The 60710-nt window shown below is 44.4% G+C and overlaps 2 protein-coding genes across 2 annotated transcripts; one reads left to right on the forward strand and one right to left on the reverse strand.

Moving 5' to 3' along the window:
- Positions 1-23333: 23333 nt before the first annotated feature.
- On the reverse strand, positions 23334-36506 carry LOC106562266 (fibulin-7). Its single transcript, XM_014127033.3, has 8 exons — positions 36202-36506; positions 32231-32390; positions 31132-31302; positions 30227-30352; positions 26959-27141; positions 26704-26841; positions 26182-26317; positions 23334-26075 (listed from the first exon to the last, which is right to left on the reverse strand). The coding sequence occupies exons 1-8, from the start codon at positions 36265-36267 to the stop codon at positions 25712-25714; spliced, it is 1344 nt and encodes a 447-aa protein (XP_013982508.1). The 5' UTR covers positions 36268-36506; the 3' UTR covers positions 23334-25711.
- Positions 36507-40276: 3770 nt separating this feature from the next.
- Positions 40277-58295, forward strand: LOC106562265 (C-type lectin domain family 18 member A). Its single transcript, XM_014127031.3, has 12 exons — positions 40277-40657; positions 41542-41633; positions 51818-52048; positions 52308-52405; positions 52570-52691; positions 53334-53441; positions 53613-53705; positions 54931-55037; positions 55245-55374; positions 55517-55613; positions 56169-56260; positions 57773-58295. The coding sequence occupies exons 1-12, from the start codon at positions 40531-40533 to the stop codon at positions 57808-57810; spliced, it is 1335 nt and encodes a 444-aa protein (XP_013982506.1). The 5' UTR covers positions 40277-40530; the 3' UTR covers positions 57811-58295.
- Positions 58296-60710: the final 2415 nt, after the last annotated feature.

Consider the following 60710-nt stretch of genomic DNA (forward strand, 5'->3'; position numbering starts at 1 on the left):
CTCAGGCTTCTGCTAAAAGCCTGAGCGAGCAAGACTAGTATAATTGCATTTCTAGAAATACACTAATAACGTCATGTACTCAGGAAAACGCTGGGCCAAATGTGTGTGTCCTCAGAACAACCCTGGACAGGCACAGATATAGCCATACCACGTACAGGATGTGAGTTTTACCCTGATGAAAAGATGAAGACCTTTTGTCCCCATAGCCCCTATTAGAGAGAATCCACGGTACATACTGCAATGTTCACTAAGAAACTCTAATGTTCTTTCCCTCATTTTTAAAGTCTGTTTTTAATGTTAGCCTGTACTATAACATGCTGCTAGCAAAGAAAATTATAAGTTGTAGAGTGGCCATGCGTGGAACAGGGATAATTGGTGTTAGACCCATTTTGCTGCACTCAAGGCCATGTGTGCAGTCCTTCCCGCTGCTTTAAGCCTTTTTCGCTCTTTTTTTTGTTTTTTTTATACACACATCCATCGATGGAACAGCGCACTGAATCACAGAGCAAGATCAAACAGGGGGCTGAGAAAAACGTTTCTTTTGTTTGTGTTTTCTTTTTCTTATAAAGAAAATCTAAAATCAATATGTTATTCCTTAAAAAATGTCATATTAAATATAATGGAATACAATACAATACAATAACAGAATGCTATATTGGATAATAAAAGAGTTTAAAATGCTATTCTTGTTCATATTTGACGAACAGACACATGTAAGGGTTGAAAGAACATGGTCTTATAATAGTTGGGTACGTCCAATGTAAAAAAGGAATGAATGAAAATTGTAGGACAAATCAATTGTATGAGAAAGCGGTAAAACTGCGTACTGTATAAAGGAGACTTTTCATTGTGGACTTTGCATTAAGGCCTTTCACAAGACGTCTTACCTTTCCATTGAAACCTATCCTGAAACAAATACCCAATGCTGTGACATACTGTATGTCCTTAGCACATTGCAAGGTTATTAAATGGAATGAAAAAGGCGTGGGCAGTATACCGTATATACCGAATACCGGGGTATTTTGAAATACCCATGGTATTCGGGGGTTGGACATCTTCATAGGTTTTGAAAACTATCAGAATTAAACAGGACAACGCAGAAGTGTCAATTAACATATCACTTAGCAACGACTATGGAGGAAAAAGTGGCACTATCGGAACGTTCAGACAGAAACTGCATTGGTCCAACTCTCTATACACACTCAGTTTACAAAACATTAGAAACGCCTTCCTAATATTGTGTTGCACCACTTTTGCCTTCAGAACAGCCTCAATTTGTCACGGCATGGACTCTACAAGGCTGCGAAAGCATTCCACAGGGATGCTGGCCCATGTTGACTCCAAAGCTTCCCACAGTTGTGTCAAGTTGGCTGGATGTCTTTTGGGTGGTGGACCATTTTTGATACACACAGGAAAATGTTGAACGTGAAAAACCCAGCAGTGTTGCAGTTCTTGACACACTCAAACCAGTGGGCCTGGCACCTACTACCATATCCTGTTCAAAGGTACTTAAATCTTTTGTCTTGCCCATTCACCCTCTGAATGACACATACACAATCCATGTCTCAAGGTTTAAATATCCTTCTTTAACCTGTCTCCTCGCCTTCGTCTACACTGATTTGACGTGGATTTAACAAGTGACATCAATAAGGGATCATAGCTTTCGCCTGGATTTACCTGGTCAGTCTATTTACATTTACATTACATTTACATTTAAGTCATTTAGCAGACACTCTTATCCAGAGCGACTTACAAAATGGTGCATTCACCTTATGATATCCAGTGGAACAACCACTTTACAATAGTGCATCTAAATATTTTAAGGGGGGGGTTAGAAGGATGACTTTATCCTATCCTAGGTATTCCTTAAAGAGGTGGGGTTTCAGGTGTCTCCGGAAGGTGGTGATTGACTCCGCTGTCCTGGCGTCGTGAGGGAGCTTGTTCCACCATTGGGGTGCCAGAGCAGCGAACAGTTTTGACTGGGCTGAGCGGGAACTGTGCTTCCTCAGAGGTAGGGGGGCCAGCAGGCCAGTGGTGGATGAACGCAGTGCCCTTGTTTGGGTGTAGGGCCTGATCAGAGCCTGAAGGTATGGAGGTGCCGTTCCCTTCACAGCTCCGTAGGCAATCACCATGGTCTTGTAGCGGATGCGAGCTTCAACTGGAAGCCAGTGGAGAGAGCGGAGGAGCGGGGTGACGTGAGAGAACTTGGGAAGGTTGAACACCAGTCGGGCTGCGGCGTTCTGGATGAGTTGTAGGGGTTTAATGGCACAGGCAGGGAGCCCAGCCAACAGCGAGTTGCAGTAATCCAGACGGGAGATGACAAGTGCCTGGATTAGGACCTGCGCCGCTTCCTGTGTGAGGCAGGGTCGTACTCTGCGAATGTTGTAGAGCATGAACCTACAGGATCGGGTCACCGCCTTGATGTTAGTGGAGAACGACAGGGTGTTGTCCAGGATCACGCCAAGGTTCTTAGCACTCTGGGAGGAGGACACAAGGGAGTTGTCAACCGTGATGGCGAGATCATGGAACGGGCAGTCCTTCCCCGGGAGGAAGAGCAGCTCCGTCTTGCCGAGGTTCAGCTTGAGCTGGTGATCCGTCATCCACACTGATATGTCTGCCAGACATGCAGAGATGCGATTCGCCGCCTGGTTATCAGAAGGGGGAAAGGAGAAGATTAATTGTGTGTCGTCTGCATAGCAATGATAGGAGAGACCATGTGAGGATATGACAGAGCCAAGTGACTTGGTGTATAGCGAGAATAGGAGAGGGCCTAGAACAGAGCCCTGGGGGACACCAGTGGTGAGAGCGCATGGTGCGGAGACAGATTCTCGCCACGCCACCTGGTAGGAGCGACCTGTCAGGTAGGACGCAATCCAAGCGTGGGCCGCGCCGGAGATGCCCAACTCGGAGAGGGTGGAGAGGAGGATCTGATGGTTCACAGTATCAAAGGCAGCAGATAGGTCTAGAAGTATGAGAGCAGAGGAGAGAGAGTTAGCTTTAGCAGTGCGGAGAGCCTCCGTGACACAGAGAAGAGCAGTCTCAGTTGAATGCCCAGTCTTGAAACCTGACTGATTAGGATCAAGAAGGTCATTCTGAGAGAGATAGCAGGAGAGCTGGCCAAGGACGGCACGTTCAAGAGTTTTGGAGAGAAAAGAAGGGATACTGGTCTGTAGTTGTTGACGTCGGAGGGATCGAGTGTAGGTTTTTTCAGAAGGGGTGCAACTCTCGCTCTCTTGAAGACGGAAGGGACTTAGCCAGCGGTCAAGGATGAGTTGATGAGCGAGGTGAGGAAGGGGAGAAGGTCTCCGGAAATGGTCTGGAGAAGAGAGGAGGGGATAGGGTCAAGTGGGCAGGTTGTTGGGCGGCCGGCCGTCACAAGACGCGAGATTTCATCTGGAGAGAGAGGGGAGAAAGAGGTCAAAGCACAGGGTAGGGCAGTGTGAGCAGGACCAGCGGTGTCGTTTGACTTAGCAAACGAGGATCGGATATCGTCAACCTTCTTTTCAAAATGGTTGACGAAGTCATCCGCAGAGAGGGAGGAGGGGGGGGGGGAGGGGGAGGAGGATTCAGGAGGGAGGAGAAGCTAGCAAAGAGCTTCCTAGGGTTAGAGGCAGATGCTTGGAATTTAGAGTGGTAGAAAGTGGCTTTAGCAGCAGAGACAGAAGAGGAGAATGTAGAGAGGAGTGAGTGAAAGGATGCCAGGTCCGCAGGGAGGCGAGTTTTCCTCCATTTCCGCTCGGCTGCCCGGAGCCCTGTTCTGTGAGCTCGTAGTGAGTCGTCGAGCCACGGAGCAGGAGGGGAGGACCGAGCCGGCCTGGAGGATAGGGGACAGAGAAAATCAAAGGATGCAGAAAGGGAGGAGAGGAGGGTTGAGGAGGCAGAATCAGGAGATAGGTTGGAGAAGGTTTGAGCAGAGGGAAGAGATGATAGGATGGAAGAGGAGAGAGTCGCGGGAGAGAGAGAGCGAAGGTTGGGACGGCGCAATACCATCCGAGTAGGGGCAGAGTGAGAAGTGTTAGATGAGAGCAAGAGGGAAAAGGATACAAGGTAGTGGTCGGAGATTTGGAGGGGAGTTGCAATGAGATTAGTGGAAGAACAGCATCTAGTAAAGATGAGGTCAATCGTATTGCCTGCCTTGTGAGTAGGGGGGGAAGGTGAGAGGGTGAGGTCAAAAGAGGAGAGGAGTGGAAAGAAGGAGGCAGAGAGGAATGAGTCAAAGGTAGACGTGGGGAGGTTAAAGTCACCCAGAACTGTGAGAGGTGAGCCATCCTCAGGAAAGGAACTTATCAAGGCGTCAAGCTCATTGATGAACTCTCCAAGGGAACCTGGAGGGCGTTAAATGATAAGGATGTTAAGCTTGAAAGGGCTGGTAACTGTGACAGCATGGAATTCAAATGAGGAGATAGACAGATGGGTCAAGGGAGAAAGAGAGAATGTCCACTTGGGAGAGATGAGGATTCCAGTGCCACCACCCCGCTGGCTCGATGCTCTAGGGGTATGCGAGAACACGTGGGCAGACGAAGAGAGAGCAGTAGGAGTAGCAGTGTTATCTGTGGTAATCCATGTTTCCGTCAGCGCCAGGAAGTCTAGGGACTGGAGGGTAGCATAGGCTGAGATGAACTCAGCCTTGTTGGCTGCAGACCGGCAGTTCCAGAGGCTGCCGGAGACCTGGAACTCCACGTGGGTCGTGCGCGCTGGGACCACCAGGTTGGAGTGGCAGCGGCCACGCGGTGTGAAGCGTTTGTATGGCCTGTGCAGAGAGGAGAGAACAGGGATAGACAGAGACATAGTTGACAAGCTACAGAAGTGTATGATGTCCTGCAAAGAGCAGGTGTTCCTAATGTTTTGTAAACTCAGTGTATATAACTACAAGTTAATTTATTTGGCAAATCTTAGATAGTTATCTCCAGCTCAGGGCTCCAGCTATGCATTTGGTTTGCTAACATGCTAACTAAGTGGCTAGCTTGCAAGATCAAGCTTCTTTGTTACAGCAGAGACAATCAATCCCCTCCACTTCTCCAAACCGACCCTGAAAAGACTGTGCCCCACGTGATGGGTATCCAGATATCATGTCATTCAATATGTACGCTTTCGCTATGCAGACATCAAGCAGGCGCTGAGCAAAGCGGCCAACTCCATGTCCACCCCAATTAGTTTTCTTCATGCACCAAACTGTGAGTAGCCTTTTAAGATACAGTAGTTGTATAATTTTATGAGCTGGGTTGTCTGCCCTTGCAATTAGTTTATGTTCGCTTGTTAGCATTGGTATTTTTTTACATTTGGAAAGAAATAGTGCCCGTTGTGTGCACTGCACGTAATACCGTTTACCTCGGTATGGTACAGGAACGGTATGAAGGTATGAACATCTGTATACTGCCCAACCCTAGTATGAGATATTGTCCTGTATTGACCTGAATCCTTCTCGATAGCCCTCCATGCAGAAGCATACAGTATGTTCTACAGTGAAGGATTATTCACAGGACTGTTGCTAACAGACACTAATCCTTCGGTAGGAAGGGGGGGAGGACATTGGGGAACTAAGATACACGTTTAGGAGGAAGGACTGTTAAACTATTCTTTTGGACAGGATGGCCATCTGGAAGAAAAAAACACAATTTAGAGCGAGTGGGCTCAAGAGATGCCAAGACAGTGTTAGTGGAGCTGGTGTGCCCTCATCTTAGGGTTGAATTTGTGTTCTATGAGCTGGTTGATAATTGATTGGAATATTCTGTGTTTGTGAATTTGCCTTGATCGTGTTATGTGTGTGAGGTGAACTGATAGTGTACAATTCTAATTATCTTTCTCTCTCTTTCTCTCACTTACCCTCTCTCTCTCTGAGAGGTGTGATTCTACAGCGGCTCCGTGTGTGTGTGTGTGTGTGTGTGTGTGTGTGTGTGTGGTGTGTGTGTGTGTGTGTGTCCGTCCGCATGTGGAATGCTTTCCATTTGATTTCACCTGAATGCCAGACCTGTAATATGAAATAGAAAACCCTACAGGAGTCCCTATTTCAGTCTAATCACTTCAGCCCTCTCTTTCATTTGGGAAAAGTTAGAATTGCAGGTACTTCATGCAAGAGCAAATTACATGAAAGTGGATTTTTAAAATTACGATCGCATAGTGACCTTATAAAAGTTTCTCCTCACGGTCGGGGGTATTTCCTAAGTCCATATGTAGTTTGAAGGTCCACAGTTTTTATTAAATTGCAAAATCTGGTTCCCGATGGCTCAGGTTGTTGAGGCATGGTGCTTGCATTCATGTCTATACAGTACATGGCTTAACTGTAAGCTGCTTTAAATAACATTTGTGCAATGAAACAGTAATCTCAAATGTTTTTAAAAAACTGAAACCTGTTGTCATTAATGTTCCACTACATTTACCATATGCATTTGGCACACTGAGGCCTTATGCATACAGGCTGTGTATTTTGTTCATGTTTGACCTTGTGATGTGAACAGCATGAACAGTAGACACTTCTTTATTATTATGGTTCTCTTGAGTAAATATAGTAGATTTGATCAACAGTGATGACCTCCCATATTACATTACACACACTAAGACATGTACCATCCCCATGAACGTTTCCGGTGAGCGGCCATCATATCATGCCACATAAACTAAAAGATCATTTAACATCATAACTGCCCACTCATATGCATTGGCTGTGAGACACACGTATTTTACCCTATTCTCACATCCACGCGGCACACCTCTTATATCTCACGCATTGAAAAGTACTGCTTTTATTTTTGTAATTAGTCCATTATATAGTCAGCGCGTTGACTTTTCAACTGATCTCCAAATCGTTTTGAAGTCGGAGCATCTGCGACTGCAATTTAACATCACGGGCGGAATCTCTATCATTGTTCTGTCTTACCACAGCATTGCGAACCGCGGCACATTGAAGCATATGATTGGTCTAGCTATGTAAGGGATCAAGGGGATTGGATGCAGTTTTTAAAGGAACGCCCCTCAAGATTAGAGTGACGCTGAATTGAGAGAAAGAACGTTCTCTGCTGAGTTTATAAAACTGTAAAAAGAGCAGTATGGTAGCGCTGTTTTATGTACAGTGTTGACAACAACATTTGGTTGCTGCTACTCCCGTCCCTGTTGCAGAATGCAGCCTTTTGACAGCATGTACTAAAGTCGATTTAATCCACACTTGCATTAGTCCCCTCGTTTGGTGATTGAAATTAAGGTTGTGACAACGAAAAGGCAGCAGAGAGCGACAGTATGTTTTAGCAGGGAGTTAGGTAGGTAGGGTGAACTGATTTGTATCCATGAATATCATTTTGTCAAACAGTTGTGATTCGATAAGTGTACGTTTGATTCTACAGGGGAAACAATGAATCGAAAAATGATTTGGTTAGGGTATAGGGGAAAATGTTTGTAATCTTGTCTTTAGGATATTTGATTATCTATTTACTTTATTTAGTCTGATCAGTAGAATAATTATTATTCTTAACAATGGGCTAAAATATAGAGTAATTACTGTGCTCGTGTTTTACAATTTTTCCAGTGTATTCACATATTTTAAATCTAATATTTCTACTTTTGTCATTGGAAATTATATGAGGCTATGCATTATTGCAGCCATGCATGGATCATTTTCAATAAGTCATACAAATAAGTATTGGATATGAAATGCTCCATGAATCAAATATAATTTTGTACATTTTAGTATTTTGTAGGCAGAAATGGTAGGGGTTCAAAGAAATATGGCATCAAATCTCTTCAGTAGCCAAGGGTGATATGACTACACAAAGGAATAAAATGAACTGATCCAATATTTAATGCAGCTGCTATTTCATGCACTATACGTTTTGCTTAGCTTAGATACTTGTATTTTCATAAATTGTATCCTTCCCCACAGAGAGAAGCCCATGTGCTTTGCTCCACACCATCATGGCTGCTTTTCACTTCAGACAGATGTGTGTGTGGCTGCCCTGACCTTGGTTGCCATGGTGACAAGGCACAGAGTTATTCACTGCCTGCCTGGAAACCGAGTTCCTGCTAATTGCTGTTGTCATGGCAATGAAGCAGCTGATGTAATAGTAGGAAAGGGCAAGAATCTTAACCCTTTTTAGATGCAGCCCTAAAATACCATGCACTTCTCCAAGAGTATTTGAATGTATATATATATATATATATGTATATATATAACAAAAATACATTTAGGCCTCCAATGAAATATGGCCCAAAGAAATGATGGATGACGAACAACAAATTTCTTATTGTGTTCTTCACACACAGTCTCAGTAATTACAAGTGGTCTTATTCTGGTTTTGTCTTAAAGATGGCAATTTGTTATGGCCTCGTGGTAAACTGCAGTGTGTTGATTTTTGCCAAGTCCATATGATTTAACCCTGCTGTGCCTCTACTTATGCAATCACTTGTTACCATAGAGGTTGCCTAACTGCAATGTCAATGGTTGATTTAACAATAGCAACAGGTCATGTCATCAACAACAAGAGCCTTCGACAACTGCATCACTAACCCAACATCAAAACCAACATTCTGTGATTCTAGGGCCAAATGCTGATTGTCAATCTTTTACATGAGCAACAAGTAGAATAATGTCATTGTTTCAATACTTCCCAGGTTTAATAGCAACGTTTCAACCACTTACTGTAGTTGCCTGACAAAAATAGCATGCAGGTATTCAACTATATACTTATATACTGCTCCTGTTGGTGTTGGATTTGTGTACACTACTCAATCTTGAACATGGACCACACATTATTCAGAATTTGTTCATGTTGTGTATGTAGTTTGTGAGATTTTACTTTCTTACTCCCTCCTCTTTGCTCCTTGTGGAGCATAAGGCTGCAACAAACCCACGCCATAAGGGTCCTTGACCTGCCCCGGGGTCGTCTCCTTTGTGGTGTCCAACAAAGGACTGTCTTGACTTTGACGTCTGATTACATCCTCAGTACATGACCTAGCCACCTGAGACTGGATTGGTTGACTTGGCATGACCCAAATCCTTGACAATACACATCTCTGACTGTAGCATGACCCTTGTCTTAAGATAACAACACTTCCAGACATAAGGGCAGTGTTTCTCTATGTGAACCACACTAATCAGAAATCCCTATCTCACCAGTCACTTCCAACAGGAAGAAAAGGTGGTTTAATGAGAGATGGCATTTTATTGAGTGTTTCTTACCAGAGGGCAGGGTCCCTTCTGTCCCGTAGAGAAGGAGGTATGTAATTTTCACTTCTCCTGGGTCCTACAGAGTGAGAGTGTGACGGGGGAGCACCCATTGAGAGGAATAAGGTTGTCGTTAATGACGAACACCTCCAGTCCTTCTACATTTAACCCTTGTATGTGACCAGCAACTCTTAACTTGTTATTTTCAATCTGTTACTAATTTGCAGGGCCTGGGATAACTACTTGGATCGGATACCTCCAAGAAAAATCAGGTTTTTAGTGATTGTGTTACGTACTTAGCTTCTGACTCTGTGTGGTCACTAAAGATCCTATGGCACTTGTCATTAGAGGGGCTATCGATCCGGTTTCCTAGCTTCCTAATCTGGCCCTTCATACAGTATTATCATACCAACCTAATCATCCCAGCTTCTAATTTGCCGATTCAGCCCCTTAACACTCATTTGCAAGTCTCCAGCTAGCTGTTGTTGGAAATGAGAAAGCATTCTCGTTCACGATCTACGTTGATAGATAAATGTATGATAAAAGAGAAATAAAAGATTGAATCACTTATTCTACCAACTGTGTATCAACTACATGGACCCCTGTAGTTATTGGTGTTTTTTTCTCTACAGCGTTATCATATTTAAATCTTCTATATTGACACACCATACTTCCGGTTTTGATTATGTTGTTCTCTCTTCACAGAGAAATCATTTGACATCAGCAGGGAGTGCATACAGTGCATTTATTTACAAACTAGGAGATAAGACCCTCCCTGTGCGCTCGGCTCTGACATATTCATCATCAATGATTCTATTCCCTTTCCTCTGATGTCGCTGTCACATAGACACTGATTTTTAAAATGTCATTTTAAAAAAGAAGCATGAAAAACATAGTTAGAGAAAGCAGAACATCGGGGGAAATAGCTAAATACTTAAAATATAAGGACTAATTGGTGGAGGGAAAATAAACAGCATTAGAACCGTCCCCTTGAACCCTCTCACACCCTGTTGTCAAGACTAGAACATGAAGGCTTAGGAGGAGTTTGCCCCCAACTATTGATCTCACCACATGTATTTCATTATTTCATAGCAGCTATATATCTCAGTACTGATGTTGTCTTTGAAAGCGTGATCGACACCTGAAGAGAGGCCTGTTACAACACGAAGACGCATGGACTGCTGACAGCTGATATTAAATTGAGTGCTGTCGCCTGTGATGCAGGCTGTGAATGTATTGGGTGAGGAGTGGAAGGCCTCCCACAGGTTCTGACAGCACCCCACACCGCTCCTCACAGTCCCCCCACAGCCCACCACACCGCTCCTCACAGTCCCCCCACAGCCCACCACACCGCTCCTCACAGTCCCCCCACAGCCCACCGCACCGCTCCTCACAGTCCCCCCACAGCCCACCGCACCGCTCCTCACAGTCCCCCCACAGCCCACCGCACCGCTCCTCACAGCCCCCCCACAGCCCACCACACCACTCCTCACAGTCCCCCCACAGCCCACCACACCGCTCCTCACAGTCCCCCCACAGCCCACCGCACCGCTCCTCACAGTCCCCCCACAGCCCACCGCACCGCTCCTCACAGTCCCCCCACAGCCCACCGCACCGCTCCTCACAGTCCCCCCACAGCCCACCGCACCGCTCCTCACAGTCCCCCCACAGCCCACCACACCGCTCCTCACAGTCCCCCCACAGCCCACCGCACCGCTCCTCACAGTCCCCCCACAGCCCACCGCACCGCTCCTCACAGTCCTCCCACAGCCCACCACACCACTCCTCACAGTCCCCCCACAGCCCACCACACCGCTCCTCACAGTCCCCCCACAGCCCACCACACCGCTCCTCACAGTCCCCCCACAGCCCACCACACCGCTCCTCACAGTCCCCCCACAGCCCACCACACCACTCCTCACAGTCCCCCACAGCCCCCTATAAAGCTCCTTTCAGCCCCCCATACTGCTCCAGTGCTCCTCTGAGCCCCCATACCTCTCCCCCTAGCACTCAGAGCTCCCGCCGCTCGCAGCCATTCACTGCCTCATCACATGCTCAGTGTGTCTTCATCTCTGCTCTGCTCCAGGGACACATTCCGACCAGACCACAGCAGAGCTGGCTGTTTGTGGATGGTGTGTGTGTCTATGTCTGTGTGTGTGCGTCCATCCGTGGGAGCATGCATGGTCCCGTGTGGCTCAGTTGGTAGAGCATGGTGTTTGCAATGCCAGGGTTGTGGGTTCGATTCCCACGGGGGACAAGTACGGGAAAAGAAAAAAGAAAAAAATTATGAAATGTAAGCATTCACTACTGTAAGTTGCTCTGGATAAGAGCGTCTGCTAAATGACTAAAATGCAAAAGTGATGCGTACGGGGGAGTTAGCCACTGAGGATGCAGAGTTTTAGTTCTTATCATTGACTGGATTATAAGTGTTCAAATTAACATTCACAGTCCAAACAACATATCAACAACAGTATCCTAATGGTCCAGTACAATGCAGACACACACACAACTCCAGTGTAGATTTGGCCTTGTGTTTAGGGATATTGTCCTGTTGAAAGCAGTGGGCTGGTAGGAAGCTATAGGAGGATGGGCTCATTGTAATGTCTGGAATGGAGTTAATGGAACAGTATCAAACACATCAAACATATGGATACCACGTTTGACTCCGTTCTATTATTCCGTTCCAGCCATTACAAATGAGCCTGTTCTCCTAAAGTTACTCCCACCAGTGTCCTCTGGTTGAAAGTTGAATTCATCTCCCAGTGTCTGGTGGAAAGCAGACTGAACCAGGTTTTCCTCTAGGATTGTGCCTGTGCTGTTCTTTTTTATCCTGAAACACTCCCCAGTCCTTAACGAGTACAAGCATACCCATAACATGATGCAGTTTTAAGTTCCTCGGCATACACATCACAGACAAACTGAAATGGTCAACCCATACAGAGTGTGGTGAAGAAGGTGCAACAGTGCCTCTTCAACCTCAGGAGGCTGAAGACATTTGGCTTGTCACCCAAAACCCTGACAAACTTTTACAGATACACAATCGAGAGCATCCTGTCGGACTGTATCACAGGCTGGTACGGCAACTGCACCACCATCAACCGCAAAGCTCTCCAGAGGGTGGTGCGGTCTGCACAACGCATCACCGGGGACAAACTACCTGCCCTCCATGACACCTACAGCACCCGATGTCACAGGAAGGCCAAAAAAATCACCAAGGACAACAACCACCCGAGCCACTGCCTGTTCACACCACTACCATCCAGAAGGCAAGGTCAGTACAGGTGCATCAAAGCTGGGACCGAGAGACTGAAAAACAGCTTCTATCTCAAGGCCATCAGACTGCTAAACAGCAATCACTAACTTGGAGAGGCTGCTGCCTACATTGAGACCCAATGACTCACCACTTTAATAAATGGATCACTAGTCACTTTAAACAATGCCACTTTAAATAATGCCACTTTAATAATGTTTACATATCTTACATTACTCATATCATATGTATATACTGTATTTTATACTATCTCTTGCACCTTGCCTATGCCGCTCAGCCATCGCTCATTCATATATTTATATGAACATATTATGTACATATTCTCAGTCACCCCTTTAGATTTTTATGTATTAGGTAGTTGTTGGGGAATTGTTAGATTACTTGTTAGATGTGTGTATTAGGTAGTTGTTGGGAAATTGTTAGATTACTTGTTAGATATTACTGCACTGTCGGAACTAGAAGCACAAGCATTTCGCTACACTCGCATTACCATCTGCTATCCATGTGTATGTGATCAATAGAATTTGATTTGATTTGAGCGAACACAATGATTGAAAATATGAAGAGTGGTACTCCGTAATGTGTTGTATTTGATTTACCCCACTCTGTATTCAGGACAAACAGTAAATTGCTTTGCCACATTTTTTGCAGTATTACTTTAGTGCCATGTTGCACACAGGATGCAGGTTTTGGAATATTTTTATTCTGTACAGGCTTCTTTTCACTCTCATTAAGGTTAGTATTGTGGAGTAACTAGAATGTTGTTGATCCATCCTCAGTTTTTTGTCTTACCACAGCCATTAAACTCTGTAACCGTTTTAAAGTCACCATTGGCCTCATGGTGAAATTCCTGAGTGATTTCCTTCCTGTCTGGCGACTGAATTAGGAAGGACGCCAGTATCTTTCTAGTGATTGGGTGTATTGATACACATTCCAAAATGTAATTTATAACCATGCTCAACGGGATATTCAATATCTTACATTTTTTTCCCATCTATCAATATGTGCCCTGTTTGTGAGGCATTGGAAAACCTGCTGAATAGTTACAAAGGTAAAGCTGCTTTATCAGAGTATTGGGACATAGCCACAGGTGTAAACCTGGTTCGTATGTAGATATAGTTTATATTAGTATTGGAACTAAGTCAAAGGTGTAGACCGGGTTTACAGTTTATGAGTATTCAGGCTTCGGCATATTTAGACCTGGCTTAGTTGACTAATTGGGTTCAAGCAAAGGTGCAGACTTTGTAGGTATGTAAAATTGGAGCTAAAGTACAGGTGTAGACCTGGTTTGTATGAGTATTGGGGCTGAAATGCAGAAGTACACTTATTATTATGACAATTGGGGATAACATGAAGCAGTAGACCTGTTTATTTATTTTTTAAATCAGTACTGGGTTAGACATGCAGGTGTACACCTGGTCTGCAAGAATATTGGGGCTGAAGTATGAGTGCAGACCAGGTTTATGTGAATGTTGGGGCTTGGTCCCTGGGGTAGACCTGTTTTATGTGAGTATGCCCATGGATTTACCTGGTTTATATGAGTATGCCCATGGATTTACCTGGTTTATATGAGTATGCCCATGGATTTGCCTGGTTTATATGAGTATGCCCATGGGTTGACCTGGTTTTTTTAAGTAATGGGGTGTAGGGATACACAAGGCTCATACAGGTAATGGGTCTGGATGGATGTCTATTGTCCATTCAACATGTTTGTGGTAGGAAAAATGTGAATTAGGCTGGGGCACATGTGTTATACCACTATAATATGAGTTTAGCTATGAAATGATTTGTGTATACAGGTCAGAGGTCACAGGACTAAGATATGCAAATAACAGGGTTGGGGTGTGCAGTGAATAAGTGGAAATACAGTAGGTTACTGTTGGAGACTTGGGTAATACAGGCCAAAGGAAAGTGGGTAACAGGGAGGATGTGTATTGGCAAAGGAACTGGGGTCTATGAGTAACAAATAGGGCATTTAGGGCTAGGAAATGGGTGTATCGGTACTTGATTGTATCACTATTAGGGTATTGGCATGTGGGTGTTAAGGTTAGGACATGGGCTGGGGTGTGTGGATAATTAGGTTTAGGTGTGTGGGTAAGTGGGCTGAGGAATATAGATGTTGGGGTTGAGGAATATGGGTAAATGTCTGTTAATCTTATTATAGGCAGAGCACTGTATGTTCCCATTGGTCAAGATTGTGATCGAGAATAAAACAAAAAAATTAAATATATATACACATACACTACCGTTCAAAAGTTTGGGGTCGCTTGTTTTTGAAAGAAAAGCACATGTTTTGTCCATTAAAATAACATAAAATTGATCAGAAATACAGTGTAGACATTGTTAATGTTGTAAATGACTATTGTAACTGGAAATGGCAGATTGTTTTATGGAATATCTACATAGGCGTACAGAGGCTCATTATTAGCAACCATCACTCCTGTGTTCCAATGGCACGTTGTGTTAGCTAATCCAAGTTTATCATTTTAAAAGGCTAATTGATCATTAGAAAACCATTTTGCAGTTATGTTAGCACAGCTGAAAACTGTTGTACTGATTAAAGAAGCAACAAAACTGGCTTTCTTTAGACTAGTTGAGTATCTGGAACATCAGCATTTGTGGGTTCGATTACAGGCTCAAAGTAGCCACAAACAAAGACCTTTCTACTGAAACTCGTCAGTCTATTCTTGTTCTGAGAAATGAAGGCTATTCCATGCGAGAAATTGCCAAGAAACTGAAGATCTCGTACAACGCTGTGTACTACTCCCTTCACAGAACAGCACAAACTGGCTCTAACCAGAATAGAAAGAGGAGTGGGAGGCCCCTGTGCACAACTGAGCAACAGGACAAGTACATTAGAGTGTCAAGTTTGAGAAACAGACACCTCACAAGTCCTAAACTGGCAGCTTCATTAAATAGTACCCGCAAAACACCAGTCTCAACGTCAACATTGAAGCTGGCCTTCTAGACAGAGTTGCAAAGAAAAAGCCATATCTCAGACTGGCCAATAAAAATAAAAGATTAAGATGGGCAAAAGAACACAGACACTTGACAGAGGAACTCCGCCTAGAAGGCCAGCATCCCGGAGTCACCTCTTCAATGTTGACGTTGAGACTGGTGTTTTTAATCAGCACAACAGTTTTCAGCTGTGCTAACATAATTGCAAAAGGGTTTTGTAATGATCAATTAGCCTTTTAAAATGATAAACTTGGATTAGCTAACACAACGTGCCATTGGAACACAGGACTGATGGTTGCTGATAATGGGCCTCTGTACGCCTATGTAGATATTCCATAAAAAATCTGCCGTTTCCAGCTACATTAGTCATTTACAACATTAACAATGTCTACACTGTATTTCTGATACATTTGATGTTATTTTTACGGATGAAAAATGTGCTTTTCTTTTAAAAACAAGGACATTTCTAAGTGACCCCAAACTTTTGAACGGTAGTGTATATACTTTTTAATATGTATAAAAAAGTCAATATGGCTTACATGTTTGTTGTACTAATTGCAAAATATTTGCATAGTGTCATGTCTGTGAAAAATGTGGGAACAAATGGGTTAAGGTATTTAAAGCCATCATACCTGCAGGTACAGTTACCCGAGCATGATGTTGAGGAAGAAACAGGTGGCCTAACTCTGGAGCTGTAATTGGGAAAGCTTGTGTTATTTCTGTCACTGAGCCACAGTAATCACACATACATGCTCTCTCCCACACAGTAAAAGTAGAAAGATATGAACGACCACCTGTTTGTGAGCTTGACTGTCTAATACGTGATGGAGGTAGTACGAGAGGAATGAGGAAGAATAACAAACTAGAAGAGGAAACATACTGCAAGCTCCATTTGCTGATGAACAACAGCTAATAGATGGAAAACAACCTGAGTCTCTCATGCTGCAGTCACAGGAAACAACATCACCCTCTCTGAAACCATTGATTAACCTGATATCAACATTTAGGATGAATAACAGGGGAGACTTTAGTGTTACGAGTACTTTATTGATTAATTTGATGAGATGATTGTGAGATGTGAGTCCTTTTAAAAGTGATATTGAATTCACAGCAAGGGAAACAGGAGCTGTGGAGCTGTGGAGAAGAGGTGGCAGCTCAGTTCACCTTTTACCATAATAGTGAATCAATGTTAGCTGGTGCTGCCACCTTGTGGTATAACACCATTATTGACCAATCTGACACACCCTGTAATTAATAATTTGACATCAATTAAACAAAGTGGGGGGAGGATCTATAGGGGAGGCATGTTTGGTGAGAGGTATCTTGCTGTACCATTAATATGATGCCTCCACATAAACCCATGCCTCCCCTCAGGCTGGTAAAGTGCCTTGTAATTGACACTAGGGAGCAGTGCAGCTCCATGTGACGGACTGGTAAACCGATCTTCAAATCAAATCAAATCAAATTGTATTTGTCACATGCACCGAATACAACCAGTGTAGACCTTACAGTGAAATGCTTACTTACAAGCCCTTAACCAACAATTACGTTTTAAGAAAATACTGAAAAACATAAGAAATAAAAGTAACACATAGTTAAAGAGCAGCAGTAAAATAACAATTGTGATGTAAATAGTCTGGGTAGCCATTTGATTAGATGTTCAGGAGTCTGATGGCTTGGTGGTAGAAGCTGTTAAGAAGCCTTTTGGACCTAGACTTGGGGCTCCGGTACCGCTTGCTGTGCGGTAACAGAGAGAACAGTCTATGACTAGGTTGGCTGGAGTCTTTGACAATTTGTAGGGGCTTCCTCTGACACTGCCTGATATAGAGGTCCTGGATGGCAGGAAGTTTGGCCCCAGTGATGTACTAGGCCGTACGCACTACCCTCTGCAGTTGTTGTTACACACAGCTGCAGTGTTCCCCAAATGCCCCATAATAACCACACACATACTTTGGAATCTATGCTACTAATCAGAGCGAGGAATGAATTTCCATCAAAGACTGAAGTGGGACTGTAGCCTGAAAGAGAGCAACTCTCCGTTTGGGCTGATCTGTAACCTGGTAGCACCTCCACTGCTGAATGAGGCAGCCTCAGAGTTACCCACAAGGGAACTTTAATGCCGTACACACATACAACAGACAGGGAATAGTTGTGGGAAGGATGTGGTTTTCTGCACTCCACTCAGACAAGTGAGGAGATAGTGGCCTGCACAGTCTGAAGTGCTGCCGGGTGTCCTGGCCCCTAACAACGTGCCCCTTAGCAACCATCAATCAGGGCCAGGTCACACAGTTCAGGGAGAGTTTGAGAGGACGGTCTAAGGTGCCCCTACACCCTCAGGCTCCGGTCGTGGGGGATTGGGAGTGGAGTGTGCAGCTTGGAAGGGCTGTGAGGGGCTGATAACAGTCACCAGCAGGGAATTCATATCACCTCGATAACACCTTCAATAGAGAACAGAGGAAGGGGGAGAGAGAGGGTGGGACAGGGAGGAATAGAGGAATAGAGAATGACACAGTATCAGAACAGAGTCCCGGGGAGAGGAGTAACGGACAGTTAGAGGTCAGATCAGAACAGTTCCTCCCCTTCCCCCACTCCACACCCACCTTCCTTACACCCCCACATTCTGTTTGCCATACCTGGCTGCATGTGTTACCTGCTCCTGGCTCTAGGACTGGGGGATTGACGTGGGCACAGTCAGGGCTTTGTTGGCCCTGGCCGTACTTCTCACAGACCTCCCATTGTAACAGCTGGGCACTGCTACCATGCATACCAACCCCCCTCACCTGGCCAGCGCGCCCACCCAGGTTGGGCCTGTGCCAGCCAAACTCTGGCTCTAGATCTAGGCCATGTCTCAGTTTGCCTGGGCCCAGTCAACAGACAAGGGTCTGGGCCCCAACACTCCTTCCTTCCCTTAAACCTACGACAGGGACGGAGTGTCCCCTTTCACATACAATCCTGATGTCTGACTGAGAGGGGCCTCAAAGAGGACTAGGTAAAGGCTTATAGGAGTATAAGCTCTTATTGTGTGGGGAGGCCAGACTGGAATGAGGATATTGATTTCAGAGAGTTGGCACCGCTGGCACTCAGAGGTTTATCTGCTCAGAGGGTGACTCATCCACCACATCAGACAGAGAGAGAGAGAGAGATAAAAATGGAAGATCTAGGGAAAGAGAGAGAGAGAGAGAGATAGGCAAAGAGAGATGGAAAGGAGAGAGAGAGAGAGAGATAAAAATGGAAGATGTAGGGAAAGAGAGAGGAGAGAGAGAGAGATAAAAATGGAAGATGTAGGGAAAGAGAGAGGAGAGAGAGAGAGATAAAAATGGAAGATGTAGGGAAAGAGAGAGGAGAGAGAGAGAGAGAGGCAAAGAGAGATGGAGGGAAGGAGAGACACTCTAGACCTGACACATGGGCACCCACAGACAGGCCGTGATAGATGAAATCATCAGAGCACCCTATTGGCTGTGTGTGTGTGTGTGTGTGTGTGTGTGTGTGTGTGTGTGTGTGTGTGTGTGTGTGTGTGTGTGTGTGTGTAGGGGGATACAGAGGAAGAGAGCTTGGATCTCTTTGATGTTGTTGGAATGGAATGGTGGTCTAAGGTTACTAATAGATAAAGAGTACTGGAACGCTCACTACTGTTTCCAACTCTGTTTTCAGCTCAGACCTGGGTGTGTTTGGGTGTGTGTGTGCATGCGCCTGGGTGCTCATGCATGTTTGTCCATGCTTGTGTTTTAAAGGCCCAGTGCAGCTGATGAAACTAACACTGTAAAAGTGTGAAAAAATGTATTGGGGCAGCAGGTAGCCTAGTAGTTAGAGCGTTGGGCCAGTAACCGAAAGGTTGCTGGATCGAATCCCTGAGCTGACAAAGTAAAAATCTGTTTTTCTGCCCCTGAACAAGGCAGTTAAAGAGTTATAGAGTTATACATTTCAAGAAAAAAAAATATAGCTGGGGGTGGGTAATTGACAGTGGGGACAATAGCCCAGTCTTAAACCAGTTAACCTAAACTGAAGGCTACTGTTCCCTGGTAGGCTGTCATTTGTTCTTAACTGACTTGCCTAGTTAAATTTAAAAAATGGTTGCTGGATTAAAATACAGTCTTCAACACAGGTTTGTATGGGCGGGAGTTTCGGCTTCCCATGGTGACATCACCATGCGGTAAATTGGTTAATAGACCAATTCAATTCTTGCTTGAGAAATAGTTTTGCTGGATCGAATCCCTGAGCTGACAAAGTAAAAATCTGTTTTTCTGCCCCTGAACAAGGCAGTTAAAGAGTTATAGAGTTATACATTTCAAGAAAAAAAAATATAGCTGGGGGTGGGTAATTGACAGTGGGGACAATAGCCCAGTCTTAAACCAGTTAACCTAAACTGAAGGCTACTGTTCCCTGGTAGGCTGTCATTTGTTCTTAACTGACTTGCCTAGTTAAATTTAAAAAATGGTTGCTGGATTAAAATACAGTCTTCAACACAGGTTTGTATGGGCGGGAGTTTCGGCTTCCCATGGTGACATCACCATGCGGTAAATTGGTTAATAGACCAATTCAATTCTTGCTTGAGAAATAGTTTAGAATTTCTGCCCATTTGAATGGAATTCTATTACAGTAAGGTATTTATGTGTTACCCAAAAATGACTTGATATTGATATAAAAAAAACCCAGCTGCAGTGGGCCTTTAATGTGTCTGTGTGGCATCTGAGACAGATTAAAAAGAGGAGAGGAGTGAGGTCCAGATGTAGGGTTCATATTCAGGACAGGGGGAGGGAGCGGGTGAGATACAGGTAGTCCTGGGTGGGCAGAGACAGGAGGGTTAGGAGAGGGTGAGGAGAGGAGAGATGTGGAGGGGGTCAGAGAGGATGTGGGGACTGACTCATCACCACATCAGCTTTCTTCCTCCCCCGGGGACAGACAACATTGGGACAGGCTGCCATTCAATTATACATCTCCTTTCTTCCTTTCTCTTTCTGTCCCTTCCTTTCATCAAGACAGAAAGGGAGAGAGATACAGACAGAGTGAAGAACAACGAGGGGTCTCTTTCAGAGCAGAAATAGAGACACTGGTCTCTTAATTCACAGTAGCCTTCAGCCGATGACTGACTAACTGCTGTCAATTGCTTGCTATTCAGACCACTCTATTCAGCCATCACTCTCTCCCTCTATCTCTCTTTATCATTTCCCCCCGTCCCTCAGTGTGCAATCTTATTTTGGGATCCTCACCCCCCCTGTGGTCCCCTAGTGGGTCTCAGCCAGGCCAGGTGAGCCCCCTCCTCGTCTCTCTCTCAGCCCAACAGGGTGACTCCGAGGTGGGGCTGGGTTCACCGTGTTAGTGCCTGTTTGTCTCCACTGATGCACACTGCCTGGCTCTGTGTAGCTGCACTGGGCTGGTTAACCCCTCACACTCTACACCTACATCAATGCCTATATATGCGACTGTGTGATCACGCTCTCCGTAGCTGACGTGAGTAAGACCTTTAAACAGGTCAACATACACAAGGCTGCTGGGCCAGACGAATTACCAGGACGTGTGCTCCGGGCATGTGCTGACCAACTGGCAGGTGTCTTCACTGACATTTTCAACATGTCTCTGATTAAGTCTGTAATACCAATACGTTTCAAGCAGACCACCATAGTCCCTGTGCCCAAGAACACAAAGGCAACCTGCCTAAATGACTACAGACCCGTAGCACTCACGTCTGTAACCATGAAGTGCTTTGAAAGGCTGGTCATGGCTCACATCAACACCATTATCCCAGAAACACTAGACCCACTCCAATTTGCATACCGCCCAAACAGATCCACAGATGATGCAATCTCTATTGCACTCCACATTGCCCTTTCCCACCTGGACAAAAGGAACACTTACGTGAGAATGCTATTCATTGACTACTGCTCAGCTTTCAAAACCATAGTACCCTCAAAGCTCATCACTAAGCTAAGGATCCTGGGACTAAACACCTCCCTCTGCAACTGGATCCTGGACTTCCTGACGGGCCGCCCCCAGGTGGTGAGGGTAGGTAGCAACACATCTGCCACGCTGATCCTCAACACTGGAGCTCCCCAGGGGTGCGTGCTCTGTCCCCTCCTGTACTCCCTGTTCACCCACGACTGCATGGCCAGGCACAACTCCAACACCATCATTAAGGTAGCAGACGACACAACAGTTGTAGGCCTGATCACCGACAACGACGAGACAGCCTATAGTGAGGAAGTCAGAGACCTGGCCGGGTGGTGCCAGAATAACAACCTATCCCTCAACGTAATCAAGACTAAGAAGATTATTGTGGACTACAGGAAAAGGAGGACCGAGCACGCCCCCATTCTCATTGACGGGGCTGTAGTGGAGCAGGTTGAGAGCTTCAAGTTCCTTGGTGTCCACATCAAAAACAAACTAGAATGGTCCAAACACACCAAGACAGTCGTGAAGAGGGCACAACAAAGCCTATTCCCCCTCAGGAAACTAAAAAGATTTGGCATGGGTCTTGAGATCCTCAAAAGGTTCTACAGCTGCAACATCGAGAGCATCCTGACTGGTTGCAACACTCTCTGGTACGGCAACTGCTCGGCCTCTGATTGCAAGGCACTACAGAGGGTAGTGCGTACGGGTAGTGCGTACATCACTGGGACTAAGCTGCCTGCCATCCAGGACCTCTACACCAGGCGGTGTCAGAGGAAGGCCCTACAAATTGTCAAAGACTCCAGCCACCCCAGTAATAGACTATTGTCTCTACTACCGCATGGCAAGCGGTACCGGAGTGCCAAGTCTAGGACAAAAAGGCTTCTCAACAGTTTTTACCCCCAAGCTATAAGACTCCTGAACAGGTGATCAAATGGCTACCCGGACTATTTGCATTGTGTGCCCCCCCCAGCCCCTCTTTTTACGTGCTGCTACTCTCTGTTTATCTTATATGCATAGTCACTTTAACTAGACATTCATGTACATACTACCTCAGTTGGGCCGACCAACCAGTGCTCCCGCACAGTGGCTAACCGGGCTATCTGCATTGTGTCCCACCCACCACCCACCAACCCCTCTTTTACGCTACTGCTACTCTCTGTTCATCATATATGCATAGTCACTTTAACCATATCTACATGTACATACTAACTCAATCAGCCTGACTAACCGGTGTCTGTATGTAGCCTCGCTACTTTTATAGCCTCGCTACTGTATATAGCCTGTCTTTTTACTGTTGTTTTATTTCTTTACCTACCTACTGTTCACTTAATACCTTTTTTGCACTATTGGTTAGAGCCTTTAAGTAAGCATTTCACTGTAAGGTCTACACCTGCTGTATTCAGCGCACGTGACAAATAAACTTTGATTTGATATAGAGTACACTCACTGTGCTGTGGTCGTTGCAGGGTGCTCCATGTTGAGGGAGCGTGGGATATCTTATACACTAATGGTCATTTATTGTGTAAGAGTTTGTGTGTATGCGTTCTCACACCACTGCTCACTTGGATCTTGTTCGTGTGTGTCTGGCATTGGCCGTGTGTGTGGCGTGGTGTTAACCAGGTGTTTCACGTCCGTCCAGATGATAGAGTGCAGCGAGTGGGGAAGGTTTGTGGGCAGCCTGACACAGGGGTGAAACATTTCATCTGCCTCCTCTACAACCCACGCCACAACAACACCAGCCGAATCTATAGTACATCTCGCAATCCCACACACACAAACACACAGGCATGTACTCCTAAGCCCCCAAACACCCAGTGCTAAAAAGGTGGAAAAGAGCATCTCAATTTGTCATATCTCATTAAGTAACAATAGACACTGTGTTTGCTGGTTTAGCTCATGTATATACTGTAAGGATCTAGTAGCTCTTTGAGTGGAGTGTCTTTGGCTGTCTGTCTGCTGGACAGTACTCTGTCTCTGTACTTCAAGGCAAGCCCCTTATTCAGTCCTGTGTAGAGACATACATATATAGGACAAGTAAATAATTAAACCCTAGAAATCAAACAGTAGTGTTTTGATTAAATGTTTAATAGTGCTTTCTCAGATAAATAAAAAGCAGATCACAAAGAGGGGTTAACAACACCTTCAAAATAAATACAGTTGAGTCGGGAGTTTACATACACCTTAGCCAAATACATTTAAACTCAGTTTTTCACAATTCCTGACATTTAATCCTAGTAAACATTCCCTGTCAGTTAGGATCACCACTTTATTTTAAGAATGTGAAATGTCAGAATAATAAGAGAGAATTATTTAGTTCAGCTTTTATTTCTTTCATCACATTCCCACTGGGTCAGAAGTTAACATACATTCAATTAGTATTTGGTAGCATTGCCTTTAAATTGTTTAACTTAGGTCAAACATTTCGGGTAGCCTTCCACAAGCTTCCCACAATAAGTTGGGTGAATTCTAGCCCATTCCTCCTGACAGAGCTGGTGTAACTGAGTCAGGTTTGTAGGCCTCCTTGCTCGCACACACTTTTTCAGTTCTGCCCACACATTTTCTATAGGATTGAGGTCAGGGCTTTGTGATGGCCACTCCAATACCTTGACTTTGTTGTCCTTAAGCCATTTTGCCACAACTTTGGAAGTATGCTTGGTGTCATTGTCCATTTGGAAGACCCATTTGCGACCAAGATTTAACTTCCTGACTGATGTCTTGAGATGTTGCTTCAATATATCCACATAATATTCCATCCCTCATGATGCCATCTATTTTGTGAAGTGCACCAGTCCCTCCTGCAGCAAAGTACCCCATAACATGATGCTGTCACCCCCGTCCTTCATGCTAGGGATGGTGTTCTTCGGATTGCAAGCCTCCCCCTTTTTCCTCCAAACATAAGGATGGTCATGATGGCCAAACAGTTCTATATTTGTTCCATCAGACCAGAGGATATTTCTCCAAAACGTACGATCTTTGTCTCCATGTGCAGTTGCAAACCGTAGCCTGGCTTTTTTTTATGGCGGTTTTAGAGCAGTGGCTTCTTCTTTGCTGAGCGGCTTTTCAGGTTATGTCGATACAGGACTCGTTTTACTGTGGATATAGATACTTTTGTACCTGTTTCCTCCAGCATCTTCACAAGGTCCTTTGCTGTTGTTCTGGGATTGATTTGCACTTTTCGCACCAAAGTACGTTCCTCTCTAGGAGACAGAACGCGTCTCCTTCCTTATTGGTATGACGGCTGCGTGGTCCCAGATGTTTATACTTGCGTACTATTGTTTGTACAGATGAACGTGGTACCTTCAGGCATTTGGAAATTGTTCCCAAGGATGAACCAGACTTGTGGAGGTCTTGGCTGATTTCTTTTGATTTTCCCACGATCCCAAGCAAAGAGGCACTGAGTTTGAAGGTAGGCCTTGAAATACATCCACAGGTACACCTCCAATTGACTCAAAGGATGTCAATTAGTCTATCAGAAGCTTCTAAAGCCATGACATCATTTTCTGGAATTTTCCAAGCTGTTTAAAGGCACAGTCAACTTAGTGTATGTAAACTTCTCACCCACTGGAATTGTGATACAGTGAATTATAAGTGAAATAATCTGTCTGTAAACAATTGTTGGAAATATTCCTTGTGTCATGCACAAAGTAGATGTCCTAACCGACTTGCCAAAACTATAGTTTGTTTACAAGAAATTTGTGGAGTGGTTGAAAAACGAGTTTTAATGACTCCACCCTAAGTGTATGTAAACTTCCGACTTCAACTGTATATCAAAATAAGTTTAACACAAGACAAGGAAATATAGGATTGTCACTGTGTAGCTTCATGCCTTCTCATCTTACAGATATTGATTGTCACTTTGTCATATGTTGGATGAAAAACAATAAAACCAGTTAAGGACTCCAGCTCGTATTTACAAGCCCAGCTCTCTCTCACTCTCTCTCCTACAGCGAGGAAACATTCAATCTCCACCACAAGTGTCCATTTTCTCATTTTCATGTCTTTGACCCCTTGTCCACATTCCTAATTTCTCACGCCCCTAAACCTTAACTGAACCCTTCCCTTTCTGTCATTAGAATTGATACAACTCCACCAAATGCATACGTTCCTGCCATACCTGTATGTCTCGACTCAACTTAGACTCCCTCTTCCCCTCCTTTTAGTCCCTCTTTGTTCCTTAGGACTTAGTGCCTCACCCCTCTCTACCCCCCTCCCAGCCACCTAGCCACTGCCCCACTCCAAAACTCTTACCACAGTACCCTTCCACGCACCCCTCTGCCAAAAGCCCTTTGTCCAAACTCTTATCTAAACTATTGTCTCTTTGAAATCCTCTCCATACCCACCCCCCCTTTCACCCTATCCACACTCTTCCCTCCATTCTCCATCCAACTCCAGCTGGCCTCCCTCTTCTTTCCTCCCTCTACATCCCTCCCTTTCTCTCTCCCTCTCTAGAACTCGTACTGGGAGATGAACATGGTGATCTTGGTGATGTACCGCCCCAGCTGGACCCCTTTCTCCAGCTCGGTCATCTCCACCTCTGCCTCCAGTGTAGCAGGGCCTTGCACCGGGCTCCCCAGAACCAGCTGGCCTGTCTGGCGGTCCGACCGCTGCACCGTGAAGTGGCGTCGGGCCTGCCCGCGGCCCAGCAGGGAGAAACGTAGCGTGTCGCCCATGAGGCGGAGGGCCGACACACGGAACATGGTGCGTGGTGCCGACAGGTTGGATACGACAGACAGGTAGTGGTGGGAGATGGAGTTAGGGGCCTGAGAGCACACCCTGTTGTCCTCAGAGCAGGGGTTACGCTCACATCGCCTGGGGAACAGGGAAGGATACAGGCATTAAGAGGGTATTATTGCAAGAGACTGATAAAAAGAGTTATCAAATCTTTTCTTGATTAACTATAAGAGGAGGTATTCACAGGGGTGAGGTTTTGCTGTAGGTGGCGTTTCGTATGCGGGGGCAGTCCACACGTACACACTGGAACCCTCCGTAGGTGTTTATACACATCTGGTCCCGGGTGCAGTTATTCTGTCTGGTGGCACACTCATCTATGTCTAAAAGTGAGGGAAGGAGAGATAAAGAGATGGAGAGAAAATAGAGAGAGCGAGACAGAGAAATAACTGATTTATTGTAATTGTCTACAAAAACAAACATTTATTCAGACCAGATGTATGGTTTGTTTAATTATTCAGCCAGTGGATAACAGAATTGCATGGAATTACAGATACAACGGATAGGAAATAATAGGAAACACTCATTATCCTTCAGCCAAATTATCTTCTTTCTCTTTGTGGTAGACTATTCAAATGTGTAGTATTTATCTGGCATAACTGGCATAACTGGCATGTTTTGAGCCAGAGGATTTGATGGTGTGTGTGAGTCCGTGTGTTCAGCGCTGCAGGAGCATTTGAGACTTTGGTACAGTGTGTGTGGTCTTCACCTTTGCAGTTGCGTCCGTCGCGGGTGACATTGTATCCAGCAGGACAGGTACAGCGGTAGCCTCCAGGGGTGTTAACACAGGCATGTAAACACAGCCGGCCAGCCTGACCCATGTGGAACAACTCACACTCATCAATGTCTGAAACACACACAGTTAAAATTGCCATTGATGTCAGTTACAGTATATAACATTATGCGGTCAGACTGTGTGTGTCTTTTGATGTTACCATAGCAATGGTAGCTGTTTGCAGTATACCTTTGCAAGTGGTGCTGTCACGCCCAGAGATGGTGTATCCGGGGTCACAGGTGCAGTGGGTGGTGCCCTGGACATGCGTACAGTGAGATGGACGGAAAAACGGACCAACAGTCACAGCCGGGGGAGAGATGGCAGCAGCCGCAGAGGAGGTGGCAGACGAGGTGTTCGTCATGGTGACAAAGACTGGAGAAAAAAGAAAGAGGAGAGAATGAGAGACGAATGAGGAGAAGCGTGAAACTAAGGATGATTCTCATTGATATGGAGGTTTCTGACTGCAGTCTGAGGGCATGGCCATCTAAACATCTCCATCTTCAAATTGGTACAATGCAGCTTATTTCTTTATAAAACACTATGGTTACCATGTGAACAAAGAGTTACAAATTAACTATTGGTTCACAGGGTAACCCGTGTTTGGACCAGTGTTGTGTTCGAGACCGCCTAAAGCGAGACCAATTCATGACCAAGATGTGATTCCAATTCAAGACCATGATTGTAATTTTGTCGATCGCCACCATAATAAGAGTTCAAAATGTCCAGTATTTCTGTGTTCATATTTCAGAACAACATATGGATTCTTTATACATTCAGAATGGTGAATAAATGCATGCTGAGGGAAAATAGAGCCACTCTACAAATTATTACTAACCCAAACACAGTGGGGAAGAATGGACCTTATACAGCTGCAGCGAAGGGCTAATGGATTTATAAAATAACTATTATAACAATAATAATTATAATTATATTATTATTTTCAATGGCGTTCTGATTTAAATCACTTCAGTTTTTGTTGCAAAGGAAAGGGTTAATACTGAAGAGGAAAAAAATATTTTTCTTTGTTGGTCTCTGGGGAGATAAATCTAGCTAGCTAAGTCAGCCATTGGCCATCAGAAGCTAGATAGGAAAACTACTATGTTGTATCTTTTGTTTTTATCTCGTTTTTAGCGGCTGCAGCAGGTGTTATAGAAGAGGATGTTGTTACTAATTTGTTAGCTTCTCCTTTTTTCAAGAATAACTTCTTGAATAAGTTTAAATTTATCCTCATCTATTGAGTGGAACTCTGTTTATTTTATTTCAGCTCGCTTGCCGTTGTTAGCCATCTCTTTGAAAATAACTTGAGTGTGAAACATTGTTGCATTTAAACTTTAGGTCACCGGTTGCTTTCTGTGCTAAACGTGAACTGTTTTTTGCAATGGAAAGTAATAGTTGAACATTTTGATTAAGAAATGCTTAGCCAAATGGTTGTGTTTTAGTATTCTTATGATTGGAACCCACTGGCTTACTATATCAGAGTGATTGGACTGCTTATTCTTTAACATCATGCTGTGTGTGACTGCTGTCTTTCCATCGGCCCTATGCAGTGGTGTAGTGGAGCCTGGAGAAGTGGGTATACTCACATTTGGTAAAAAAATCTCAAATGGCCTGCCCAGCAAAGGAAAATGCTTTGGGTGACGTTCTAAGTCCACAACAATGCTTAAACCACATCAGGAGACCCTTTTGGAGGTCTGACAACATAAATATATAAGAGTATTTTTGTAATAATAATAATGTATTCTTTTTCAGTTTTTGCTCAATCTGATTGGGTAGTTCTGGCCCCCCAGTGGGTAGGCCTGTGTCCACCCAGGCCGACCTATGCCTACGCCACTGATACAAACAGGGCATGATGACTGAATTGCTCATCACAAATTCCCTACTGACTTCAGACCAAACCTTTTCAATACCTTGTTTGCATACCCATTGTTGCCTTAGTTAGCATTTACTGGTAGATATTATACATTGAAAAGTATTTCCTACCTACCCTACAGGCTACCAATGTCATTTTTCTGTGAGCTGCTCTATGCCAAAAAAACTGTTGAGAGCTGTGCACTCTTGCTGCCTGCAGATGACATTCCGCTGAAACTAGGCTGTGTGTGCTGCGCACATGTGAATATACAGCTCTGGAAAAAATTATGAGACCACTGCAAAATGATCAGTTTCTCTGGTTTTACTATTTATAGGTAAGTGTTTGGGTAAAAGTAACATTTTTGTTTTATTCTATAAACTGACAACATTTTTCCCAAATTCCAAATAAAAATATTGTAATTTAGAGCATTTATTTGCAGAAAATGACAACTGGTCAAAATAACAAAAAAAAAGATGCAGTGTTGTCAGACCTCAAATAATGCAAAGAAAATAAGTTCATATTCATTTTTAAACACCAGAATACTAATGTTTTAACTTAGGAAGAGTTCAGAAATCAATATTTCATATATATATATATATATATTTGGAATAACTCTGATTATCAATCACAGTTTTCATGCTTCTTGGCATGCTCTCCACCAGTCTTTCACATTGATGTTGGGTGACTTTATGCCACTCCTGGCGCAAAAGAATTCAAGCCGCTCGGCTTTGTTTGATGGCTTGTGACCATCCATCTTCCTTTAGATCACATTCCAGAGGTTTTCTATGGGGTTCAGGTCTGGTGATTGGGCTGGACATGACAGGGTCTTGATCTGGTGGTCCTCCATCCACACCTTGATTGACCTGGCTGTGTGGCATGAAAGCTGTGAGGTGGGCGGACGGTCTCGAGCACTACAACACTGGTTTAGACTGACTTGCAACTTATGTTAGGTTGCATTAAACTTTTTAAAATTAATTAAATTAAACCTTCATGCAACACTGTAGTTTCCCAACATTTCCTGACCTCAGTGTTCACATCCATTGCACCATGCTGCACCCTGTCAGTGGGCTGTGTGTGAGTGGGATGATAGACTTATAGAAGGCTCCCACACAGTGCAAGCAGTGTTAGTCATGGTCAAAGTCCATCCAAATCCCCATTAGTCTGTGTGTGGCTCTCACCTACAGCAGTGTACTGTACACATGGAGGAGAAATGAAAACATACAGACAGAGAGAAACAAAACCAAACTGGGCCGTATTGAGTCGCTGGCTCTGCCTGGAGCCCTGAGTGTGTATGATAGCCCAGCCAGCCAGAACCAGCGAGAGGGAGTGGACCTGGGTCTCCCACGGTGTCTGGCCCTTGTGTGTTGTTGTTACTAGTTAGCCATAGCATAAAGATATATAGGACTGTAAGTCCTGGTTCCAGTTTATAATAGCAATAAAGCACCTCAAGGGTTTTGTTGTATATGTCCAATATACCACGGCTAAGGACTGAGTCCAGGCACTTCACTTTGCGTCGTGCATAAAGAACAGCCCTTAACCATGGTATACTGGCCAATATACCACACCCCTTTGGGCCTTATTGCTTCTTAATTAAGCATCTCTACCTACATGTTGGCACAGGGCTCTGGCAGGTGGCTCCGGCCCAGCCTTTGGTACACGTGCAGGAGAACTGGTTCACCTCGTCCACACATGTCCCCCCGTTCAGACAAGGAGACGAGGCACACTCATTTATGTCTGAGGAAAGACAGGAGGACTAAGAGATTAGTCAAGAGAGGAGAATGAAGTAATATTAGCCCTGATGTAAATGTTGTCTCGCTAACTCACTGACAATCACAGGTGGAACCTTATAGCTCTGATGCATGAACCAAAAGAGAAAAGCTCCTTCTCTCTCTATGTGTGTGTGAGTACGTGTGTGTGTGTGTGTGTGTGCGTGCACACACTTCCGTGCGTGAGCATGAATGTACGTGTGCATCCGTGTGTGTGAGTACTCGACCTAACCGGAGTGAAAGGGATGGCCTGACTTTTAGTCTCACAGAATGTCTTTGAAGTGTTATCTAAATGTTAGCAAGCTGTCAAGACAGAGGGCTGCTATCACTATGTGTCACAGTCACTGGATTCAATAACCCATTCTGGATGGCCATGAAAATACATTAAAAGGAAATTTGATAATGAAACGCATATGGATGCAAGCCATCTTATCTAGATAAATGTTAGTAATATGCATGAAGTTTAAAATGAGGGAAAGAGAGATAAAGAAAAGAGGGGGGCACAAAGGGGATGGTGACAAGGACATGAGAGAGATGGTAGAGCAGATAAAGAGATGAGTGACGGGACAGAGAAGAGGAAAGGAGAAGATAAAGGGAGGGGGGGGACACCTGACAGGAGCCAGAGAAAGAGAAGTAGATGGTAGTTGACAAAAGATAGTGATTTCACGTCAGATGTGTTAATCTCACTAATGGTTAACGTTTGGATTAGGGGTAGGGTAATCTGTAGCAGATGGTAGGGTCACTCACTGCGGCAGGTGGGCTGCTGGCCGCTCCAGGTGAGGCTCTCCTGACACGTCCTGCTCTCTGATCCCACCAACTCATAACCCACATCACACAGGAAGTGAACCTCGTGACCTGGGCTCTGCGCCTTTCCCAACTTCCTGCTGTTGGCAGGCGTGTCCAGCTTTAGACAGGTACCTGTAAAGCGGTGGAGGGTGGTTGGTAGGGGGACATAAGCCAAGACTTAACTCTCCAGCCATAGCGCCATAGGAGCTCAATTTAACATTTCTACCTACCGCTAACCACCAAATGTGAAATTACATACCAGTAGTAGCAAAGGAATAACAATCCACCAGAGTTAACATTTTTAGAACGCAGCGTGACGCTGCTAATAGCATTTTTACCGCAACTACTTGGTCCGGCTGTGCTGTGTGTATGCCTACACAACTTACTGAATCACGATTGGTTCTCGTTCATGAGTGTCACGTTCTGACCAGTGAAAAGGGTCATCTGCCATAGTAGAATGGTCAGGGCGTGGCAGGGGGGTTGTTTTGTGTGTTTTGGGGTTGGTTTGTTTCTAGGGGAATTTGTTCTAGTTTTCTATTTCTATGTTTGGTTTTCCATGTTTGGCCAAGTATGGTTTCCAATCAGAGGCAGGTGTCCTTCGTTGTCTCTGATTGGAAGCCATACTTGGCCAAACATGGAAAACCAAACATAGAAATGGGAGAGATGGTAGAGCCTGTTTTCAGCCTGTTTTCCTTTGGGTTTCGTGGGTGGTTATTTTCTGTTTAGTTTGTTAGTATACCTAACAGAACTGTTTGGCTGTCGTTTGTGAAGTGCTTTCATTAAAAGTAAAAGATGAGCACTCAACACGCTGCGCCTTGGTCTCTTCAATACGACGCCTGTGACAATGAGGTTGACAACAATAGCAAGAACATTAGTAATACAAACCTTCACATTCCTGCAACTGATGTTTTGGGGATTTTAAATAAAAAGCAGCAGGCCTACTAAAAGCCATTTCAGTGTACTTAAAAAGAACATGAAGAAATCTAATTTAAGCTTATGGCTAAAATGGTAGGCTGCATGTTGCTTCTTTGACCGATGTTCTGGCTGTGTGCAGACTTACCATTGTTTACTTTGCTAGTCTGTTTGGTGGCTGTGTTCTGTAGCAAGTTGAGTTTCTTCCTCAGGGTGCGGAGGCTCTGAAGATATGCAGCCTCGTGGGTCGACAATAGCTTCTGGACCTGCTTTAGGGAGCTCTGCATGTGCTGTCTGCTGGGACAGTCCTACAGGGACAGTGCATGGTAAGCAGGTGAACACTTTTTTGTCCAACAGAAACAGGGGAAGCCAGGGGCAGCGGAACAGTTAAAAGTGCTATACAGGGACAAGTTGACAAGAGAGTCATCCCCAAAAGGCAATTCATTTGCAGAATTACTGTATTTTAAAAATCTGTAATACAGGAAGATCTTAATTGCAATTTAGCAAAGGGGCAGGTTACAAACATGGGTTTGTAAGATACATTAAAACATGGAGGAGTATGCAAGCTTATTTTTCCTATACTGACATAGGCAATGAATGTGCTCTGTGTAGCCTAATGAAATGACTGCCTAATTTAAACTCAAGTCAGGGACCGTGAGACACAGGTGACTTGGTCAGAGGATGGAGGCAGAACTAACTCTTACATTAGCTTCCTAGAATTTGACATCACTCAGTTATACAGACCACATTCTGTAACATCTGCTTCCAACTCCCACTCTCAAACACGTAGAGCCCCTGAACAAAGCTCACACTCTCAAAGACATAGATCCCCTGAATGCAGCTCACGCTCCAGATGCCAATCACCTGAATTCTGATCACCTGTTCACACACCTGTATATCACTATCACACACTATTTAGTTCAGTTCTTTGTACCCCATCATTGTGAGGTATTGTTTGTTTTGTGACACATTTCTATTGGGAGCGCTGGTTTTCCCATATTGTAATCCTCCCGTGTATGATTGTTTTTGCCTGCCTCACTAATGACACCTTTTGCCTATTCCCTGCCTGTACCTTAGCCTATCGGATTTCCTGTTATCCACCTATTGCTTGTTCTCCCGGATGATGTTACTAGCCTTTTCCCTGCCTGTACTGTTGCTTTTTGGACCCCCTGTGTATGACCTTCTACCTGCCCCTGGACCCAGCTACCTGCCTCCTCCTGTGGTCCTTTACAAATAAACACCTGCTTCACCCTGCGCTTGAAACCAGCTCTGTCTTCCATCGTGTTCATTACACATTCACTGCAAACACTGCAAAGGCAAATGTCCTCGCAACTTAATCACTGGACAGAACAGAGAAATTACCTCACCAACAAGTTAATGTTGGAATAACAGGACGGAAGTACAGCAGCTACTGTACATTGGCTTGAGTTATGAATGATAACCTAACACCTGGTGAGCCACATGAAGGGATTTATTACTGCATTTAGAAAGTATTTGAGGGGTTTTCCTAAGATAGCACTGAAAGGTAAAGAATGTAGTGTACAGTACATAAACGTTTCTAAAAAGGCATATGGTCACTGGTCTGAGTTTATGGGGAGACCAGAGGAGAGACATCAGAGTAGACGTACCTGCTTCAACACTACATCAGCACTCAGAGGGTCATGTTTTTAATATCACTGTCCACAGTAGGCAGCCTAGTCAATGTGGTTAATGGTGAATGAATGAATTGAGCGGCGACATCATCCCCCTGGTTGTCTGCCCTACACGTGAACCAAGAGTTCTGAGCACGCATGGGCATCTCAACATTTACATTTACATTTAAGTCATTTATCAACAACCCCTACCACCAGCTGGGGAGCTTGAAGTCAGAGGTGGCTGTAGTGTTGGTAGGCTTTTGCCTTTGTGCAAAGTGAGTTGTTCTCTAGTGGTAGTAGTTTTATGTTTTGGAGGTTGTGTGCTTATGCCCCTGGTGGTGTTACTTGATGGTGCCAGAGAGAAGTCCTGTAGGCCTCCTGTACGGTCTAAGGGGGTTGCTGGGAAACACTAAAGACACACTCCATGAGAGAAAGAGTGGCTCCGATCCTATCTGGACTCATTCTCACAACAGATTCCCTCCCAGTCTGTCTTCTCTCATATCCCAGCCAGTCTCTGCTGTTCTGTCTATTCAGCCCAGAAGTGTGTGGAGGTTCTGACAGTCAGTGGAATGATCTCCTTGGAGGCAGAAAAAATTGTTGCTTGCTCATAGCGTTCATTGTTTGATGCAGGGGTGGGTGTATTGTAGGTTGGAGAGGCTGTTTGGGGTCAGATGGTGTGGTATAAACACCCAGAGGGTAAACATCACCTGTGTATGAGGCACAGCCTCTCCTCCCATTGGCTGAGAAAATCAGGGAGCGTTAGTAGTATGTTTTCCCTAAACTTCAACTCTCTCCCTCCTCCAATCTGTCTGCTCATGGATGTTTTCAGAAAGCCAATTAGTGTTTTCATCTGGCAGAGGTTATGTAAGAAAAGTAAATATTTGGTCATCCTATGAAAACACCTGGCTGATTGAAACTGGAGCAGGGAGCTGGGCTGCTGGAGCGACATCAGTCAGGACGGAAGGAGGGAGGGAGGGAAAGGCTGCTGTTTGTGTGCCCCAGCGATAATGTCCTTTTTCTGCCTCCGTTGCAAAACATTTCATGCGTTTGCATTTCATGTGTCTGTGACATTATCTTGGTGAGCCTAGGTAACATACCTATAGTCTCCTTCAGTAAGTTCTGAGCTGCTCTTTGAATCCAGAGGTGTGCAGTGCAATGATGAAGGCCAAAGTAGCATGGTGATCTAATCCAAGGATTTTAGATTGTTCTAAGTGAATTCTGTGATGCAGAAAGGTTTTGCATAAAAGGAAAAGTGTCCTGTAGCTAATAATACTCTGGCTGACCTTGTTCAACTATGTAATCACTGCATGGCTTCAGTTCTGCAGTGTGAGTTGTGCCATGACAAGAACAAGCCAAAGATCACTAATGAGACCTGAACAGACTCCTCATACACACAGCTCATTACCACACAGTACATCATGATCTTAACCAAACGTGGACAAAAACTAAATTGAGTCCCAATTTGACATTCCACAATGTCATTCCATTTCTAACTGAACAACAGAAAGAGTACAGCATAGCATACATACACACACACACACACACACACACACACACACACACACACACACACACACACACACACACACACACACACACACACACACACACACACACACACACACACACACACACACACACACACACACACACCCAGCCTGCCGTAATATAGACCCTTGCCCTTTGACAAGGTAGAGAGGTTTAGCACTTTTGTGCTGAAACACGTCAGAGGTGTTGGGTCTATTCATAGTGATGGGCCTCTCGGTGTCTGGACATGCATGCAAGGGGCCTTAGTAATTGTTTGTGCAGCTTGCCTGGGAATTGAGGTCGACCAAACACCAGTCCTATCAATGGGTGTCTGTCCATGTCATGATGCATGGATAATTACCTTATAGCTGGACTTGCAGGCTCTTGACTTTGACAAGAGATTGTCACTTCAACTTGATGCGTTTTGACCTTCAACAACACCCAGACATCAATGCTGCATCCCTCAGTGTTAGATGTTGAATTAAAGCCTATCCATGAAAAGGGCATTCAGACAACCTTTCTCTCAGGTCTATTTTCTCAGTTGTAAATCTTGTGTGATATTTACCCACTGTCTTTTCAGGTCATTACAGATAATGGCAAGAATTTTAACTATGTCCTGAGGCTACTGTATATGTGATAATTAATTGGTCTGGAAATGTTTTCTGAGTTTATTACGTTAATGGACTACCTAAACACGTCAGAAACCACAATAGCCTACATTAAATCGTAACACACTCATAGAGATTATAATGGTAACCCATGATCATATCAAATACAGTCATTTACTTAGATTTGACGATTTACTCTGTGATATGTAGTGTGATGCGTGCTTTTAAATCAGTTACATTTTTGTTTGGACCAAGCAGCTGTGCAAAATAAATCCAAGAAACATCATATGTTGTTTCTTAATAGTGGCCAAGGTGCCCTCATGACACTGACAAGCTCAGGAAACACTCACCTGCCCAAATGTAGTGTGGATTGGACAAAGACACAGGAACACAATGACAGCGTGCGTCCAAATCATTTTCAGTTAATCCTGTACTGCGTTTACACTCAGTCCCGAAGCGCGCTGGGTTGGGTATCTTCCGGGTACAGTGAATTTCCAGTGTGTAAAATGCGCTTATAAGCACCTCAGTGGTATTTGTGAGAAATGCTATTAATTCATTCACATGTCAGACAAGATGCCAAAGCGAAACTTTATGGAATGTAGGGTTTACTCTTCGAGAACCAATCAGGTTATGGGACTAGAAGACCTGTTGACCACATTTTACTAAAGAACCATTGCGTAGGCATGTGTATTTTCTTCAAACTCTTTTCCTTTTTTTGGAAGGCACATGGCAAATTTCCTCCCTCATGAAAGCCTCTCAGATGTGGAATTTGTAAACTGAAGAGAAAAACAAATTTAGCAGGAAGCTTGGATGGATTGAGGCAAGCTCCACTGGGCAGTGGGCACTGTGGGAAGGTGACAAGCAGGGTAATGTGAGACACAACTCATACAGGTTGCATCTTCTCATGATTTACGAGGAAATGTAGACCCATCTTTCATTAGGGAAATAACTATGTTACACAGGGATACATATAACCTACTTGAGCAGCACACACATTTAGTTGAATTAACTCAGCCTTGTGCTTATTACCAAGTAATTACAGTAGCCTAATGGACAATGAGTCTGTGTTCCAATGTGTTTTTCTGTTATCTTGAATGGCAGACATCCTGTGAGTAAAAGCGTACTGTTGAATGAGCATAGAAAGTGGGGAAGGTGTGCCCTCTGCAGGGAGTAAGTGTCCATCACCTTGCCATCATCTAATACAACGGTTCTGTTCTCATCTCCCCAGCAGAACACACCTAACACCACCACTACCATGGAAGTATAGCTGAGGTTAGTTGTTCTGTCGTACCCCCAGCCTGGTGAACGTTCTCATACCATAAAAACATCCTCATGCCATAATCAGCTCCAGATAGTAAATCACCAACTGCTGAAGCATCAGGAGTCCTGTTTCATTCCCCGCGCTCGGGCCATCTCAGACCTGTCAGTGAGTTAGATCTGATTCCACCTGTAGCTCTCCTCCCTCTCAACCACCCACCCACGTTGTATAGACCCACTGTGACTGCACTGAACTGTACTGCATTTACTGGCCTCTACTTTACTGCTCCTTGCTTGCCTGCTTGCTCAGCTATAGTTCTCTCCCACTGTCCATTATGATACACATTTATCCCTTCTACATTCCATTCTATTCCAGGGCTTGTGGTTCTGCATCACTCATCACAGGGACCTCTGCACCCGTCCTCTTAGGTAAAAGCTCTGTCTCTTTCACGACTCATTGACATGATGGTCTCAAATCCCGCAGGACAGCACTGAAGACAACAGTCACACAACAGTAACTTCCCCACTACCACCCACCCACCTACTCACCCATGTGCAGTACCCCATCCTAGTGAAAGCCCTTCACTAGGCCCAGGATGTGATATAAGCATCACTCCCATGTCTGAATCTCTGTCCTACTCACTGAGGTGACTCGGCACTACTACAGTACCTTCCCTAATCCTAGTAGGTGATGTCACTATGGGAGGATAATGGGAAGAGAGCCGCATGTAGAATCGATAGCCCATGACCAGTGAGTGGTTCGTGACTGATTGGCGCCTCACTGCATGGGGGTCTCTTTCCACAATGTCTGTTCTTTTATATCTTTGAGAATTGAATACAGAAACACGAGATGGCTCTCAATCCTGTGAGATCCTTCTGTAATGAGAAGCAGAACAGCACAGCTAGTTGAGGTTCTGTTGAAACTGGTTCCCCAATACACACCCCCTACCCCCTGTCCTTCAGTTTCTGTGGGGAACACACACATACAGTATGAACCCTGAAATTAAATCACAGAGTCTTGAGAATCCTCAAGTTTGGAGGGATTTATTGTGAAATGTCGTTTTTGATTACATTTGCGCATATTATTTGCTACTAATGGTCAAGACTCTTGATGTGTTTGTGTGTCGTGCGGCGGGGGTGTAGTTGGAAACGTTGGGGTTTCATGTGATGATGGAGAATGATTGGGTATCAGAACTCTTCTGTTCAGCAGACGTTTCATAGTTTCACTGTGGTGATTATATTGTCTTGCTGACTTTGTGGGGATCTACTGCTGTAGTAGACCACTACGTAACAAAGGATTCCTGTATAAAAAGATGGGTGCGATTTCTCGTCATGGTGTGTGAGCATCCCTGATTATTGAAACTTCTCTCGTTCTATAGTTGTACCACTATTGCATAAAGGCAGACTGAGCTATTTCTTTCAGCGCTACACCCTGCAATCACTGTAGTTAACTATCCTGAGGAAATAGGACAAGTGGTGCAGATTTCTCCAAATTAATGCCATAGTTAGGACTGTAATGCCAGTCATTGGTAGCCCAGTCTCATCAAATGCACACACACACACACACACCACACACACACACACACACACACACACACACACACACACACACACACACACACACACACACACACACACACACACACACACACACACACACACAAAATATATGTTATTTGGAAAACCTTAATTTAAAAAAAGCCACGTCAGATATTTGTTATGTCTGTGGCCTTCAGTGAAACATAAATATTTTCATTGTGAATCTGTAGAAGTTGGAAATGTTATTCTCATGGATCAGTGACACTGATGTCTGCTCGGTTTGGGCTCCTTGTCTATCTGTCAAGTACGGTATCTGTTGTTTATAAAGACTTTAGGCTACAGTAATTGACTTGTGCTAACACGGGATGGAGCCTACTGTTGTTTAAAGCTTGCCCTACACTACACCTGGGATCACTCAGATAAACCTGCTGACAGTCACCTTTGGCTTTTAATTTATGTTTTCTTGATTGTTTTACATAGGGTATACATTGGCCTTAGGGATGGTCCAGGCTAAAAAAAACGATTGGTCGATCAAAAGTTGTCTGCTCTTTCGACCAGTCGATCGGTGGACATTTTCTAAGGTGTATTTTTCCATATATAGACACACCCTATGTGTTTTATAGTGGCGACCTGTCATTCAGGGCAGATGGAGATCTGTTTAGCTAATATACACATATATATATATATATATATATATATATATATAGTACCGGTCAAATGTTTTAGAACACCTACTCATTCAAGGGGTTTTCTTTATTTTTACTATTTTCTACATTGTAGAATAATAGTAAAGACATCAAAACTATGCCAGTCATTGGTAGCCCAGTCTCATCAAATGTACATACACACACACACACACACACACACACACACACACACACACACACACACACACACACACACACACACACACACACACACACACACACACACACACACACACACACACACACACACACACACACACACACACACACAAACAAACAAACAAACAAACAAACAAACAAACAAACAAACAAACAAACAAACACACACACATAGCCATCCCATCTGGTTTGCGCTTAGTGGGACTATCATTTGTTTTTCAACAGGTCAATGACCCAACACACCTCCAGGCTGTGTTAGGGCTATTTGACCAAGAAGGAGAGTGATGGAGTGCTACATCAGATGACCTGGCCTCCACAATCACCTGACCTCAACCCAATTGAGATGTTTTGGGATGAGTTGGACCGCAGAGTGAAGGAAAAGCAGCCAACAAGTGCTCAGCATATGTGGGAACTCCTTCAAGACTGTTGGAAAGCATTCCAGGTGAAGCTGGTTGAGAGAATGTCAAGGTTGTGCAAAGCTGTCATCAAGGTAAAGGGTGGCTACTTTGAAGAATCTCAAATATAAATATATTTTGATTTGTTGAAAACTTTTTTTGCTTACTACATGATTCCAAATGTGTTATTTCATAGTTTTGATGTCTTCACTATTATTATACAATGTAGAAAATAGTCAAAATAAAGAAAAACCCTTGAATTAGTAGGTGTGTCCAAACTTTTGACTGGTACTGTATATATATTTTTTAGCTAAACAGCCCACCGGGTCACCACTGCATGATACTTAATATTGTGTGGTTGAAAGGTCAGTCAAGCTTTTATAAGTTTGGTTGTCCATGTGGGTTTATCGAAGATCGTGTATCATTCATTCAACTAAAGTTTGAGTAGCGGCCAACTTTGTGCGCGTGAGTGGATAAGAACAGTTGCAAAATGTTGACAACTCGTGGGAAGGGGAGAGAGAGTGAGTGGGAGTGAACGAGAGGGAGAGAAGAGCAGGGTAAAAGAGGGAGCCACTTGTCCACAAGGACTTTAGAATACTTGGCACTATTTACCTCAGTAGCCATGGGGTCTCTAACGGGACCCTCGTGTCTGCTTCTGTTTTTCATGGTGACCCTCCAGATCCCGTACCTCACCCACGCGAATAGGATAATCACGGAGAAACCGGGCCGCGCTGATTCATCTGAGAGCGGTAAGAGCGCGCGTCGACAGTTCTGTGTTCGGCTCAGCACCAGTCAGAGGAAAACAGCAGGGTGGCCGATGCACGCGAGACAGTATATGTGAAGAAAAGTGTGGTTGTTTTTATTAACTTCTCTTGCAAAGAACCCTCAAACTATTATAATTAATGCAGGATGTTATTTAATTTACATTGGATATAGGTTAGCATTTTAGCAGACGCTCTCATCCAGAGCGATTTATCGTAATGAGTGATTACATTTTCATACTGGGCCCCCGTGGGAATCGAACCCACAACCCATGCTCTATCAACTGAGCCATGCTGGACTAACCAACTAATTTGAAGCAGATACAACTTGTAAGATGTCATCTGTTTCCTACATTCCATCTTTAACTTTTGTAAATTGCTAAATGTGATTTGCATATAGGCTAAACATTGGACATTCATTAGTAAATTATGCTATGCTACGTTTAATCCCCCAGTCAAAATAACCTATGGGATTTTTCTTCTTTCCCAATAAAATAAAGAATGCTATAGGATTGTGAAAACTGTAAGATTTTTTTTATATTTCTGTCAGAATCCTATTTGGGGAAAATATCCTCAGTAAGGCTACAAGGCCTATATATTGAATAGAGATATTAGTTCTCCAATGATAGGCCAAACAAACTTTAGTTCTCCAATGACAGGCCATACACATTTTTGTTCTCCAAATGATAGGCCATACACATTTGTTTAGCCTATCACATGTACAGGCTGTGGATATACACTGTCCCAATGTTGTGGAGTGCTACTGTATCAACAGACCTTACAGCCAACCCCCTTTGCCCCCCTTACAGACATTTGCATTCCATTGCCATGGCGACCAGTCCTAAATAATTGTGTGCTTTTCTTTATTCCAGGGCTTGGGTTGAAGGAGCATTTTCTGATTGTTACACAGCACAATAGGCTGCGCAGCTGGGTCACCCCCATGGCCGCTAACATGCAAAAAATGGTTAGTTGCCTTGCCTGCCTTTCATTATATTTATTTTATGTGTGTGTGTCAGTTTGTCTGTCTGGTTGTCTGTCTGTCCGTCTGATTGGGGAGGATAGGCTGGTCCTAGCTCTATAAGGGCAACTTCTACCCGAAGCTGTAAGCAAATGTAACTCGGCCGACTGCCGTGCTGCCATACAGGCTGGCCCCTTTGAAACACATCACTGAGTTACATGGCTGCTGCTGCCTGCTGGACACCAAGGTCACCTGAAATAGAGCCCTGCCAGAAATCCTCCCCTGTGCTCTTTCCCATGCTCCCAATTACAGTTTGTCACAGAGTCTGTCTCTTGGTTAACCGAGCCCTCGGTAAAGGCCCTCCATTTGATCCATGATTTATAACACAGCTATATATTATATCCAAAGGTACTGTACAGATCAGTTGAAATCGTATCCTCATAAGTAGTCACAGTTCCTCTCTCTCTCTGAGGGTATCCCCATTTCCCCATCTCTAACAACCAAACAAAGGCAGCGACACCAGAGATTTCTCACAGGGTATCTTCTGTTGAAACATTGATATTCCCAACAGTGAGAGACAGTGAATATCAGTGTTTTAACGAAGACAGTGCATGTTCCAGTCACAGAGGCACTGACACCACAGCTGTTCTGTATGGTGCTGTCTCTGGCAGGGTGTTACTGCTGAAGGCCATAAACACCGTGTGGGGTGGATCTGGGATCTGTCCCTGGGGCTCTGAGATAGATATATCTGTTAGGGACCAGGAAGATTACATACTGTGTCTCTCTGTCTCTACTCAAACTAACAGTTTACATACACTAAGTTGACTGTGCCTTTAAACAGCTTGGAAAATTCCAGAAAATGATGTCATGGCTTTAGAAGCTTCTGATAGGCTAATTGACATCATGTGAGTCAATTGGAGGTGTACCTGTGAATGTATTTCAAGGCCTACCTTCAAACTCAGTGCCTCTTTGCTTGACATCATGGGAAAATCAAAAGAAATCAGCCAAGACCTCAGAAAAAGAATTGTAGACCTCCACAAGTCTGGTTGATCCTTGGGAGCAATTTCCAAACGCATGAAGGTACCACGTTCATCTGTACAAACAATAGTACGCAAGTATAAACACCATGGGACCACGCACCCGTCATACCGCTCAGGAAGGAGACGCGTTCTGTCTCCAAGAGATGAACGTACTTTGGTGCGAAAAGTGCAAATCAATCCCAGAACAACAGCAAAGGACCTTGTGAAGATGTTGGAGGAAACAGGTACAAAAGTATCTATATCCACAGTAAAACGAGTCCTATATTGACATAATCTGAAAGGCCGCTCAGCAAGGAAGAAGCCACTGCTCCAAAACCGCCATAAAAAAAGCCAGACTACGATTTGCAACTGCACATGGAGACAAAGATCGTACTTTTTGGAGAAATGTCCTCTGGTCTGATGAAACAAATATAGAACTGTTTGGCCATCATGGCCATCGTTATGTTTGGAGGGAAAAGGGGGACGCTTGCAAGCCGAAGAACACCATCCCATTGTGACACACGGGGGTGGCAGCATCATGTTGTGGGGGTGCTTTGCTGCAGGAGGGGCTGGTGCACCTCACAAAATAGATGGCATCATGGGGTAGGAAAATGATGTGTATATATTGAAGCAACATCTCAAGACATCAGTCAGGAAATTAAATCTTGGTCGCAAATGTGTCTTCCAAATGGACAATGACCTCAAACATACTTCCAAAGTTGTGGCAAAATGGCATTAGGAAAACAAAGTCAAGGTATTGGAGTGGTCATCACAAAGCCTTGACCTCAATCCTATAGAAAATTTGTGGGCAGAACTGAAAAAGTGTGTGCGAGCAAGGAGGCCTACAAACCTGACTCAGTTACACCAGCTCTGTCAGGAGGAATGGGCCAAAATTCACCCAACTTATTGTGGGAAGCTTTTGGAAGGCTACCCGAAACGTTTGACCCAAGTTAAACAATTTAAAGGAAATGCTACAAAATACTAATTGAGTGTATGTTAACTTCTGACCCAGTGTGAATGTGATGAAAGAAATAAAAGCTGAAATAAATAATTCTCTCTGTTATTATTCTGACATTTCACATTCTTAAAATAAAGTGGTGATCCTAACTGACCTAAGACAGGGAATTTTTACTAGGATTAAATGTCAGGAATAGTGAAAACTGAGTTTAAATGTATTTAAATGTATTTGGCTAAGGTGTATGTAAACTTCTGACTTCAACTGTATTCATACCCCTTGACTTATTCCACATTTTGTTGTGTTACAGCCTGAATTCAAAATGGATTACATACATTTTTTTCCTCTCACCCATCTACACACAATACCCCATAATGTGCAAAGTGAAAACGTGTTTTTCGAAATGTTTGCGAATTTATGGAAAATTAAATACATACATATCTCATTTACATAAGTATTCACACCCCTGATTCAATACTTTGTAGAAGCACCTTTGGCAGCAATTACAGCAGTGAGTATTTCTGGGTAAGTCTCTAAGAGCTCTCCACACCTGGATTGTGCAACATTTGCCCATTATTCTTTTCAAAATTATTCAAGCTCTGTCAAATTGGTTGTTAATTATAGCTCAACAGCCATTTTCAGGCCGTAGATTTTCAAGTAGATTTAAGTTAAAACTGTAACTCGGACACTCAGGAATATTCACGGTTTCCTTCCTCTCGGGCATCTGAGTTAGGAAGGACGCCTGTATCTTTGTAGTGACTGGGTGTATTGATACACCATCCAAAGTGTAATTAATAACTTCACCATGCTCAAAGGGATATTCAATGTCTGCTTTTTTTATTTTTACCCATCTACCAGTAGGTGCCCTTCTTTGCGAGGGTAACATGCTTGTTTTGTCTCACTTTATCTGAGTGTTTAAGTGGAAATCATCAGACTATACCTGAGACTGTTAGTTTGCATTACCTCAGTGATGAAAACTACAACTTCATCAATTAAGTTCAGTTAAGATTAATTTACAGTGCCTTCAGAAAGTATTCACACTCCTTGACTTTTTCCACATTTTGTTGTGTTACAGCCTGAATTTAAAATGGATTACATTGAGATTATTTTGTCACTGGCCTACACACAATACCCCATAATGAAAAAAATATTAAGAATTAAAAATGAAAAGCTGAAATGTCTTGAGTCAATAAGTATTCAAACCCTGTGTTATGGCAAGCCTAAAGAAGTTCCAGAGTAAAAATGTGCTTAACAAGTCACATAATAAGTTGCATGGATTCACTGTGTGCAATAATAGTGTATAACATGATTTTTGAATGACTACCTCATCTCTGTACCCCACACATACCTCTGTTCTCCACACAGACCTTCATACCTTCACATATTATGTGTGAAGTCCCTCAGTCGAGCAGCGAATTTCAAACGCAGATTCAACCACAAAGATCAGAGAGGTTTCCTTACAAGGACTGAGTGAATAGTGTGGGTGGGTACTGGGCAGCCTGAAACAACACGAATGTGTGACAAGCCTCCAATGATAATCCACTGGGCATTTTTCTCTATATCTGATCCCATCTATTACTGTGCCAGTCTTATCTCCCGCTTACATTGCATGGACAGATGAAGACAGAGGACAATCAGTGGATAATGAAACACACAACGGTGGGGTTGAATAGTATGTCCTAGAGGCCTAATGGCCGTTTTTTCCAAAACTGTCACTTATCATAGATTGCGTTCTCAAAGCCCATGTATACAGATAGAGCAGAGTTCCTAGATTGCTGCTAAGAATCGGCAAACTGCACATAGCTGATAACACGTAATGAGAAAAAGAGGATGTGGATATTATCATGCTGCATTCAGGACTGTGGTATTACAGGTAATTTGCTTGCGAAGGCCGATGGAGGAATCCCGGGCGAGCTGAAGAAGCATATTAAGGAGCTTTACTGATAAACGCTTAAAAGGCTCAGGGCTTTAGCTGCGTTTGTGATTCTCTTTGAGGAATTTCCACCCAGGCAGGGCAGCAGGCGTGGGTAAGCGCTGAATGATTGTGTCGGTAAAGAGATTATAGTGTGGCCCTGCAGCAGCCTCCCTCTTCTCCCTCTTCTTCTTCTCTTCAGGAGATAAAAGAGCAGCGCTTCACACAGTTTCACAAATGAGGCTCTTCTCTCTCTGTACTCAGTCCATGCCCTCTGGAGGTTCACCTAGGGCTGGGGAAGCCTGTCTGACAATAGGAGGTACTTTGCTTCAAATACAGACATGGAAATAAGGTATTTTCTTTTGGTGTAAGACAGGAGAGGGAGGCGTTTTGTTTTACGTCTACTCATTGCAGAAACTCGTTTTCTCTTGTAATGAAGTCATTTAAAGTTTTGCCTGCTGGGTATGTGTGAGAGAAAGTGTATAGGCTATGTGTGCGTCTGTAGCTAAGTAATTTACAGTACATTAGGTCAAAGTTCAACCCGCTTAATGTCTCCACTTAGCTGAGGACTCCCACGGCTAAAAGACAGTTTTGAGTGGGCATGAAAACATTGCCTGGGAAACAGTGTTCCTGCTGATTGTCACTTTGCTATTAAAAGCTCTGCTGTCTTGGCTTATTTTATGGACTACACTCCTTGCCAACATCAATTCCTCAGCTATAAGTTGTTGAATTTACGGACCATAACAGAGTAAGACTAAACATATTCCTATTGTCACGATTACCAGGATCAGTAGAGAGGCAGAGTCAGGTGCAGGAGACAGAGGTCCGGAGTAATAGTGGGTTTTAATAGAAAATCCGGGAACAACACAAGAAACCGAAAGGCACATAAACTCAACTCGGGAAAACACGTTCCCAAAACAAAAGACGCACGGGGCGCAGCCCGGTAAATATATATAACAACGAGCGCAGCACTCACTAACAACTGTCCAGAGTTGACATAAAACAATCCCGCACGAAATCCTGAACTGAAAAGACACACTAAATAACCCCCCACTAATGACAGACAAGAAACAGGTGCGGATCAGACAGACAAAACCAAAAGACACAGAAACATAGATCGGTGGCAGCTAGTAGGCCGGCGACGACGAGCGCCGCTCGACCGAGGAGGGGCACCACCTTCTGTGGATACTGTGACACCTATGTCTGGTCTTTGCTTCACTCCTGTAGTTACTTAAGTCCTTGCACTGATGCATTGTGACGTGAAAATGGAACATTCAAGAAGGGGACTTGCCCGGTGACCCTGCTCCCCTCTGGTGGCATCAAAGCGTGCACTGATGATTTTGACCAGAGGACATCAGAGTGAACAATGGGCTCAAAGGGGCTTAGCACACTCTTAATAAGCTATCACTCATCAAACAACAAATGTCCTATGATGAGGAAGTAGTGCTAATGATGAAGTTAGTCCTACAGGAAGCAATATCATCCTTTTCAAGCTCTTTATACTATGGCATGTATACTCCCATACATTTACATTTACATTTACGTCATTTAGCAGACGCTCTTATCCAGAGGGACTTACAAATTGGTGCATTCACCTTATGATATCCAGTGGAACAACCACTGTACAATAGTACATCTATATTTTTTTTGGGGGGGGGGGGTTAGAAGGAATACTTTATCCTATCCCAGGTATTCCTTAAAGAGGTGGGGTTTCAGGTGTCTCCAGAAGGTGATGATTGACTCCGCTGTCCTGGCGTCGTGAGGGAGCTTGTTCCACCATTGGGGTGCCAGAGCAGCGAACAGTTTTGACTGGGCTGAGCGGGAACTGTGCTTCCGCCGAGGTAGGGAGGCGAGCAGGCCAGAGGTGGATGAACGCAGTGCCCTTCTTTGGGTGTAGGGCCTGATCAGAGCCTGAAGGTACGGAGGTGCCGTTCCCCTCACGGCTCCGTAGGCAATCACCATGGTCTGTAGCGGATGCGAGCTTCAACTGGAAGCCAGTGGAGTGTGCGGAGGAGCGGGGTGACGTGAGAGAACTTGGGAAGGTTGAACACCAGACGGGCTGCGGTGTTCTGTATGAGTTGTAGGGGTTTAATGGCACAGGCAGGGAGCCCCGCCAACAGCGAGTTGCAGTAATCCAGACGAGAGATGACAAGTGCCTGGATTAGGACCTGCGCCGCTTCCTGTGTAAGGCAGGGTCGTACTCTGCGAATGTTGTAGAGCATGAACCTACAGGATCGGGTCACCGCCTTGATGTTAGCGGAGAATGACAGGGTGTTGTCCAGGGTCACGCCAAGGCTCTTAGCACTCTGGGAGGAGGACACTGGGCCTGTTGTATGCTCTCCAATGTTTTCATGTGTCAGTCATAAGACCTTCATCTGAGTTTTAGTAGGTATTTTCCTTAATAAATTGAAACACATGTCTCCAGTTAGTGTTTCTGAGTATTGAGGATCTCTTACTTCACTGCAAGGTTCAATAATTGACAAACGGGTCAGTGTTCCCATTTAGAAGGCCCTTAAATATTAACACACATGTGCCAGAGGAAGATTAACTTAAAAGGTGACAAGATGAAAACTCCCCTCTTTTCACCCCGTCAGTGGACCCAGTCAAAACCACTGTGGAGGAAATGACACTGATTTGTTTGGCTGTCTCATTCTGGCTCCCCTCTAAGGGGGGTGTTTTTATATAACACACATTCAGGTGAAAACACCAGCTGTGAGCTCTGCTGAGTACACACAGGCAGGCTGTGAGCTGTGGCTATCAGTAGGACAGGAGTGGCCTGGAGAGTGTTTGTGTTGGGGCCCTCTCAAGGTGATGGAAGGCTGGCAGAATCTCTGAGGAGCAACGTTGAGAAGGTGTGGAAAGATGCGACTGGTGGGGGCTGTAGTAATGATGAAGGAGAAGAGACGGGGGTCAGTGAAATGGAGAGATGGTTGGATGTTGACGGCCTGGCTAACTTTTAGATCTCTCTGAAGAGCGAGTGGGAGTCGGATAGCTTTGCATGACATCCCACTGATGTGTGCCAGGATACCCTCTCTACCTCCCCCTTTCCTCCCCCTCTGTCCCCTCTCCCCATCTCTGAAACAGGACCCCTTCTTTGGGGGCCAAACATGAAACGGCATATGTGGAAACACGCCCCTTTCACGCTCTGGTCCTGAGTGCTGACAGCCGTCTCCACGATAACTGGCTGCGGTTGCCGGGGCAGCTAACGCTGAGCGGAGACATTCTGCTACCACTCGACGCGCACAAGACGAGACAGGGGTCAAACGGCTTAGCCAATGAGTGATAGCCACTGTCTGTCTCCCTGTCCTAACTGAGGCAGAGGCTGCCTCATCAGTTCCTCATCAGCAAAACAGAAGAATCCACACTGTTTATATGCTGCTTATACAGTACATTCAGAAAATATTCAGACTTTTCCCACATTTTGTTACGTTACAGCCTTATTCTAAAATGTATTAAATAAATAAAAAATCCTCATCAATCTACACACAATACCCAATATTGACAAAGCAAAAACAGGTTTTCATAAAATGTTTGCAAATGTATTACAAATAAAAAAACAGAAATACCTTATTTACATAAGTATTCAGACTCTTTGCTATGAGACTTGAAATTGAGCTCAGGTGCATCCTGTTTCCATTGATTATCCTTGAGATGTTTCTACAATATGATTGGAGTCCACCTGTGGTAAATTCAATTGATTGGACATGATTTGGAAAGGCACACACCTGTCTATATAAGGTCCCACAGTTTACAGTGCATGTCAGAGCAAAAAACCAAGCCATGTGTCATGTCCTGACCAGTAAAGGGGTCATTTGTAATTGTAGTATGGTCAGGGCGTGGCAGGGGGTGTTTGTTTTGTGTGTTTTGGGGTTTTTGGTTCTAGGGGATTTTGGTTCTAGTTTTCCATTTCTATGTTTCTTTTTCTATGTGTGGCCAGGTATGGCTTCCAATCAGTGGCAGGTGTCTTTAGTTTTCTCTGATTGGAAGCCATACTTAGGCAGCCTGTTTTTCCTGTGTTTTTGTGGGTGGTTGTATTCTATATAGCCTGTGTGCCTTATGGAACAGTTTTTGTCGTCTGTTTATTTTGTTTTGAGTGTTCTTCTAAATAAAGAAGAAAGATGAGCACTATACCCACTGCATTTTGGTCACCGTTCATCGACGCTTTTGACACCATGAGGTCGAAGGAATTGTCTGTAGAGCTCCGAGACAGGATTGTGTCGAGGCACAGATCTGGGGAAGGGTACCAAAACAATTTCTGCAGCACTGAAGGTCCCCAAGAACACAATGATATATCCTCACGCCAATTGTTTATACATTTGCAAACATTTCTAAACACCTCTTTTTGCTTTGTCATTATGGGGTATGGTGTGTAGATTGATGAGGGAAAAAAACCAATATAATCTGTTTTAGAATAAGGCTGTAAAGTAACAAAATCTGTAAAATGTCAAGGGGACTGAGTACTTTCCGAATGCACTGTATGCTTATAAATGTGTCTACTGGGACACTGTTTAGACACTCAGTTCTTCATCTGCCTCAGTGCCTTGTGTCTCTTTAGTGGGTGGATATCCCAACTCAGTACTTGATACTGACAGGCCCATCATGTCTCTGACTGTACTGTGTCTTTAAGCATAACCCTGTGAGTCTCTATGTGGTAGCAGGCTCTGTGCCAGGAGAGGAGAGAATGTTAATAGGTGTGACGTTGGGGTTTCATTTGATCCCTCCACTTTAGAGACACGCACCTCTCACCAGACCAGGGCATGACTAAAGGACACTAACCCGTCCAGACTGTCCCGCCTCTGGCCCCCTACTCCCCACCCCCCATTTACCCCTACACTCCATGACCCCTTCTCCAACTCCCCTTACTTCTCTCTCCCCCTACATCCCAGTCCACCAGTGTCTATGTCTCCTCTCATAGTGAGAGGAGAGACATAGAGGAGCTCAGTGGGTGTAACCTTTGACAATTTCGATACCTTTTGGAAACAAAACATGTTTTATAAGGAGGATGGGACCCACCCAAATCATTTGGGTTCCTGGATCCTTTCACAGCATTACAAGGCTGCGTTGAGACAATGACTTATCAATGACCCAAAGCCCAGCTCAGTTAAACCCTACCATTGTGACACTGAGTTGTCATAATGCTTCAGCAAATGTATATTATACCAGGGGCATTGGAAGACACAATGTAAGTAACCTAATTGATGTCCCTCTAACTGCCTCTGCTGATCCTACAGCTATTGTATGCAGTAATCATGTGCCTATGAAGCAGAGTTATACTGTTAGCACTGAGGCGATGTGCCCTAGTAGGAAGTCCACTGTGTGCAGCTCACCCTGCACTAACATAAATAACAAGAGCATATCTACTTTTGCTAAGCTTTCCAGTAAAGCAATGAAAACAAGTAAGGATCCCAGAAAAGTGCTCAAAATAGCCCATGTTAACATATGTAGCTTAAGAAACAAGGTTCTTGATAATACCTTTAATATAGTGGCAGCAATACAAGGTTATAACATTTGGTGGAGGTGTTCTGTTAATATTCAGAACCACATTCCTGTAAAGCTTAGAGGATCTCATGTTAAATACAGGTTTCTTCACAGTCCCCAAGTCCAGAACGGACTATGGGAGGCGCACAGTATTACATAGAGCCATGACTACATGGAACACTATTCCATATCAAGTAACTGATGCAAGCAGTAAAACAGGACTGTCCTGTTTAAGATCAGGTACCATCACATGGCCAGTGCTGGCCTTTAGCGATGGATAGCACACTTGCTGTTGTTGATCTATTTAAGGCCTATGAGGATGAGATAGTATACTCAGTGAGCTAATGGTCAGCTGGCAGAGCAGCAGAGTCACTGTGCCATGGTCTGTGCTCATACAACCTACTTTATTTCTTTATTTCCCTCCCATACTCCCACACAGTCTGTCTTTTTATCAATCTCCCCATCAGTCCCTGCCCAAATACCGTATCCATTTTAGGCTATAGATTTCCAGAGCTCTGCGACTAAGTCTTCAGAAGAAACCTTGTCAGTGAACATTAACAATGGGAGGCCAAATGGAGGGCCTGGCATGGGAGTGTCCCAAATGCAAAATGTGATCCTGAAAAAGGGCCCTTCAGGTCACAAAGAGAGGAAGTCGGTCTGTCACCCTCAGTCATTGGAAGGGTGTTCCCCATTGTATTAGTTTAGACGTGTGTGTGTGTGTGTGTGTGTGTGTGTGTGTGTGTGTGTGTGTGTGTGTGTGTGTGTGTGTGTGTGTGTGTGTGTGTGTGTGTGTGTGTGGTCTTCTCCCCCTTCCCCATATCTGTAGAACTGGAGTGAGAAGCTGGTTCTACTTGCCCAGGAGAGGGCGGAGTCTTGCCACACAGACCCCTCTCCTCAGGACCAACAGCTCCGCCACATTGGCTGGAACACCCATCACTCAGCCCATGCCACAATTTCATTTGCTAATGTCATTGACTCATGGTTCGAGGAAGGGCGGGACTACATGTACCTGAGTGGGCAATGCAGAGAGAATGCTACCTGCCAACACTACACACAGGTAATGGTTAACATTACTGGATCTGTCAACTGTGCAGCAACCCTAAGTAACTTTGTGTCAAAACAAGAAGTCTCAATTCAACTCTCATTTCAATTTGACTAATTGGCGTGATTGAGTTAGTGTTGCCCACTTGCCAATACATTGTGTTGCCAATATACTCCCTTTCCCACTCTGTTTCTCTCTAACTCTGTCTGTGTGTCTGTCCTGTCTGTCGATCTCTCTCTGTCGATCTCACTGTCGCTTTCTCTCTCTGCTGTAGTTGGTGTGGGCCACCTCCAGTAATGTGGGCTGTGCCAGACAGTTGTGTCTGAGGGGTGATGCTCTCTGGGAGCTGTTTGTCTGTGCATACTCCCCTGGGTAAGAACACAACTAATTTACCTGATGCCAGACTTCTCCTGTTTTAGTACTCAGCCTTAGCATGTGTGTGTGTGTGTGTGCGTGCGTCCATGCGTGCATGCGTGTGTGCGTGCGTGCGTGCGTTTGCGTACACGTATACGTGTGTGATATATGTCTCTCTGCAGGGGTAACTGGGAGGTGAATGGGAGGTTGGTGGTGCCCTATGTGGCTGGTTTCTCCTGTTCTCTCTGCACCTCTTCCATGTCAGGCTGCTTCAGACTGTGGGACCATGTGGGAGGACTGTGTGGTGAGACCCCTATAGAGAACACTCTCATTCATTTAAAGGTAGACTCAGTGAAATGATATTGCCATGAGCAGCACCGCAGATTTTGCGATGAGTGAGATGCAAGACTTTTCTCTCACAGTCACACAATATCTGCGCATGTGCATGGGTTTGCTTCACACTGTTACAGCGTGGGAGCCACGGGACCAAAACAGCGTGAAGTTTAGCCTCGCACTTCAACGCTCTTAGTTGTTGTGGAAATTGACCCACTATGCTGTTTACTTTTTGCATATAGCTGAGTCTACCTTTAAATTAGTGAAATATGTTAGAATTCTAATCAATATAGCTGTTCCTTACTCAAAGTAGTATCTATTTCAACCAACTCTGTTCTCTACAGATTGTTGTCTTAGAATCTCTTAAGTGCACTAAAAGTGACGTATCACCTCTATTGAGGATGACAGTTCATCATCTATTTTGAGCCACTGAAGTATTGTCATGTGAAGGGGTTTTCACTTAATCCGGTTTAACAGTATAGCCAACACTTAACCACTTACCATGCAATGATGGCCTTGTCAGAGAACAAGCCCCAACTGGAGGCTAAATGTATTCATGGAAAAATGAAGACTTTTAAGCATAGGTATTTAGAAAATTGTATCTGTGTTCCAGAGACCCCCAGGAACCCATGTCGTATGAGCTGTGGGCAGCATGGTCGTCTGAACATCTCCTCCTGCCAGTGTCATTGTGGACCTAGGTTCACCGGACGATTCTGTCAGGGTACCAGTCTATGTGCCTGTGTTTACCAGTCTGACAGTCTACTACAGTCATTATTCTCTCTGTGTGTCTGACTAAGCATGCTCTGCAGTGTGTGTTCAGGTATCTCTGTAGGCGCATCATGGTCGATATACTGTATGTGAATGTGTGTGTGACTGTGTGTGTGTGTTTCAGTGCGCTGCAGTGTGAAGTGTGTGCACGGCCACTACAAGGAAGAGGAGTGCTCCTGCAAGTGTGATGTTGGTTATGGGGGTGCTGAGTGTGCAGGTGAGTGTGATGTTGGTTATGGGGGTGCTGTGTGTGCAGGTGAGTGTGATGTTGGTTATGGGGGTGCTGAGTGTGATGTTGGTTATGGGGGTGCTGAGTGTGATGTTGGTTATGGGGGTGCTGAGTGTGCAGGTGAGTGTGATGTTGGTTATGGGGGTGCTGAGTGTGCAGGTGAGTGTGATGTTGGTTATGGGGGTGCTGAGTGTGCAGGTGAGTGTGTATGTGTGTGGGAATCAGGGTTGGGGTCAATTCCATTTCAATTCCAGTCAATTCAGGAAGTACATTGAAATTCCAATTCCAATTCTTTACTGTTTTAATTTAAATGGAATTGACCCTAACCCTGGTGGGAATACGTTTAGTTAGCCAATGTGCTACTTTCACACCATTACTTTGAACCAGAATGAACCAGACTCCTATCATCATTGTATCTAAGCCAATGCACCTTCTTTTCTATTAATCTTCAGCCTGATTAGATTCAAGTTCTATCTGCTAGTTTGAGCCAGTATGGATTCCAATGTTTACTGTGTTATCAAGCCATATGCATCTCAGGGGTTTTTCTTGTTTGGGCAAAAGACCGTCCTCCGTCCTCTCTTCTCCGTCCTCTCTCCTCCATCCTCTCTCCTCCTAGACCTGGAAACCGGTAAGTGGTCATGTCGTCGAGCAGTGTGTCAATTTGTCAGTAGGAAGAATGTCCTCCCCTCCTCGATAGCCACCTTTCATCGAGGATACTCATGTATCCTACCATGGAAGAGTTTTGAAATCGGTCACACCCCCATTTGAATCAGCTTTTGTTTTGTCAGAGACTAAGAACATGCACACATTTAAAAACAATATGCTACTTATAGTTGTATCTATAAAATGTCTTGCACAACTAACTTCATTAATTTTGATCATTTTACACATTTATTTTGGGATCCACCTCTGTAAACGTAATTTGCCTATTGACGCGCGATTGCAGAAGGACCATCTCATTTCAAGCAAGCACATTTTCATCCACGTTCACTCTGCTCGCCGACTCTCCTCGATTAACTTTGAACGTTTTCAAAAGGAGGCGAGTGAGGACGGAGGAGAGAGGACGGAGGAGTTGAGCAAATGGAAATGATAAAATGTCATAGTGTTTATTGTGACCAGAAGGGACTGCGGGCTGTACACTAAGTTTGAGCCAAGATGGATGGTCAATGCCTAGTGTCTCCAGGCCTAATGTGTGTTGCTTATGTTTCTGTAGAGAAGCAGCAGTTTCCCTTCCACAGCTGTGACGTGAGGATAGATGGAGAGTGCTTCATGGTGTCTCCAGAGGTCAACACCTACTATGGAGCCAAGACCCGCTGTCAGGTTAGAGAGTGTGTGTGTGTGTTAGTGTGTGTTAGTGTGTGTTAGTGTGTGTGTGGTGTGTGTGTGTGTGTGTGTGTGTGTGTGTGTGTGTGTGTGTGTGTGTGTGTGTGTGTGTGTGTGTGTGTGTGTGTGTGTGTGTGTGTGTGTGTGTGTGTGTGTGTGTGTATATATGTGTAACCCATGTTGTGGTGTGTGTTTGGACCCCAGGAGCGAGGGGGGATTCTGGCCCAGATCCACAACCAGAAGGTTCAGGACATCCTGGCATTTTACCTCAGCCAGCTGGAGACCAGCAACGAGGTCACAGACCCCGACTTTGAGACACACAACTTCTGGATCGGTACGTCACTTTCACTGTCCTTCTCTACGTACAGCCAAATAGCTTAGACAGACTGACTTTGGGAGTTTGTGTGAGCAGCACTGAGATGTGTCAAGGTGAGATAAGGATAAGCGTCCTGTAAGGTTGTGTGTATTGTGTCCAGGGCTGACATATAAACCTCTGAAGGACTCTTTCCGCTGGAACTCAGGAGAAAACCCCACATACAGCAGCTTCGCCTTTGGACAGCCTGACAACCAGGGGTGAGAGAGTCATAACTTTTGACAACTTGATGATAATAGTAACAACAATTATAACTTTGTATTATCATGTCATCTTGTTGAATGGATAATCATAAAATAATATTATTGTAGTCAGAATCTACAGTAAGCAGGTGGAATGAGGCACTGCACATGCGACTCCACTGTATTTTTGACTGTAATGAACATGTTGATACCATCATGGTTATTCTATACTGTGTGGAACACAGGTTTAGTCTCACGTAGCCTAACATCATCACCTCACCCTCTGTCAGGAGGAGAGAAGCCTGGGCCCATACCCACAAAGCATCTCAGAGTAGGAGTGCTGATCTAGGATCAGTTTTTTCATTTAGATCAAAATGAATATGATTATATGGACAGATCCTAGATCAGCACACCATATCTGAGACGCTTTGTGGATACGGGCCCTGGACATTGAGGCTACTGTGTTTGAAAGCAGAACTGTCATTTTCTGTCTGACCACCAGATGTCTCTGTGTCCCCTCTCCATTTCACTCTTCCTCCCTCTCTCCTCTCTCTCATGTCTCTCTCCCTGCAGCTTTGGGAACTGTGTGGAGCTGCAGGCATCCAGCGCCTTCAACTGGAACGACCAGCGCTGTAAAACACGCAACCGATACATCTGCCAGTACGGTGAGAGAATACAACTCTATGAGAGACAGAAAGAGACAGAGGTGAAAAGAGAGAGAGGGAGAGAGAGGTGGAGAGAAACACAGAGTGATGCTGAGATATTCTAATCAAGGAAATCTGTCCTCACACTGCATCCAGACTCATTACCATTAGATGTAGCATTCACTGATATATCTTAAAACTCTCTAAACCTGCAGGTGGTTTAAAACATCTGTTGGACATTGACATCACCGTGACAACAGATTAAGAGAGACTGACAGTAGCTCGTAAAAAATCCTGACAGACAGAGCGGAGTTCAAACACTATCAGTAGAAGTTACCAGTACACACAGATCTAGGATCAGCTTACTATCCCCAAATTCTGACCTTAGATCAGCATGCAAGGGAAAGACATCAGGACCCTAAATCTTTACCTGGTCTCTCTGGCTGAGGGATGCTGGAGTCAAAGTGAGTGTTCAGTATAAAACCCAAGCAGAGAACACATAAACACATCACAGCCCTAACTCCTGATCTGGGTGCAGTGTTTACCGTCTGTGTTTATGAGGGAGAGGCTGTGCGACACGGCCCACACATTTTAATGATACACTCATCTGGAATCAATGGCACTCAGGGCTCCTCATAAAGAGCCTTTTAGAGATCGATATACGTCAGGCCTACAATGGAACCAAACACACACACATTTCTCCCCTCTATAATTCACCAGTGTGATGGAGTCAGAATTGGAGGGTGGTATTGTTTGTTTGGTTTTGGTTAATTGTGTGTGTTCTAGGCAGGTGGCGAGCTCTGCAATCTCATATTGATCATCCAGGGCCATCCTAATCCAGTCAGTGTTGCTGGACATTTTTAACAGCTCACCGTTTAAAAGCTCTTAATCTTGATGGAAAACCATCGGCTTCTTAGAGCGAGAGGCCTTTGTGTAGAGAAGGGTCAGTAAAGAGGATTGGAGAGGAGTGTGTGGGTAGGTGGGTATGTGTGTGTGTGTGTGGAATGGACCTGACCAGAGCTCAAAGTGGAGTGATAAGGCTGGTGAAAACAGAACACATGAGAACACAGCTGGACTAGAGGGGAGCATGTTTTACTCAACTCCCTCCTCTACACAAGCACTTTAACTAAAACAAAAGATTCATTGGAGCAACAAAGAGTGAAATGAATGGATTTGACTGTGATTAATAGCTCCCCTACACACACACACACACACACACACACACACACACACACACACACACACACACACACACACACGCACACACACACACACACTCCCTCTATCTCGTACCCCCCTGAAGGTATAATTGTGAAGCTGCATTGATGTGTTCTGTTAATTGGCAATAAAATGATAAGCTGAAAGCACAGGGAGCCTGAGGGGTCCACACAATTACCCAGATACAGAGTGTGTGTGTGTGTGTGTGTGTGTGTGTGTGTGTGTGTGTGTGTGTGTGTGTGTGTGTGTGTGTGTGTGTGTGTGTGTGTGTGTGTGTGTGTGTGTGTGTGTGTGTGTGTGTGTGTACATCCACAGCTCCAGAGCACGTTGCCCTGTGGGAGGTTGGCCGGTGATGAACCCGGCACTCAAGGGTGGAGAGCACAGCATTGGAGGGGCTGGGGAGGCGGGTCGTTTGGGCCGTTCGTTAGACCCGGTCTGGGTGTGTGTCAAGCAGAAGCTGGTCTTATTGGTCTTATTTCATCCAGTGTTTTTCACGCCAACACATATTGCACATATCCCCTGTTGCTGGTCAGGACTGGGCCTGTCTAACCAGTGCAGGAAAAAAGCACACAATGGGAGAACTTCCAAAGCAACATAGAGTTTGAGCTCAACTGTAGATGGTCCATGGCAGCACAAATCTGTGTTTTGTACTATACTGTTTTTTGTATTGCATATTCTTTTCTCAGACTTAGCTAAATTATGATTCATTTGTGATGTTTGCCATAACTGCCTCCCTGCATTGTCAGTTTGATTGTACAATTCTCCCTGAATGTACAGTACCATGACAACCACTATTCTTGTTTTCTCAATCATCCAGTAAGTTAATTAAAACAGTTTGCTACAATGTGTTGTGGGGTATTTTTCCAGACTGGGTAATTCTATTGGTCTCTGTGTTTGTGTGTGTGTGTGTGGTGTTTAGTGGAACTTGTGTTCTAGTATGTGAGTGTTTGTTTGGAATAGTTGTGAACGTTGCACTGTGTCTTTTTACACTAGTTTGGGAAGAGGCCAGTTTTACTCCTGTGTGTTGGGAGCATCTCTGAGGTGACATCACAGACAGTGTCCAGGAATCCCTATGGACCAGGGATGAGTGTGTTCAGCTGTCTGGCAGGCAGCGCTAGGAGGGGAGAGGGGGGTGAGGGTGGGAGGATGAGGGGAGGAGTCGGCTGCAGAGAGGGGGATTAAACCAACCTGCAGTGCTGCAGTGGAATCATGCAAATGAACAAAGCAGGAAGAAGGTCACCAGGTTGAACAGGTGGGCAGTGGAGGAAGAAGACGAGCAATAACAGTGTGTGTATGTGTGTGTGTGTTTACCATACCTGCATTAATCAGTGGTGTTAATGCCAAGCCCACTGCATAGTCGCTCTGCCACTCAACAGCTGATTGTACAAAAGACAAAACTACAGAAATAGTTGTTTTTAAATGGAAGTACAATCACCCATATTCACCACACAGCAATCAGACTTGAGAAATCACTATGAATTTACAGTATAGTCAAGAATACAGGGAGGCATTTTGACTTACAGTAGGTCATAGTCAGGATTGTTCTGCTCTACATTGAACAAACTGATAATGTGGTATTGATTGTAGATGCAGAGAGAAATGTAGATACTGTGTTCATGTCTTTGTGTGATAGACGTGCCTGCCATAATGCAGATGAAACTGGTTTTAGAGCTTCTAACTGTTTATATGACAATACGTGTGCTGTGGCTGAGTCTTCAGTTACATGTATGCATGTAAAGTGTGTGGTGCACTAGGGCTGGCTGATATGGCCTACAAATCATATCCATTTTCTTCACTTATGGGCGATTCATGGTATACAGTATCTAGATTATTTTAAGGTTTTTCTAGCTAAGCTTTGTTGTACAATTAAAGGTCAAATCCACTGCATTTCAAACAGTCAGCAATAATCTAATGAATTCAGGGCTTGTGAAATGATGACTAGGCTAAATATAATTATTTTATCTAAATAGTTTAACTGGCTTTTTTTCCCTCAATAATCACTGATCTGGCTTTCAAGTCTGTCTATGAAAAAGCCAATTTTTGTTAAAACCCACGCATAATGTACATTCACTAATAATGACTAACTTATTGTAGCAGGCATTATATAAAATTAACACAGGTCTCAAACTAATCTTTATATTTCAGGTTTAGCCAACTTGGATCTACAGTATTTGCTAGCTTACAAGGCAAAACCGTTAAATTGTTATGAACGCATCCTTCTGTCCGTCGCCAACTGTTTGACCAGCATGTTAGCCTGTCCACTGTCATTCTGTGCAGAGCATTACATTTCCAGAATCAATGCTCATTGAGACTCCAGTTTAAAAAAATGTTCAGACATAAAAAGAGTATCAATACCTTCTACTCTATTACAGTAAAATAATGTCTCAATGTGTTTCGCTGTCCATATGACTGATTCTGTTGGACCAAACCTCAGATACAAATAGCGTGTTGAAACCGATCTCATCTTTGTTTTGAGAGGCAGGGGAGGGGCTTGGTGTGTGTGTAAATGGGACGGTGCACACCGCCAGAGATCTGTATATAATGATGAGCTACTCATGTCTCCGCCCTAACAATGGGAGTCATTGTCCCATAGGCGGGAAGGACGGCGACAAGCTTAGGTCCAAAATAAGCCCATAGAAACGCATTGGGTTTATTTTGGACAGATTCTGGAGAGAGTCAAACCTCTAGCTTCGCCTCTTCCTCTCTGACACAGCACAGAACGAGCCAAGGAGACGAGACCAAACAACATGAGAACAAGAGGACATCAATGCTCATTAAAATGAAAATGTAATACAGACATTTGGAATATCGTGCAAAAACGTACATTTGAATTAACCAAATGAATGTGATCACCCAGCCACAGCGTGCACTGGATATACTAGTGTATGTGTGTATCATGCATGTTACAGAAAGAGTGTGTTTTCCCATGTTCTATAAGTGTGTATGTACGAGAGTGCCTGCACGTGTGTGTGTGTGTGTGTGTGTGTGTGTGTGTGTGTGTGTGTGTGTGTGTGTGTGTGTGTGTGTGTGTGTGTGTATGTGTGTGTGTATGTGTGTGTGTATGTGTATGTGTATGTGTGTGTGTGTGTGTGTGTGTGTGTGTGTGTGTGTGTGTGTGTGTGTGACTGTGCACCCCTGCTCCATGTGAGAGACAGAGCCCTATCCCAGAGCCAGTGTTAGCGTGGCTGGCCGGCCTGCAGCCCGCTGGTCTCATGGTGCCCTCTGATAAGCTGGCGCCGTAGCTCGCCTTAGA

This window comes from Salmo salar, chromosome 11 (assembly GCF_965601325.2).
Source record: "Salmo salar chromosome 11, fSalSal1, whole genome shotgun sequence".
Classification (NCBI taxonomy): domain Eukaryota; kingdom Metazoa; phylum Chordata; class Actinopteri; order Salmoniformes; family Salmonidae; genus Salmo; species Salmo salar.

Excerpts from the sequence above, each read along its gene's own strand:
- LOC106562265 (XM_014127031.3), top strand. The coding sequence starts at position 40,531 with ATGGGGTCTCTAACGGGACCCTCGTGTCTGCTTCTGTTTTTCATGGTG. Across the intron at positions 40,658-41,541 it reads CGCTGATTCATCTGAGAGCG|GGCTTGGGTTGAAGGAGCAT; the intron begins GTAAGAGCGCGC and ends TCTTTATTCCAG. Across the intron at positions 52,406-52,569 it reads GTCTGTGCATACTCCCCTGG|GGGTAACTGGGAGGTGAATG; the intron begins GTAAGAACACAA and ends GTCTCTCTGCAG.
- LOC106562266 (XM_014127033.3), bottom strand. The coding sequence starts at position 36,267 with ATGATTTGGACGCACGCTGTCATTGTGTTCCTGTGTCTTTGTCCAATC. Across the intron at positions 32,391-36,201 it reads TCCACACTACATTTGGGCAG|GACTGTCCCAGCAGACAGCA; the intron begins GTGAGTGTTTCC and ends CTGTCCCTGTAG. Across the intron at positions 31,303-32,230 it reads GACTAGCAAAGTAAACAATG|GTACCTGTCTAAAGCTGGAC; the intron begins GTAAGTCTGCAC and ends ACCGCTTTACAG.